Genomic DNA, 72,089 nt, shown 5'->3' on the forward strand with positions numbered 1-72,089 from the left:
GCAAGGAGATAATATCACGAAATTCGGTTTCCACAGGGCAATTGTAACAAAGTCTTTGACGATATTAATGCATATCTTGGCCATGGGACTTTTTTTTAGTTTGGTTTTCTTTCGTCAACTATCACGGCGTATCGGTCATATTGTCGTAGGCGTAAAATTATCGAGGTAGTGATGCCTTGGTGGAGAGGTGCGCTGACCTGATGACGTAATAAAAACGTGTCCCATCCCCTCGCGTGCAGAGATGCTATAAATACTCTCCTCGCTAGCGACAGATGATCAGAACGAAAGCCCCGTGTAATAGTTTTAGCACATTTGCAATGTTTATTGTAGTTAACTTTGGTTTAAAACTCGAATTAGGCCTAATAATTATATGAAATAATGATGATTCCTCCACCCGTGATCGAACACTGAGCACTATACATAGGCAATGCAACAACGATGAAAAGCAGCTCTAATTTTGCAGAAAGAGTAAGCTCCCTCAGCATTACCTCAACAAACTGACACATTAAATTTTCTTAGATGTATCGAATAATTTGTTTCATTATAGAAACCGGATTAGTTTATTGAAAAAGGGAGTTAAAATACATTGGAAAATTAATATGGTAGCGTCGGTTTCTTGAGGGATGTAGAGGAATAAACTGAATTAAGTCACTACTGATGTAATGTGCTGGTCACCTGGTATCGCTTCAATTCACTTGCTTGTGATATCTTATCACCGCCGTTTTCGGTGCACAGACGTCTGCAGAAACCGTACGTTTCCTCTGGTCACTGTCAGATAATATGTTAGAAAAACAGAGCATTTCGGAAGATAGCACTGAAATTACGTTTATTCTCTTTGAAGGCAGATATGATCATCAGAAATACACCAGTAACTTTCATGAATGACCAAGCAGATGCATTCTGAAAACTTTGAAGGTGACAACAAAAAACCCGATCTACCATGTACTCGACTCTGAGCAGTTCAACTATTCACTGTTAATTTCCGTCCATGCTGGATTTTTACGAGTTCAGCGGTGATGGCGTTGCACTCTTCTACTTTGTTATGTGGGCGGCAGCCATCTTCAACTCAGATACTGACAGCAGTAGGTACGACAATATTCCAGTTAAAACAAGTGTTAACTACTCGTAATTTTTTCAACTGATGTATAAAAGTATACGGCGTGGCGCAGCAGCAATGTTGGCTGCTCCAGCAGTCGCTGTCGCCAAAGGCACCTCTCAGTGGCGTGGGTCTTCCACATCCAACACCAACACCGCCAACCCCTGTGACTGATACCTCTTCTCTACCGTCTGACGAAGAATGGCTTCCGTGGCGTCGGTCTCACCACCCTTCAGCCTCGAGATAATTCCTGACTGATTCGAAATAGCTCGTTTTCTAAGTTAAATTAACAGCGGAAACACCAAAATTTAGTTTGGTAAATCTTTGTATATTGTTAACTTTATCAGCTTATGTCTATTTCATTAACAATAGGTTTCGCATTTAATAAGAATTTATAATATTCGAACTTGTAACTGCTTCCCAAAATTTTCGCTAATGGCATGTTTCTTGTTGTTCCGTGTGAAACTCTCCTAGGTACCTTTTTACGCTTCAAAGTTGTCCATTTTACACCTTTTGATCTATGTTACTAAATATTTTCTAAATCAAATTTTGAAAAACATTACACTGTTCCATAATAGAATCGTTACGAGATTCAGCAGCGCCCCAGAATTCCAACAAAGCAACATTCAAAAGTACGTGATGTGATTGATCCCTTTGGTCGACAGACTGCAGTTGACGTCAGGTCCCCTCATATGAGAAATGTTTACATGTAATAAAGTGGAACAACATTACGTCACCATCCCTCACAGACGAACGATACTGGAGGCTCCCAACATGTTGTGTGCAGGACTTCGCTACCTTACTGTACCCTTCTAAATCAGTACGTTTAGCATGATAGCCCTCAACTCCACTGACAGATAACCATGTCTGATAGACACACCAGAGGAATGCGGATACTTGATTGGCTCTGTAGCTTCACTTCACCTATCTTCAAGTAAATGCATCTAACGACGGGACCACGTGGCCATCGGATTTGTGTATTTTTTTATATGTGTGACGCGAGAAGATTAGAACTGAAATATCACTTTTCAGAAGCATTTAGATACAACTCTCAAAATGTAACGGGAAAATCGATTTTGAAGTTTTCCGACTGTCTTTAATAAGCTAAAGCAAGGTTAATTTTTCTCGAGAAGCCCTGTGGTTGTGCAGTAGAATGCGTGTGTAATGCGTAATGCAGGTTCAATTCCTAGACCTAGAAAAATTGTAAACAAAGGTGCATGTCCGAGGAATGTATTACTGAAGGGTAAAATACCTGAAAAAGAATTGAATTTATTATTTTTTTAAAATTTGAACAATCTTTTATAAAAGATCAGTAATTACGAATTTATATTTGTAATAAAAACTGGATTTTTGTGTGGGATATGTAATTAGAAGTAAGAACGTGCATTTTCATACAATAACAATTAGATATCTATTAATTGCCATATATTTGATAAATTTAAATATTTAAGTGACACAGGTATTCGAACTGAAGGAAAAAAATGCAAAAGTAATGAGCGAAACGTGACTAGAACCAGCGATTGCCAATTTCGAGCGCTAATGATTTTTCCTATCATTATGTACTTTAAATTTCACGGATGGGCTGGTAGAACCTGCTTAAAAATTTGTATCAGCTGGGAATTGAACCTAAAACCACCACACAGCCACACAGCCTGTCCGAAAAAAAGAACCGATCTTCCTTTAGGAAAATAATGACGATCGCTAATATGACGGAATATTTAGGAGATAATTCTTATCCCAACATCTCTTATGGTTTAAGAGAAGAGACAATCTTCTACTTTTTGTGTTGAATGGACTCTCTATGAGACGGTAACTATAAGTAAGCGTCAAGAATTTAAGCCTTCTATATGGGCTGTGATCAGATCTTTCCTAATAAGGATTGTTTTAGAGATTGGACGGAAAGAAAGAAAGATTAGAATTTATGTTTCGTCAGCGAATAGGTCATTAGAGCACAACCCTGGGGAAGAAAATTGGCCGAGTTCTCTTTTCAGAGAAACCATCCCGGGAGTCGCATTAGATCCGCGCGGGTTTAGCCGAGCACTGCAGTCATGGACTGTGCGGCTGGTCCCGGCGGAGGTTCGAGTCCTCCCTCGGGCATGGGTGTGTGTGTTTGTCCTTAGGATAATTTAGGTTAAGTAGTGTGTAAGCTTAGGGACTGATTACCTTAGTAGATGAGTCCCATAAGATTTCACACACATTTGAACATTTGAAGTTGCAATAGCGGACGTAAAGAGACTATGGAAAATTTATGTATGGATGACTAGAACTGGATCTGTTCTCCGCTCCTACAGTGCCTTAACCATTATGCCATATTGCTCGGTTTATCGGCGAATTTGATGAATTTACATTAAAAGTGACAGAACACCGGCAGTATTTTGAGGTTCGTATGTTATTGCCACTGGCGGAGGCAGTTCTGCAGAGTGAGGCAACCAACGAAGCGAAGAGAGAGGTTGTGCACAAAATAGCCTCGAGAACTCATTGACTTTTCATAATTGCGGACTGGCGAGTAGCGTAAACTATTGACCAGTAGTTTAATTACTCATTATTCCTGATCTATGTAGTGGTCAATGATCCCGCTTCCCGTGGGCAGCTTCAACAAAATCTTGTACGTTTTGTAAAGTTCTAGTACTCCACCCACTGCGGAAGTGAACTAAATGTTTGTCTGACACTACCGATGTCGGTATCACTTCAGAATTTCTATCTGATCTTGTGATATTCGCTATTTTTGGCTTAATTAAAACAGCAAATTCAGCCAGAAGGCAAATACTTGTTTATAAAGAATGATTAATATATAATAAGGCGTCGCATGGCGACGGTGGAATTTTCTAGATAATGTAATTCGTCGTCTTTGGGCGGCAATATAAACAGAAAAGTACGGATGGATATGCGATCCTTCACTATTTTGTTCGCTGGAGAACAAATGAAGCCTTGAGCGCTAAAAAGACTTTTACTGTTTTTCTCGAGTAAGACGGACGCAGATTTGTGGCGGTCTGATCTAATTATTTTTACTAAATAAATAAAAACGTGTTCCGTCTAAGTTTTGAGTGAAGTGTAGGAAGAAGAACTGTTGTAACTTACCGTGACGAAGCACGAGCGACTCAAGAGGACAATGGCTATATAAAAGAGCGCTCAATGGACATGATACGGACATAAAAATCTACCGTCATTGTAGTACTAAGCTTAAGGTACGATATATGTTTTAGTTTATAATAAATATTTGTTCTGGGAATACTGAATCATTTAGCAGTGCTCATTTCTATTATCTCCTCAGTATTATTTTCATTTTAATTATGCATTTTGCTAATATTACAGACTCCAAGATCAGCAGTCCAATGTGCGTGTTACATTGATAAAAAGAAAACTGTTTTATCGTCTTCTTGCATCAGCTTTAATATTGAATTTCTCTTTCGTGTGATGTTACAGTTGTTTTTGCGCCCTTAAGAACTTTCTGGTCCCTTAGGAAATTTTTTTGTCATAACAATAACTTCACAACCGGGTATGACCGTATCTACGATCATGAAGTAATTAGAAAGACGATAACGCAACTTCTTAATCAATAGCACGCTAGTTGTGACTGCCTCAAGCCACGCGAAACCGCAAGTAAAAACTATTCACATCTCATAATGCAATATTTTATGACAATGGTCAATCCATGATTCTTACGCCAATTGTGATTGATAAAACAGTTAGTTAAATCTCAATTTCCAACTTTCCATTGAATAGCAACATCACTTCTATTTTGTAACATCACAATCTCAATCTTACGGGAGACATATTATGAGTTGAATCCCATAATTTTTGTCCTTGTGTAAGTTGTGGTGTTTATATGGGACGAGGTGACACTGCGTGCTAGACTAGGTGTCGAATTCGCTCATCTGCGTTTATCAGGCAGTTCCTAATCAGCCATCCAAGCACGACTTGTGGAAGAAAGGGTTCAGTAATTAGTTTGAATTAAATGTAATTTCAGGGTGGTAATACAGGGAATGTTGTAAGTATGGACTGTATGCATGCTTAGAAGAAAGTTAGTGCTGCGTGTCATTATTGGCTGGGATTCCTCTACGGGATTTTCAGTCTACTGTATGAATAGTTTTTCTTTTTTTAGTATGTGTAAATGCCTTTCTTCTGCGAAGTATTATTGTTTTATCGTAAACATAACTGTTCAGTGTAAACAATCACCATGAGTGTTTGCTGAGTGTACTGTCATGTTTGTGCTGTTGATTATGTCGACAGTGAGTAGCATATTGGTGAATCTCGGCATTAACGTGTATTCCCGTCTCCTCTTGAGTAATACGGGACGAAATTATCGTCGTCTACCGATGGACGGATTATCATAAGAAACCATGAGACAGTGTAGATATGTTTGCGATTTAATCTAGGACTTTTATGCACAATGCGGTTATCAGCAAATACACGCCATTACCAATGAACCACCTTGGGTCAAATAACTGTGACTACAAATTCTACCAATAACATGACTCAAATTGATTACCTACGTAACGAGTGACCATAATCAGAAATCGACTAAGTCGACTGTATTGCGTTACGTTGATCATAATGGTAAAGTTAAAATAATTTTTCCGGAGGCACTAGTCACACAACATTACAGGAGTCTTTGTGGTATTCACAAGTGATGGAGAGGAAGCGATTTTTAGTTGAAAGTAGGAGACGATTCCACAGCCTTGCTTCGGTGGCTCAGTTTGTAAAAACTGCCTACGAAAGTCAGGTTTCAGATCCGAATTCTTGTCCGGAACACAGTTTTAACATGTCACATTTAACAAGCTTTACATTACTTTCGAAATGAATCGGAGCTTTTTACAGTCAGTAGAGCAGAGGCTATCCGCTGGACGCTTTAGTCCTGTCTTCTCTAAGACATTTTCTACCTAAGAGGCGTTTGTTTAGCTATGAATGAAATTTTCCACCTAGCACACAAAGGTATTTCTAGATTTCTAAAGAAGTGTACTGGGTAATCATGCAAGACTTGCTCTCTTAGTGTAGTTTCAGTGGCGTTGGGGCATCAGGAAGTGCTTTGGGCGCAATGTCAGTTGTTATCGAAGAAACGAAGGAAGAGTAGGGTTTAACATCTCATCGACAAGGAGGTCATAGCACAAACTCGGATCTGTCGTCTCAAGGATGAGGAAGGAAATTTGCCTTGCCTCTTAAAAGTAATCATACGAGAATTTGGCTGGAGTGACTTAGGAAAACTATGGAAAATCAAAACCCGTGTAGGCACAAGTAGATTTGAACCGCCGTCCCATCGAATGCGAGTCCAGTATGCTGAGCACTGCACCATTTCACTTGGTCAGTTGTTACGCTGCATTATTCTACATCTACATCTACGTGATTACTCTGCTATTGACTATGAAGTGCCTGGCAAAGGGTTCAATGAAGCACCTTCAAGCTGTCTTTCTACCGTTCTACTCGGTAACGGTGCGCGGGAAAAACGGGCACTTAAATATATCTGTACGAGCCCTGATTTCTCTTATTTTATCGTGATCATTTCTCCCCATGAAGATGGGTGTCAGTAGAATGTTTTCGCAATCGGAGGAGAAAACTGATTATTTAAATTTCATGAGAAGATCCCGCCGCAATGAAAAACACCAATCCAATTCACCTATTATGTCTGTGGCACAGTCTCCTCTATTTCGCGATAATACAGATCGAGCTACCCTTCTTTTAACTTTTTCGATGTCATCCGTCAGTCCCACCTGATGCGGATCCCACACCGCACAGCATTACTCCAGAATAGGGCGGACAAGCGTGGTGTACGCTGTCTCTTTTGTCGACCTGTTGCACCTTGTAAGTGTTCTGCCAATGAATCGCAGTCTTTGGTTTGGTCTACCCACAACGTTATCTATGTGATCGTTCCAGTTTACATTATCTGTAACTCTAATCCCTAAGTATTTAGTTGAATTTACAGCCTTCAGATTTGTGTGGCTAATAGCGTAATCGAAATTTAGCGGATATCTTTTAGTACACATGTGAATAACTTCACACTTTTCCTTATTCGGGGTCAATTGCAACTTTTCGCACCATACAGATATTTTATCTAAATTATTTTGCAATTCGTTTTGGTCATCTGATGACTTTACAAGACGAAGAGGGCTATTCAGATTGTCTCCTATGACGTTAATATAGATGAGGAACAATAAAGGGCCTATAATATTTCCTTGGGGAATACCGGATATTACTTCTGTTTTACTCGATGACTTTCCGTCTATTACTACGAACTGCGACCTTTCGGACAGGAAATCATTACTCCAGTCACACAACTGAGGCTACAGTATATTCCATAAGCACGCAGTTTGGTTAGAAGACGCTTATGAGGAACGGTGTCGAAAGCCTTCTGGAAATCCAGAAATATGGAATCAATTTGAGTTCCCCTGTCGATAGCACTCATTATTTCATGAGTATAAATAGCTAGTTGTGTTTCACAAGAACGATATTTTCTATATCCCTCCTGACTATGTGTCAAAAATCAATTTCTTCGAGGTAATTCATAATGTTTGAACACAGTATACGTTCCAAAACCCTACTGGAAATCAACGTTAGCGCTAAGAGCCTGTAATTCAGCGGATTAGTCCTACTTCCCTTTTTGGGTATTAGTGTGACTTTAGCAGTTTTCCATTCTTTAGGTACGAATCTTTCTGTGAGCAAGCGGTTGTATATAATTGCTGAATATGGAGCTATTGTATGAGCATACTCTGAAATGAACCTGACTGGTATGCAATCTGGACCGGATGCCTTTCCTTTATTAAGTTATTTAAGCTACTTTGTGCGCCGAGGGCATCTACTTCTATGTTTCTCATCTTGGCAGTTGTTCTTGATTGGGATCTAGGAATATTACTTCGTCTTCTTTGGTGAAGGAGTTTCGGAAAACCGTGTTTAATAACTCTGCTTTAGTGGCATTGGCATCACTGACTTCACCGTTGTTATCGCGCAGTGAAGGTATTGACTGCGTCTTGCCACTGGTGAGTTTTATGTATGACCAGAATCTCTTTGGGTTTTCTGCCAGATTCTGAGACGGCGTTTCGTTGTGGAAATTATTAAAAGCATCTCGCATTGAAGTACGCGCTATATCTCGAACTTCTGCAAAACTTTACTAATTTTGGAGTTTTGCGTCCTTTTAAATTTGGGATGCTTTTTTCGTTGCTTCTGCAACGGTGATCTGACCCGTTTTGTGTACCACGAGGGATCAGTACCATCACTTATTAATTTATATGGTATATATCTCTCAATTGCCGTCGATACTATCTCTTTGAAATCATTCCGCATCTTTTCTACGTTACATGATCAGATCGGAAGGAGTGGAAACTGTCACTTAAAAAAGGCGTTAAGAGCATTTTTATCAGCTTTCTCAAGTAGATGCACTTTGCGTTTCTTTTGAGTGGTTGGGTGTGTTACGGTATTCAGCCTAGCAGCAACTGCCTTGTGGTTGCTAATCCCTGTATTCGTCATGATACTCCTTATTTGTCCAGGAGTACTGGCTGCTAACAGGTCAGGTATGCTTTCGGAACCATTTACGCTTCGAGTGGGCTCATGAAATAATTGTTCAAAATAACTTTCTGAGAAAGCGTTCAGTACAATTTCGGATGAACTTTTATGCCTGCCGCCGGCTTTGAACGTATAATTTTTCCAGCATATCGAGGGTAGATTGAAGTCACCATCGATTATAATTGTATGAGTAGGGTAACTATTTGAAATGAGACTCAAGTTTTCTTTGAACTGTTCAGCAACCTTATCTTCTAAATCGGGGGGTCGGTAAAACGATCCAATTAATAGTTTACTCCTATTATCAAGTATAACCTGTAACCCGCACAATTTCGCAGGAACTATCTACAATTTCACTACAAGGTAAGGTACTTCTGACAGCAATAAATACTCCACCACCAACCGTATTCAGTGTATACGTTCTGAACACTATTAGGTCATTTAAAAAAAAATTCGGCTGAACTTGTTTCCGGCTTTAGCCAGCTTTCCGTACCTATAACTATTTGTTCATATATTGCTGAGTGACACCGAGCTAAATAAAATATTTGGAAGCAGGTTGCTACGACGGATCTTAAGAACGGGAATAAAACAAAAATTTTCCCAGCTTTCGTTGGCGTATCATTAACCTATCCCCTAAAGGTAAAGTCCATCAAAGTTGCGGTATGTATCGCTTGACGGTAAGCGACTTTCAGAGGCTCAATTATTCCTTGATCTGAGTGGCAGGAAACTTTCTTCTTCATCCGAATCCCGCGCAGGTTTATGATTGGCAAATCACAAATCTTGGTTAAACAGAGCCTATTTACGTTGTATGCTGTACGCAGAATGGAATTATTAAGATCTCATTTCGACACGGAGGCAGCCATCGAGAACACGATTTCCTTATTTTACATAACGTAGCGCCTCGGGTGTATAAATTTATACCTTGGGGACCGGTTTGCACTGGCCACCTTAGTTCCAAACGAGACGGGACGACTCTGAGGGATAAAAAATGACTGTATCGCTCTTCGCTTCCCAAGGAATGTCTGCAGCATATACGATATTTAATGAGAAAAGCTGAGGAACAGGTTTAGACGTAATCAAATTGTAAGGAGCATGCCACAGCCTTTAAGTTCCCGAAAGAGAGTCAGCCGTGTTAATTAAACACTTTGCGATCGTCCCTCACTCGTTTACGCGTTTCTTGCAACGTTCGTATTTCATTGAGTACAAACGATCGGCACTAAAAGAAGTCTTATCTTCTAATGGTATCGGAACAGTTTATACCTCCGTCAATTTCTTTTCTTTTTTTTTAGCATATTTCTTTCTTCGAGTTATCTGTCGGTGCATTTTCAGTTTCATCAAGCAGTTATGTTTCTACGATACCAAAATCAGTAATTCCCTTTGATGACTATCGATATAGTTTTTTTAACCAGTTATCATTCCAAAGTCAAGTCTTCGTAATCGATTATGAAAATGCACTAATAGAGGAGACGGATGTTTAGTTGTTTACTTATGAGCTGACGTCCTATCATTAGTGAGGTGAACTGAGACAAGACTGTAGCCTATGAATCAATTATATGCAGACTGAAGTAAGAGTAGTTACCCAGTAAATCCAGGCAGTGTGAACCAAAAATATCAATAGTGACTGAAGCTTTCAGAGTTTCATCTAATGAAGGTAACCTAGGTTGATCTACTTGAAAATGTTTGAACGGACTAAAATTAGGGATGGGTGAGAAAGAGAGACATGCAATGTGAAACGTGTCTGCGTGAAACCGAATATTGCAGTGAAGAATGTTTAATCAAGGGTGCAGATAATGTAATGAAAGTTGACCGGTTATAAGTGACATCCATATTCGATTCGCTATTACGTATACAGGGTGTTCCAGGAGGAATGATCAATATTCAGGGATACGACAGGAACGTTCATTTGAAGCACAAAACTTCAAATGAACATAAGCCCTTTTCCGAATGGTTTCCGAGGTAGAACAAATTTAATGCACATTTGTTTCTGGGCTAACGGCGAATACTTATGTTCATTTATATCTATTACCCACCCAGCGTCTTTGATTTCTTACTTTAGCCCAACCTACCTCGTTATTTTCAACCTCTTTGCTCGGAACTTTTCTGCCATTAAACTAACACGTCGAACGCTCAGTTCTCCATGGTGTGTTGTGGGTGAAGTACTGCGAGAGACTGAGGGTGTATCAGAGAGAAACATCCGTTAACTATGTACACAGGCTGGCTATAATGCTATACATCTACGTTAATGAAGAATATGCAGATGTAGTGTATGTTTACGGCTTCTGCGATGATGGTGCTCCTGCTGCTATCGAAGAATACCGTCTTCGCTTTCCGAAATGTCGTATTCCTGATCCTAGAGTGTTTACCATATTATTTGGCGCAGTGGGTGGGTCAGATATGCTTCCAAGTTCGCATTTTTCTTCCGAAAATGTAGTTGAACAATCTGTGCAGGAACAGCAAAACATTGTTGAAGTGGTTCAGCTGTAATGTGATGTGTACGATAATGCTTAGAAGTGAATGTGTTAAAAATACGTATTTTTCAACTGAGACTGCATAAAACGCATCTCATAATGTTTACTAAATTGTTGTATGCGTGTAAACCTCACAATTTATTGAATAGTACGCAAAATAAATAACAATATACATTAAACGTGATCTTGCTTCAAATGATCGTTCCTGTCATGTCCCTGAATACTGACCATTCCTCCAGGAACACCCAGTATGTTTTTATACAGTAGTTCAACCAATACAAATGGTTCAAATGGCTCTAAGCACTAAACACCTGAGGTCATCAGTGCTCTAGACGTAGAACCACTTAAACCTAACTAACTTAAGGACGTCACACCCATCCATGCCCGAGGCAGGATTCGAACCTGCGACCGTAGCAGCAGCGCGGTTCCAGGCTTAAGCGCCTAGAACCGCTCAGTCACAGCGGCCGGCTTCAACCAATACTTGTGTGATGCAAGACCATATACCAGTCTCTGTCAACAAACGCTACTTCTGAGTATAAAGTAAAACAAAAAGTTCAAGTCGTCTTTTATTTATACTTGGTATCTGGTTTGAATTAAATAACTGCCTTCGGACAAAAATATTTATGATGAGTTGGCACTGTTGCCAGATTGACAGATGTCTTGTAGTAGGTATCTGTCAGTGTGTAAATTAAATACTTGTTTGTGACTACGTTTTTATTCTTTGTCAATGTTTTGACAAAAGTTACTGCAATAATAATAAATGGGCGGAGGTGACAAAAGTCATGGGATAGTGAGCACATATGCAGATGGCGATAGCATCGCGTATACAAGGTATAAAAGGGCAGCGCATTGGTGAATTTGTCATTTGTACTCAGATGATTCATGCGATAAGGTTTCCGACACCATCGTGGCCGCACGATGGGAATTAGCAGACTTTGAACGCGGAATGGTAACTGGAGACAACCATGGAGTTTTTAGGGCTGAGACTACGCGCTGTCACCGGGTTACAACTGTCCGTGATTGTTTTGAACATTGTGGTCAGTTCGAGCGAATGACTTGGCCATAGAGATTGCCCGACATGCACCCCACCGAACATTTATGGGACATAATAGAGAGGTCAGTCCGTGCACAAAATCCTGCACCGGCAACACTTTCGAAATTATGGACGGCTACAGAGGCAGAATGGCTCAATATTTCTGCAGCGTACTTCCAACGACATGTTGAATCCATACCACTTCGAGTTGCTGCAGCACGTCGGGCAAAAAAAAGGTCCGACACGATGTGAGGAGGTATTTCATGACTTCTGTCACCTCAGTGTATGATAATAATAGAAATTATCAGCATAAGTGATTACTAAATATTTAATTACGAAGCTATACGGAATTATTTATTAAGCTGCTACTTGCAATGTTTTTATTGAAGAGGCATTCTATTTCTCATTACTCACCACGTTTTCCAGAAGTGTATTTTTGCTCTGGCAATATTAAATTGGCAATATTTTACACCATCATAAATTGGCAACATTTTACACCTTCCTAATAGATCAATAAATATTTTTTTTCGTTTGCTTTGCTATATCCACTCTCTCGGCGTATTAAATAATCCGGAATGCATTATTTAACGCGTGAAGTGAATAAGTATGGTTCCACGCGAGATAATTTTAGCAGATTCTGGTATGATGAAGCACGTTTGGCGATAAGAATACTAAGCGGAAACTCCGGACAGGGTATTTCTACATTGCGAGGTTGCAACGCTATCCCACGCGCGACCACAAAGACGCAAAATACGGGTAAGCGATTCACAAGGTATTCCGACAGCTCTAAAGGAACGCCCGCCATAAAACCGTATTTCGCTTTTATCCGCGAGACAAAATTTGTGCCATAAATTGTGAGGGGTGAAGTGAGGCATGGCGGTGATATCTACTTCTGGCGGACGTGACCGCACATGGAGATGAGGCGGCGGTCGGCGGCGCGGGGCTCGATACGGCACGCCCCGCACTTTTAATGCGGCTTTCCGCTCAGAATTAAGTGCCCACGCCGCGCCTGAACGTGATAAACAATACGCACTTGTTGGCGCCCGCCCCGACGTATCACTCAGTAAACGCACACCAGGCTCCGTGCTCGGCTTAGGCAAGCGTAATCGCGCTGCGCATGTTCAATTACGTCGACAGTAGCTGCTGCAGCCGCGGAGGCAGCTGAAGCCCCTACGAGTCCAGGTTCCTGCGCGGTAATTACTGGGCACTTACTTTGTCTTACTTTCACTCCACCGGTTTTGTGTTAACGGAAATATTGTTTCTTCCTGTCTTATGTTTTCTCCCACCTTCCTACCACACAAGATTCGTTTGGTTGTATCCTGTTTCCTCAGAGAGATGGAGCAGAGGCTGACTGCGGAAACGGCCAACGGATTATGCCAGTAAGCTATATCTGAACATTAATGTCATGGAATTGATCGAAAAACTCAATTTTCAATTTATTTTTTATTTATTAATAAAACTCACGGGGAACAAGTTTCCAGAGCTTCAGTGACGAAATCGCATCCGAAGCACTTGAAATACACTACTGGCCTTTCAAATTGCCGTGCCACGAAGAAATGCAGATGATAAACGGGTATTCATTGCACAAATATATTATACTAGAACTGACATATGATTAAATTTCACGCAGTTTTGGTGCATAAATCCCGAGAAATCAGTATCCAGAATAATCACCTCTGGCCGTAATAACGGCCTTGATACGCCTGGGCATTGAGTCAAACAGAGCTTGGATGGCGTGTACGGGTACAGCTGCCCATGCTGCTTCAACACGATACCACAGTTTATCAAGAGTAGTGACGGGTGTATTGTGACGAGCCAGTTGCTCGGCCATCATTGACCAGAAGTTTTCAGTTGGTGGGATATCAGGAGAATGTGCTGGCCAGGGCAGCAGTCGAACATTTTCTGTATCCAGAAAGGCCCGTACAGGACCTGCAACACGCGGTCGTGCATTATCCTGCTGAAATGTAGGATTTCGCAGGGGTCGAATGAAGAGTAGTGCCACGGGTCGTAACACATCTGAAATGTAACGTCCACTGTTCAAAGTGCTGTCAATGTGAACAAGAGGTGACCGAGACTTGTAACCAATGGTGCCCCATACTATCACGCCGGGTGATACGCCAGTATGGCGATGACGAATACACGCTTACAATGTGCGTTCACCACGATGTCGCCAAACACGGATGCGACCATCATAATGAAGTAAACAGAACCTGGATTCATCCGAAAAAAATGACGTTTTGCCATTCGTGCACCCAGGTTCGTCGTTGGGTACACCATCGCAGGCACTCCTGTCTGTGATGCAGCGTCAAGGGTAACCGCAGCCATGGTCTCTGAGCTGATAGGCTGGCCGCGGTGGTCTCGCGGTTCTATGCGCGCAGTCCGGAACCGTGGGACTGCTACGGTCGCAGGTTCGAATCCTACCTCGGGCATGGATGTATGTGATGTCCTTAGGTTAGTTAGGTTTAAGGAGTTCTAAGTTCTAGGGGACTGATGAACACAGCAGTTGAGTCCCATAGTGCTCAGAGCTATTTGAACCAATTTGAGCTGATAGTCCATGCTGCTGCAAACGTCGTCGAACTGTTCGTGCAGATGGTTGTTGTCTTGCAAATGTCCCCATATTCTGCTAACAGTCATTGGATCTCGACAAACGCGAGCAGCAATGTCGCGATACGATAAACCGCAATCGCGATAGGGTACAATCCGGCCTTTATCAAAGTCGGAAACGTGATGGTACCCATTTCTTCTCCTTATTCGAGGCATCACAACAATGTTTCACCAGGCAACGCCGGTCAACTGCTGTTTGTGTATGAGAAATCGGTCAGCACGTTGTAGGTGTCGCCACCGGCGCCAACCTTGTGTGAATGCTCTGAAAAGATAATCATTTGCATATCACAGCATCTTCTTCCTGTCGGTTAAATTTCGCGTCTGTAGCACGCCATCTTCGTGGTGTAGCAATTTTAATGGCCAGTAGTGTATAATTAAATGAGTGATGTGATCTTTCTGCCACGCCCACTTCTAGAAGCAACACTTCAATAATAGCTCGGTGAACAATGATTCGGTGGATTATTTTCAAGCAACTTTCATGGGACACATCTAGACGACTATGGACACATCCTGAAGAGAATGGGCTCTAGACTGAGGAAACTTCTCCGTCATATGCAGGGCAAAAAGTTGAAAAATGGAAAGGGCATTGATGGACTCAACAGACTCACAAAGAAGATGATAAACGCTCTCCAATTGTATTATGACAAGACTATCAGACAGATCCTATCCAGTGTAAGTGACATGTAAAGTGCAGTAGGGGCTATATATTTCCACATGGTGTCAACACATGAACATCCCATTCATCATCTGTGCCACACTAGCTGGTGTAAATATCTGCAGGCTCAGAGGGGTAAAAAACTCCAAATTCAGAAGGAGAGACTACCAAATTGTATTCTGGATGTTTCAAGCCCACTTACAGCTCTCTGGCAGACCCTGAACTTCTAAAGAAGTATTTTCATGGAAAATCGCAGAATCCAAATGAGCCTCTAAATTCACTCATATGGAAACGATGCTCTTAAACTACATTTTCATCTGCTATAATTTCCAGGATTGCAACTTATGATGAAGTTCTTGTATTTAATGATAGGAACGTAGGGAGGATGAAGGTATTAGAGAGAATGGGCTTTAAGACAAGAAATATCAATCAAAAAGCCGGCCGCGGTGGCCGAGCTGTTCTAGGCGCTTCAGTCCGGAACCGCGCGACTGCTACGGTCGCAGGTTCGAATCCTGCTTCGGTCATGGATGTGAGTGATGTCCTTAGGTTAGTTAGGTTCAAGTAGTTCTAAGTCTAGGGGACTGATGACCTCAGATGTTAAGTCCCATAGTGCTCCAAACTATTTTTTGAAATATTTCTTTCGTATGTGACTCCGAGCTTTCGTGGCGTCGAGCTAAGTCACATTCGCAGCCGTTGCTGAATCATCGCACCTATTTCGACATGCGGCGAGCGAGACAAATTACGCGATGTACTGTTTTGCGGATTTAGTCGGAAACATTATCGGCGGACCGGAATTAATTCTCTGCTCTGTTACGCTACCAAACCAGTCTAAATATGGATCGACAGCCTAGCTTTCACCCGCGAGACACGGTTAAACTTCTCAGTACTCCAACGGAAATAATAAAAGCCCTATAGCAATCCGAGATTCCGAGGTCTAGCCACTGAACTGCAATATGTGCACAACTTTCAATTTCTACATCGACTCCAAATGACTCGTAACAACTTCCGGCTCTCCACATTACAAACCGCCGCTCATAAGGGAAAATATCACGCAGAACATCACTCTCGAATTTCCACGGCAGCCGCGTGGAGTGCCCGCGCAGTTTGAGGCGACGTGCACGGATTGCGCGGCCCCTCCCGCCGGAGGTTCCGAGTCTTCCCTCGGGCATGGGTGTGTGTGTGTGTGTGTTATTCTTAGCATAAGTTAGTTAAAGTAGTTTGTAAGTCTAGGGACCGATGACCTCAGCGCCGCGTGGGATTAAAATGGTTGAAATGGCTCTGAGCACTATGGGACTTAACATCTGAGGTCATCTGTCCCCTAGACTTAGAACTACTTAAACCCAACTAACCCAAGGACATCACACACATCCATGCCCGAGAGAGAACTCGAACCTGCGACAGTAGCGGTCGCGCGGTTCCAGACTGTAGCGCCTAGAACCGCTCGGCCACTCCGGCCGGCGCGCGGGATTAGCCGAGCGGTCTGGGGCGCTGCAGTCAGGGACTGTGCGGCTGGTCCCGGTGGAGGTTCGAGTCCTCCCTCGGGCATGGTTGTGTGTGTTTGTCCTTAGGATAATTTAAGTTAAGTAGTGTTAAGCTTAGGGACTGATAACCTTAGCAGTTAAGTCCCATAAGATTTCACACCCTTTTTTTGTTTTTTGATGACCTCAGCACTTTGGTCCCTTAGGATTCACACACATTTGAACATTTGAATTTCCACTAAAAAACGTAGTTTATTGGCTTCTATTAAACTTTGGTAAGTACTTCTTGTTCACTACGTAAAACACCATCCTCCAGTTAGCTACTGGCTCTGCGATATGTTAGAGCAGTATCTACCGGCCACGGACACGCTCACATACACGCGACACTCGCCTAGAAAACCGGAAAGTGATTAAACACAATTCCACTGGCTCTTGGGAATGCACTTTCCGTATTGGAAAAGTAACATGACTGATTACTTAAGGCCACAAACTACTAACTTCAGAAACACACTTTAGAACCCGAGGAGGCACATTGAACCCGTGGGGCACAAGACACTACCTACATAGGCGAGGGCTGTCGGCCAACTCCTTGATTTCACGTCCAGGCTCCGCTGTTTGAGTTATACCTCAAAATTAAGGGAAGAAGCCACCTCTAGACTGAAGAAGTAGATCGGTCTACATACTGGGCATAATTTTAAGTTGACAAACTAGAATAATTCGAGAAATAAGCTTCACACGAAATAATGTGTAGAATCCAAAGTTGATTATTTTCGAGGGGGACATCTGCTGCTGCTAAAATTAGCCCGCCACCCCAGCCCCCTGAGGGTGGGGTGGGAGGCAACTTTAAAATTTCAAATGGAAACCCCAATTTTTTATCACAGAATCAGATTCTACATAAAAAAACTACATACATTTTGTCTTAAACATTTGTTTTGATTCTTGGTAGTTGGCGCTGTAATTCCAGAAAATCGATGTTCTCATTTTTGAATGGAAAATGGTTACCGATAAATAAGAAATACTTATTTACTTCGTAAATTTTGATTCGCTAAAACTAAAACACTCCCTCTCTCCCCATAGGGTGGAGTTTGAGAGAGAGGAATTAGAGTTTTACAAAAAACAAACAAAACTTATCCGAATGCGCGGAAAAAATTAATATGTGGGTCAACATTTGTAATACTCTAATTCCTCTCTTAGTTTTAGCGAATGAAATTGGGAAGTAAATCATTATTTTTTATTTATCCGTAAATATTTTCCACACAAAAATGAGAACATGGATTTTCTTGAATTAAAGCGCCAACTACCAAGAATCAAAACAAATATTTAAGACAAAATGTACGTAATGTTTTATGTAGAATCTGATTCTATGCTTCTAGCCAGGCTTTTCGAGGTATTTTTTAACTTGCTTGTTGTCTTTAACTTTCCGATGTATGCTATGATCTTGTGTGTAAACTTTCTTGTTGGTAGTCTTCGACCATATCCGCAAGATTTTCTGATGTCTGCTGCAAGGTTTGAAAATTTCTCTGTTGTTTCACGGGATCTCAATCTCTGCCAGCCTTCCGTTTTGTCTGCGCCAAGAATTCATGGCTGTACTTACGTATGTATGTATCTTCTACATCTCCTAAAGCAATGGACCGATTTCAACCAAACTCGGTACAGATACCATTTACTGTCTGGAAATAATCACTGTGGAATAAGAGCCATCTACCTGTCAAAGGAGTTGGAGTGGGGATGAAAAATTAGAGTAGATCACAAGCGGCGACTACCCAGACTTTACTCACACTTTATTTGAGAATGTGAGCGCTTAGCGACTTGTAACAAGTTTTACACATAATTTTAAACCTTTACGAAACTTTTTTCTCTGAATACCCCAGAAAAACGATTCGCTGCTACTGCAGTAAAACTGATGCATGTTGAAAGACTTTTAAATTAATTACTTCTTTGCTACCAACACTGTCCACAACATGTTTCGCTGACAGTATCCACATATGCCGCTGAATGTACGAACAAAATTACATTATCGTAAGACACATAGTTCAAAAGATATGACGACATAAATCTGACCTACGTGAAAACAAAACGGCAGTGCGAAATTCGCTAGAGATACAGATGAACTCTGTGCACAAATACACTACTGGCCATTAAAATTGCTACACCAAGAAGAAATGCAGAAGATACACGGGTATTCATTGGACAAATATATTATACTAGAACTGACATGTGATTACATTTTCGCGCAATTTGGGTGCATAGATCCTGAGAAATCAGTACCCAGAAGAACCACCTCTGGCCATAATAACGGCCTTGATTCGCCTGGGCATTGAGTCAAACAGAGCTTGGATGGCGTGTACAGGTACAGCTTCCCATGCAGCTTCAACACGATACCACTGTTCGTCAAGAGTAGTGACTGGCGTATTGTGCTCAGCCACCATTGACCAGACGGATTCAGTTGGTGAGAGATCTGGAGAATGAGCTGGCCAGGGCAGCAGTCGAACATTTTCTGTATCCAGAAAGGCCCGTACAGGACCTGTAACATGCAGTCGTGCATTATCCTGCTGAAATGTAGGGTTTCGCAGGGATCGAATGAAGAGCAGAGTCACGGGTCGTAACACATATGAAATGTAACGTCCTCTGTTCAAAGTGCTGTCAATGGGAACTAGAGGTGACCGAGACGTGTAACCAATGGCACCCCATACCATCACGCCGGGTGATACGCCAATATGGCGATGACGAATACACGCTTCCAATGTGCGTTCACCGTGATGTCACCTAACACGGATGCGACCATCATGATGCTGTAAACAGAACCTGGATTCATCCGAAAAAAATGACGTTTTGCCATTCGTGCACCCAGGTTCGTCGTTGAGTACACCATCGCACGCGCTCCTGTCTGTGATGCAGCGTCAAGGGTAACCGCAGGCACGGTGTCTGAGCTGATAGTCCATGCTGCTGCAAACATCGTCGAACTGCTCGTGCAGATGGTTGTTGTCTTGCAAACGTCCCCATCTGTTGACTCAAGGATCGAGACGTAGCTGCACGATCCGTTACAGCCATGCGGATCAGATGTCTGTCATCTCGACTGCTAGTGATACGAGGCCGTTGGGATCCAGCTCGGCGTTCCGTATTACCCTCCTGAAGCCACCGATTCCATATTCTGCTAACAGTCATTGGATCTCGACTAACGCGAGCAGCAATGTCACGATTAGATAAAACGCAATCGCGATGGGCTGCAATCCGACCTTTATCAAAGTCGGAAACGTGATGGTACGCATTTCTCCTCCTTTCACGAGGCATCACAACAACGTTTCACCAGGCAACGCCGGTCAACTGCTGTTTGTGTATGAGAAATCGGTTGGAAATTTTCCTCACGTCAGCACGTTGTAGATGTCGCCACCGGCGCCAACCTTGTGTGAATGCTCTGAAAAGTTATTCATTTGCATATCACAGCATCTTCTTCCTGTCGGTTAAATTTCGCGTCTGTAGCCCGTCATTTTCGTGGTGTAGCAATTTTAATGGCCAGTAGTGTATGTGTGAAAATGTTAAATATATTTGAATGTGTTTGACATGTGCGTACGCATGCAATAACTCCCTCTAAACCCGCTAATCGACTTCAGCCAAAGATGGCAAAACGAAAGCCGAGGTCTTAAATTATTCGTTTTTGAAATCGTTCATGCGGGATAATCGTACAGATTTAACGTCGTTTGGCCATGGCATAGAGTCCTGTGTGGATGACACAGTAGTGAGCATCCCCGTCGTAGAAAGACAACTAAAATAGTGAAAACAAGTAAGTTGCTGGGTGCAGAAGGAAACCCAATTCTGTTTCACAAAGAATACTCTACCGCACTGGCCCCTTACTTAGCTTGCTTTTATCGTCAATCCCTCTCCCAGCGCAAAGACCTGAGCGACCGGAAAAAAGCGCAGCTGACTCCTGTGTATAGCAAGAGAAAAACAACGGCCCCGCAAAATTACGGGCCGATGGCATTAACATCGTTTTAATGCAGACCTCTAGAGCATATTATGACTTACAATATAACACATTTCCTTGAGACCGAAAATTTTCTGTCAACCACGCACCATCACGGTTTCAGAAAGCATCCCTCATGTGAAACCCGGCCTACTCTTTTCTCAAGTGATATACTGCGAACAATGGATGAAAGGCAACATGCAGATTCCATATTCCTAGGTATCCGGGAAGCATTTGACACATCACACCACTGCAGATTCTTAAGCAGGGTACGAGCATAAGGAATAGATTTCCAGATGTGTGAGTGTCTCGAAGACTTCTAAAGTAATGGGATCCAGTATGTTATCCTCGACGGGGAGTGTTCATCAGAGGCAAGGGTATCATCAGGAGTGCCCCACGGAAGTGTGAAAGGACCGCCATTATTTTCTATATAAATAAATAATCTAGCGGTCGCGGTGAGTAGCAATCTGCTGTTGTTTGCTAATGATGCTATGGCGAACGGGAAAGTGTCGAAGTTGAGTGACTGTAAGATGATACAAGATGACTTGGAGAAAATTTCTAGTTGCTGTGAAGAATTTCTGCTAGTCCTAAAGGTAGAAAAATTAATATTAATGCAGATGAATAGGAAAAACAAACCCAGAATGTTCGAGTACAGCAGTAGTAGTGTCCAGCTTAACACAGTCACGTCGTTTAAATATGTGGGCGTCACGTTGCAAAGCGATATGGAATGAAAGGAGCATGTGAGGCTTGCTGTAGGGAAGGCCAATGGTCAGATTTGGGAGAATTTTAGAAAAGTGTGGTTCAACTGTAAAGAACACTGCATATAGGACGGTAGTGCGATCTATTCTTGAGTACTGCTAGAGTGTTTGGAATACGTAGCAGGTTAGATTAAAGGAAGCAGTTCAAAGGCGGGCTGCTGGATTTGTTACCAGTAGGTTCGAACAACACGCAAGTATTATGGAGATGCTTCTGGAACTCAAATGGCAACCCCTGGAGGAAGGTGACATTCGTTTCCAGCAACACTATTGAGAAATGAGAACGAAGTCTTTCGCGACTGTACTGTTGTATAAAACGTTCTCGGACTTCTTGCTGCGTCAGTTGAGGGTAAAATCTCGAGTTTTCGACGACTATCCTCATCGTCTTCCTCAGGTGCAACTGACCATCAAAACTGCTCTTGTGACGGCCTTATATAGCTCAAAGACGGCTTCTGATTGGCCGGTAATTACGCCATACTGTTGCAGATAATGTCAACGTTTGCTCTGGTGGTACCACTGCTCCCGCCGTAGCGTAAGCATTGCGACTAAAATCTCTGGCTCTTCTCTGCACACCTAAGATTATATCTGCTGTCACGGTTTAAGATTTTATCACACATTCTTATTTCTACAGCCTCCTTAATTACAAAATCCTAATCTGTAGGAGCCTGGGACAAAACTTCTTTCCGTCAAATATTGTACTAAGAATCGAGAACTGGAGAAATCTGCAGTTGCTGAGCACAGCCTCACAAACAAACATAAAATATTGATTGACGAAACAAAAATGTTGTCCCAGGCTCCTTCATACTAGGATTCTGCAATTAAAGAGCCTGTACAAGCAAGAATGTAAGAAGAAATCTTCAAACGTGACTGTGGTATGGTCTTAGCGTTGCATGGAAGCGAGCTCTTGATGCAGAGGGGACCTAGAGATATCAGTCGCAATGTTTATGCTATGGCGGGAGTGGTGGCGCCACCAGCGCAGACGTTGACATCATCTGCGACAGCATGACATTATTACCGACCAATCAGAAGCCGCCTTTGGTCTATATAACGCCACCACTGCAGCAGTTTTGAAAGTCTGTTGCTCCTGAAGAAGACGATGGAGGTAATTGTCGAAAGCTCGAGGTTTTACCCTGAACTGATATAGTAAGAAGTCCGAAAATGTTTTATACAACTGTTGAGAAATTTTAGAGAACTGGTATTTGAAGCTGACTGCAGAACTGTTCTACTGCCAGCAACAAACATTTCGGACCAGGACCATGAAGATATACGAGAAGTAAGGGGACATACGGAAGCACACAGACAGTCGTTTTTCCCTCGCTCTATTTGCGAGTGGAGTAGGAAAGGAAAAGACAGGTAATGGTACGGGGTTACCATCGCCATGAACCGTACGGTAGCTTGCGGAGGATTTTCTACGGATTTGTAATTCGTGGATTTCTCTCTGTGGGCGGCATATGATGGCAGTGTGATGGATTTGATATTCATCAAGCAGTTGTATGAGTTATCGCCAGGTCTTTTCCATTTGTAAATGTTTCCTCAGATAGGACAGCACGATTTTAAATTTTTTTGTCTACACAATGCAGTGAATCCTTCCCCAATCTTGATGATAAATTTCTGTGTTGGAAAATTGCTAATGGTTCGTTGGTGAGCTTTTTATCCACAATGTCTACTGTCCACATTGCCTACTATGGTTCTTATATCAGTTCTTTGTTATACCTCATACTAAAACTAGTGTAAAGTGAAACCATAAACAATACGATGCCGTTTTACTTTAATTTTTCTATAAAATATAAACTACAGGTGATTTATTTACTATAAGTGTCGATCAGAATTTCCGTTTGAGGGCATTGCTACAGTGAATAGGCAAGGTACCGCGATTTCGATGTGGGTATATTAGCACCTAGATACAGACAAGTTATAAGTGTGGCATTCGTGTCTTTCCGGCGTGCATGCGGTAAATGCGGAAACGTGAACTATGGCGACGTTACTACCAAATGCGTCCAAACAGGACCAACGTGTTGTTGTTATTCCTTTCTTGGCTGCCGAATGACAAACATCGGTAGACATCCACCATGGAGGAAAGCTACGTCAAGGGCTGCAGCAGATTCATAATAACACCGATGCCCATATCGCAAATGTCGTAACGCAGAAGTTACTCCAGCTCAAGTGGGAGACACGTTACCACGCGCCCCATAGCTCTGACATCTCCCCATGCGATTAATACGCCTATGGTCCCTTAAAAAAGGCCTTGAAGGGTCGACGATTGCTGTCGGACGAGGATGTGCAGCAGGCAACTTCCAAATTGTTCACGCAGTAGGACACGGTGTTTTACCAAACACGTATCTTCAACGTGGCGAATCAATGGGATGCTCACGGCGGTTTTGCCTGATTGGCATATCGATTCTGGAATAAACGGCCTTCGAACGGAAATTTCTTGATCTCCCCTGATACAGTGGTTAGTTGACCTGTGTGCCACATTTTACATAAATGTAGTTCACTTAAGTAATGTTTTTCAGTAATGATTTATTTTATTAAACCTGCTATAAAACTAGCTAAAACTATGTAAAAATGGATAAATGTAGTTTTGTCGCTTTCTGGCGGGAGGGGCCGCAGGTTCATCTCGGTACAGCTCTCGGTAACGGAACGCACGCAAATGCGATTAATGCAATACTGCGTCGACGCGAAGATAACAGGTTCGGGAAATTGGTGGACTGTTGGATTCTTGATGCAGCATTGGGGCAAGTGCAGAACTTCCAAGATGTAGGCTTTGATATCTCCAAGGCCGATGATGAGACCTTTCATTAGCCTTGACAGCATTCGTAAACCTGTCAGCCACTCTGACCAACCGCGTGGATCTCTGCCATGGGAGTGACGCACCGATGGAAATGGCTACGAGCGCCTTGTTGTCTGCTGAGTGACAGCTCCGTACTTCTCCATGACCTCAATTTCCTGCGTGCGATGCATGCCTGTATGATCGAGGCTGCAGGCGACTACAGATCTCTTCCCAAAGCAATTCCGATGAATCTCGTATCACTCAGGCCCATTATTTATTAACCTTCAAGCGGGGGCGCCTGTGCATAAAGCGCGCCAATCAAAAATAAAATGATTTTGTGCGGTTCTATTTTTGTTTCACAACTGCAGACCTATACCCATTCCTTCAGTATTGCTTCAGGTAACGTAGTTATAAATTGCGTTCTCGTACGTCCAAGGGAGTAGCAGTAATATAAAATACAAAGCGAGCATGGTGAGAAAAAAATTTACTATCAGTTCAAAAAAATGACCCCAGTTACGAACTAGCAACATAATCCCACATCGAGTCAGTTGTCTACGAGGTAATTAGTGATTGAATAAGCAGCTGACCGAGATCTGAGGCAACTGCTTAATGCTTCGAATGCGACGTTACTGTCTCTTTAACACCTGTCCTTGGCAACAGTGAGTTATAGTGAAAATTTATTTCATTATTTTTTACTAAAACAGTCGTTTAGCTCATATAACATAAGTTTATTTTCTTCTTGTTGAAATAAACTAAGATTAAACTGTGATTTTCATCAACATGACTTACCCTAGGACATAAGGAAACCTATTCTTTTCATGTGTACAAAGTGATCCGCGCGACCGCTCGTGTTATGAAAAACGGTGCGCCCGCTCGAGGGTTAACAACTCCTTTCTGTTTTCAGTAGCTGTGTCAGTATTTCACAGTCCACATGTTGTCTCTCGTCGTTGCATGACTTTTATGTCTAGAAGTACGACAGTAGTTAATGACTTGCAGACGTAAATGCATTATACAACGTAATGAAAACATAATTACAATAATAATCACAATAATAGTAATAAATACACGAAAAAGACGCGAGATTTAGATGGGTTCAGAAACTCTTCCATTCGGATCAACTACGTAGCTAACAAGATACGGTTCGAAGGTCTCGGCATGGCATGGCAATTAATGATTGATGATAGCCAAAGTAAGTCAGCTGTAAGGCTGAAGTATCCATTACAGCAGATAGAAATTGCCAATGCGTCGCCAAATTTTGAAGCAGTCGGCAATTTCCATATACTACTGCTGAAAACCTTTTGGTTAAAAAATGGAGCATTTCAACTCAATTTGGTAATTAAAATGTACCCAAATATCATGAAATAAAAGCTCAGAAAACATAAATTTTAACCAAATATGAAAAGATTAAAAAATTAAAAAATCTCACACATGACTTTCTTTTTATTCTCCATTTTAAAACAAATCTAATAAATATTTTCATTTTTAAAATCTAACAAAAATTTTTATTTTCTCATTTTTCTGAAAGTTAATAAAATTACAATTTTTTCTTTTTTAAAAATCTAATACTTTTTTAAATTTTTAAAAAGTAACATTTATTATATTTATGTTTTCCACTGAAAAATAAACCAATTACGTGTTCTTTATGTCAAAGCTATATTCTCAACCATCATATTCATCTTTCAAATTTATAACTTCAATAAAATCTGAAAAAAAATTTATCATAATTCTCAATATGTAATGTATGTTTACATTAATTAACATTTTCATAGAATTATCAAATAACCCTTTTAATGTTTCCTTTAAAACATATTGTATGTTAATGAATTATTTAAGTATAAAAGAGTTGACTTACCGAAAGGCAGAAGCACTGCGTCCTTGACAGGTACACAAACGAAAGGTACAGAGCTTTCCTTTGCTAGCTTTCAGAATGAAATTCCCATCTCAACCTTGTAGGAGAAACATGCACACAAACATACACACTCACTCACATGCACCATGCCTGTCTCCCTAATTTGTGCTCAATAGACTGTCAACTCTTGCCTGACCCACAGTGAGTGTACTGTAGTGAGGTAGGGGTGTAGGGTGGGACAGGGTGAGAGATGGAGAGAGATGGGAGGCAGGGGCTACTCGTGGGAGAGTGGGGAGCCGTCTGTGGGCTCGCTAAGAGGCTGGTGGCAGGCAGCAGGGGATGTGATTTCACAGATTGGGCTGTGAGATGGCAGCACACAACTAGCTGACATATACTGGGCAGGAGTACAGGGACAGGGGATGCTGTGTCTACACCCACACACAAATGCGCGCGCACACACACACACACACACACACACACACACACACACACACACACACACATACATTTGCGCGCGCGCGCTCGCAGCACAACTCAGAATATCTGCTGGTGGTGGGGAGGATCCAGATGGCATGGTTTATGAAGCAACCATTGGAATTTCGTATTTTGTGCTCCACTGCATGTTATGCCACTGGGTGGTCCACCTTTTTTTCGGCAACTGTTTGGCGGTGGCCATTCATTCTGGTTGACAGCCGGTTGGTTGTCATACCAATGTAAAATGCTGTGCAATGGTTACAGCAGAGCTGGTATATAAGATGGCTGCTTTCACAGGCGGCCCAGCCTCTCATGGGGTGGGAGAGGCTGGTGATGGGACTGGAGTAGGAGCTCCTTAGTGGGTGGATATAGCAGGTCTTCCATATGGGTCCCTGTTGAGGGTGACAAAAGCTGCGTGCACCACTTTGTGCTAGGAACCAACAGGCAGTCCATGGAGTGGCTTCATCATTATTCACCACAAAAGAAGGAATTCAAGGCAACGCCTCTGCCAGTAAAGCCGTGGTGACAGTCTTCTGGTATTGCGATGGCGTCCTTCTCGTGGATGTGATGCCAAGAGGGTCAACCATCAATTCAGAGGCATACGTGAAGACTCTGAATCAACTCAAGAACCTTTTCCGCTATGTTTGATCACACAAGAATCCAGCAGAAATCTTGCTCCAACATGATGATGCACACCCACAAACAAGTCTACAAACCCAGGAACACATGGCCAAATGGGGTTCGACATGATTGCCTCATCAACCCTACAGTCCAGACCTGGCACCCGCAAACTTTCATCTGTTTGGGACCCGTAAAAATTCTGTACGGAAGGCGCACATTGAAGATGATGAGAGTGTCGCTCACGTAGTGATAACATGGCTACCCGTGCAGGCCAAGAGTTTTTATCTGCAGGGAATGCATGCTCTTCCACAATGTTGGCGTATGGCCATTGAACATGATGGAGACTACGTAGAAGAATAGGACACAGACAGGACATGTTGATGTATATTGTCACCAAATTCTGGCTCTTAACAATAAATATGTTCCGAAAAAAAATGTGGAGCATTACTTATAAAATAACCCTCATATTTTATGATAATTGACTTCTTTTACAAATAAATGAGAATCATATTCTGATAAATTATGCAAATAAATTAGTGAATAATTAACATGTTTAATTGTAAATTACAATTATTACATATTGGTTTCATGTATTTTCCAGTCAAATGATCGTGATGACCAACTTTCTCATTACATTTTGTAAAATGTTTTCTACATAAGGAACAAATTTTGGATCAATTATGTCTCGATTGGCCTTCAGGCATTAGCAGTTTCAATTGTTCAGTTTCAACATAAATTTCCCATAAATTTAACTTATTTTTTTAATATATTCTACAAACGTTTTGTGACAATTTAGTCCAATAAAGAACTGGAATTCATAATGTATTATATTTTATATTTTCAGTATATTTTGTGTATTCAGTAAAATAACAAAAACCACTTGGTTTGTGTTGTTGATATTTTATAACAGAGGAATTTTTGGGATGGGGTCAGCAGTTATCCTGTGTTAATAATATACTTTGAAAATCTGCATATTTATCCAAATGAATGTTTTGGGTAAATTTAGACTTTTGAAATTTTATATGTTAACCTTTTTCTTCTAGTTTTACTTTTACTGGTTTATTGAATAAACAGTTATTTTGGTGTCATCTAATTTTTCTTTGTTTTTAAAATGTAATAAATTACAAATAAATTTTTGTTTCCCATTTTTATTAGTTTTACTGAAACATGTTCAGATAACTCTTTTATCCAATAGTAGTGTCAACAAGTTCTTTTCAAATATAATAAATTTTTTATAACTGTTAATTTCAATAAAGATGCTTGACATTTTTCATCAAAAGAGTAAACATTAATAGATATGCTAATATTACTCTCAGTTTCTGGAATATAGTCAATTTCAACAGAAACTAAAATAAAATATATTTTTTCTTCAAGCTCTTATCAAATTCCTTATAATTATTTGTACTATCTGGGTTTTTACATTTCTGCCTATTTACTAGGTTTAATGTCGAAGCTATAGACCACAGAAAACAATATTGATCATTAGTTCTTACATTACTACAAGCTTGTTCTCCTTTTATTTTTCAAGTAGCTCAGTATAAGATGAACCCTAATACAGGAACATATCCATTTTTGCTAAATATATTACAATAATTTTATTTAGTGTCCAATGACAACCATGAGTTTGGAAAATAGCCATTTTTATTAAAATAAGTAATTTCCATCTCTTAAATTTTTTAGTCATACCTTTTTCTGTAGTAATCCCTTAACTTTGGGTTTGATGTCCATATTCCATAACTTAATTAATTGCCTATATTATGTTTAATAAAAAAACACAATTTATTTTAAAGCTATTAAATAATTTTAAATTTTATTTTCACTGCTTTCATAATATATTGTTTTGCCTCATTTAAAAAATTATTAAGTGCAGTTGAATTTATATTACTTTCCAATTTTATAGTTTGTAATCTTCTTAATTTTTTTTTCATATCAGTAATGGTTAAATGTTTTTCTATGTTTTTGTTTTCTAAATATAGTTTATGAAAAGGGAAAATGTCAATCACTTCTATAATTTTGTCTGGGTTTATGTAATTTTTAAACATTTCATGGTCATTTTCAATTATAGAATAAGATAATCGTTTACAACCTTTTCTTATATATTTGTTTGCTTCTTATTATGTGATTAACTGTAAATATAATTAAATTTTGTTTCTTAATTTATAATAGCTTTTCAAATGTTCTAATTTCTAATAATTGGAGGTTCATTTACAGTGAAATAACTTTTAAGAAAATCGCAAACTGTAGCCACAGTAAATGATTAGTGATTTCTAAATTTTAAACCTTGCAGTTGTTTATATCTTTGTATTTTATTTGAAAATGATGTTCATCTATTAGTTTATTAAATCTTCTTGACAATATAATTTTAAATTCATTATTGAGTTCTACAGAAATTGTTTCATCATATTTAGTATTTGTATATTGAAAGTTAGTACTATTATATAAAAAAATTTAATTGTACTTCACTAATAATGTAATACTGTTTTTTGGCATATTTACTTGTCAGGAAAAAATTTAATAAGAGTGTTACCAATAACTGTAGTTAAAAATTAAAATTTAAAAAATGAAAAACAGAAATTTATTTATTGCAAAATAAAGTTTTAAAAAATTAAAAATATTAATTTATGAATTCCACATTGTGCAACTCTTTATTTTTACATTTTTTCTTTCCTATATTTATTAAATTATGTGAATGTATTAGATATTTAAGGTGCATTATATTCTGATAATAATACAAATAAAATGAAATCAATCAAGGTAATAAATATAAATATTTCATAAAAGGAAATCGCTGCTGATTATTTTTCAGATAAATTTCTGTTAGACATAATTCAAGAGAAGGTGAAAAAATTGCTGAATGATTAAACAATGTATAGAGAAACCAATAGAATATATTTGGAAGAATGATTTTTAGATTTAACTCATACATTAGCAATTATGTGTGGAGAGGAATTAGCTGAAAACAAAATTATTATAATGAAAATGTAGGGATTACAAAGATGTTAACAAATCGTTTTAATGATTTTTTATTAATAATCGAAAAGGTATACCGTATTTCATTTGATTTTTGCATAATTTACCTCACACATTTTAGATATTTCTAATAGAAATATACACTGAAGAGCCAAATAAACTGATACATGTGCCCAATATTGAGTAGGGTCCTTGAGAGCACACCAAAGTGCAGCAACATGACATGGAATGGACTCAACTAATGTCTGAAATAGCGCTGGAGGGAGCTGACACCATGAATCCAGCAGAACTGTCCATAAATCTGTAAGAGTACGAGGGGTTGATGATCTCTTTTGAACAGCATATTGCAAGACATCCCAGATATGCACAATAATGTTCATGTCTAGCGAGTCTGGTGGGGAGTGAAAGCATTTAAACTCCGAAGAGTGTTTCTGGAGCCACTTTGTAGCAATTCTGGATGTGTGGGATGTCACGTTGTCCTGCTGGAATTGCCCAAGTCCGTCAGAATGCACAATGGACGTAGACATATCAGGGGTCCCATACCAGTTCACCTGCAGACGTCCCATACCATTACAGACCCTCCACCAGCTTAAACAATCCTGTGCTGACGTAAGGTTGTCTCCTTACCCGTACATGTCCATCCGCTCGATACAATTTGAAAGGAGACTCATCTGACCAGGCAACATGTTTCAGGGGCATCAACAGTCCAATGTCAGTGTTGATGGGCCCAGGCGAAGAGTAACGCTTTTTTGTCATGCAATAATCAAGGGTGCATCTCTGAAAGCCCATGTCGATGATACTTAGTTGAATGGTTCGCACGCTAACACACATTGATGGCCCAGCACCGAAATCTGCAGCAGTTTGCTGAAGGGTTGCACTTCTGTCACGTTCAATGATTCTCTTCATTCGTCACTGAACCCGTTCTAGCAGGAACTTTTTCCGGCTACAGTGACATCGGAGATCTGATGTTTTATCGGATTCCTGATATTCAATGTACGCTCGTGAAATGATCATATGGGAAAATCCCCACTTCATCGATACCTCAGAGATGGTGTGTCCTATTGGTCGTACGCCGACTACAACACCATGTTGAAACTCACTTAAATATTGATAACCTGCTATTGTAGCAGCAGTAACCAATCTAGCAAGTGCACCAGACACTTATTGTCTTATATAAGCTTTTCCTACTACAGTGCCGTATTTTGCCTGTTTATGTATCTCTGTATTTGAATACATATGCCTATACCAGTTCCTTTGGCGTTTCAGTGTATAAATTAATATAGATATAGATGTGTGAGAGGTTTTTAAATTTTTGAATCATTTACATGTTTGTTTGAAATTTATAAATCTTTTTTTATTTCATGAGATCTAGTTAAATTTTTCTTATTAAATTGAGTGGCCCCATTTTTTGAACAAAAATGTTTTCAGCAGTAGTAGATCAAAGTTGCCAACTGCCCCAAAGTTCAGGGCTGTGTCGACAATTTCCATGTATTCAATATCATACAAACATTCCAAAGTAGATTACAATACAAAGAGTCCTGTATGACGAAATTTGTGATCCCATTTTTTGCAGCTACTTTATACTTAAAATTCCTAGTCTGAAGTACAAGAGGGAAGCCTATGAGATCCGTGTATTGTATGGAAATGGTTATTTAAATTTCATACTCCTCCAATTTTTCCTTTCATAGTTTGGAACAGTATTTCTGTTTTTGATTTTAAAAGAAATTAATTGTCCAATAAATTCCATCTGCTTTATTTGACTATTAATGGCACATATTTCCCAGTTTAGAATATTTCAGTTAGAAACTTTCTCTTAACATTTTACTATGCATTAAATGAAGAATTTTTGTAATGTTTTGGAAGCAAACTCTGTTTTTCATTAAAAAAAGGCAATGTGAAATAAAACATGAAATGTTTATTACTTCGGCTACTTGGCATACATTGCAAATTTTACAAATCTTCTTCCAGAATGAGATGCTGGATGGGGTGGCCGAGCGGTTCTAGGCGCTACAGTCTAGAACCGCGTGACCGCTACGGTCGCAGTTTCGAATCCTCCCTCGGGCATGGTTGTGTGTGATGTCCTTAGGTTAGTTAGGTTTAAGTAGTTCTAAGTTCTAGGGCACTGATGAACTCAGAAATTAAGTCCCATAGTGCTCAGACCCATTTGAACCAGAATGAGATTTTCACTCTGCAGTGGGGTGTTCGCTGATATGAAACTTCCTGTCAAATTAAAACTGTGTAATGGAACGAGACTCGAACTCGGGACCTTTGCCTTACGCGGGCAAGTGTTCTACCATCTAAGCTAACCAAGCATGACCCACGCCCCTTCCTCACAGCTTTACTTCTGCCAATACCTCGTCTCCTACATTCCAAACTTTACATAAGCTCTCCTGCGAACCTTGCAGAACTAGCACTCCTGAAAGAAAGGATATTGCGGAGACATGACTTAGCCAAAGCCTGGAGGATGTTTCCAGAATGAGATTTTCACTCTGCAGCGGAGTGTGCGCTATATAAAAACTTCCTGGCATATTAAAACTGTGTGCTGGTCCCGAGTTCGAGTCTCGGTCCGGCACACAGTTTTAATCTGCCAATAAGTTTCAACTTTGCTTCCCAATTATGTACAACATTATACAACGGTTTTTAGTTTTATAAATTTGACTAATCTCAAGATGTATATTTTCTTTGAACTGTTCACTCTTGTTTACAGAAAATCATGTACAAAAGTTCATTTGAGCAGTTGCTGGTTCTAGTCCACAGTAGAACTTAATGCCATAAGGTATCATTTGTCATATGTGCCAAAAGTAATTAGTCTTTGTCACAGGTTGGAATGATACGGTTTTTCTTCTAGACACGAAGTTGTAAGTTAGTGTTTGTGCTGTGGACAGAATGTGCGCCAAGTACAACTCAATTGTGTTGAAAACTGTAGTTTGAACTGAAGCTGCATTTAGAATGTTTTATGAACTCTGTGTTTTATGAACTCTGTGTTCGAATGAAGACTCTCTCTTGTTATGTGCAGAAAACTGATGTATAAATTTCATTACTTTCCGTGCCCGGATGGGAAATAAAAGAAAATACTATGAAAATGTAACAAGTATCTTCATTAATGTTCGATAAACCAGGACCTTTACATGTACCCCTAGAGAGGGAGAAGTTTGTAACCAGAAATGCATTCACGAAATAGGGTGAGTATTAAAACTTCTTTCTCATTATATCATCCAATGTAGAACCATTCTTTTTTTAAAAAAACTCGTTGCTTTCTCTCGTACAGTATTGTTTCACAGCTATGTGACTAGCTGAAAAATTCAATTAAATATCATCAAATTTCGTGAAAAAGAGTTTTAGATGGACATTGGGAGCAGTGGTGCTGGAATGAGTTGATAAAAATTACTCGAAAAGTAAGCGTGGCTGGAGAATTTAACTCTGATTCAGTGCATTAATTACGATCTGCATCTACATGAATACTCCGCAAGCTACCGTTACTAGTCGTTTCCTTTCCTGTCGCAGACTATCAACATGCCACCGTATGAACCCTAATTTCTCGTATCGTACTATGGTGGTCTTTATGCGAAAAGTACGTTGGTGGCAGTGGGATCGTTTTGCAGTCAGCTTCAACTGCCGGTTCTCTAAATTTCTCAGTGGAGTTCCTCCAAAAGAACGTCGCCTTCCTCTCATTTGAGTTCCCAAAGAATCTCCGAAACACTTGCGTGTTGTTTGAATCTATTGGTAAGAAATCTAGCAGCCCGCCTCTCAATTGCTTCCATGTCTTTCTTTAATCTGACCTGGTGTGGATCCCAAATACTCGAGCAATACTCAAGAATAGATCAAACTAGTGTCCTATACGCTTTCTCCTTTACAGATGAAGAACACTTTCTTTAAATCTTCCACTTGACTGTGATCATTGAAACCTACACACACACACACACACACACACACACACACACACACACACGCACACACACAAGCGCGCGCGAGCCGAAGAGCAAACTTGCTACAAGATTACCAGAACCTCACGGGCACTACAGCGAAGCAGTCTGAGCCACTTTGTTAAGCAAAGTTGATCTTGGGAAGAGCAGCACGTTAGACTCGGCACTCACGGGTAAGTGCGTGACAAGAAGGCGCTGCTGGGAGTGTCAGAGAAAAGTGGCTTGGCTTCCGGACAGCCTCGGGCACCCCAGCTTCAGGAGGCGCGCCTTCACACACGCACAGCTTCTCCTGCCAGGCGCAGTTGCTTCATCATGGCCAGGTTAGACCAACTAATCAAGCTCCTCTAATCATTACTTCGAACCCATTCTTGTAACTGAATTAGTAGAGTGCTCGTGAGAGTTATTGAAGACTCATTTCCGCAGCATTGTGTGCCACGCACTTACCTGCACTGTGTGGATGATTGGTAAGGGTGCTCGTGATGCGCATTATTGAGTTTGTACTGTTATGGATGATTGTAGAAAGTTGTTGAATACCATGAAATCACTGTATGATAACTAAAAAAAAACGTATAAACCAAGAGTTATTGATGTAAGTCAGGGCTAAAACAAAGGCGTGTTCTCTCATCAATCCATATAAGTTTTCGTTCACTCACCATAAAAACTGTATAGTTTATTTCAGTGTACCAGCAAATCGTAGAAACTAAATAAACAAACCAAATAAATATTCTTTCTCTCTGTCATTAAGTACAATACAATATGGTTTATATTTTAACCTCATCAGAGTATCACAATTTACCATCGGAGCAGCTGCAAAAACTTTTGGCATATTGGAGATACGATTTTGTAATTTTTTTTCAGATATTGCAGTCAAACACATTTGCAAATTATTCCATAGATCTTCAACATTAGATTACCTCAGTTTTCTTACGTCCCGGTCAGACTCATTCTGCAAGAGTTCAGAAGGATGTTTGAAGAGTATTCAGCGAGCTTTGAATCCACAGACAGTCCGTGTGTATTTTTGGTAACAGGTCATTATGAATACCTTAAACTGTTCGTCGCGTGAAAGCCACATTTCAAACTGTATTTAGCACGGACTTGCCGACACAAAGTTGTACTTAAAAGTGATAATATACCAGAGTTTTCATTCTGTGATCTTCTCTCATTTGGTAGTTAGCCAGATATGGAACTACAAATCATTTATTGCAGCTTGTCGACACGTCTAGAGCGGCTAATTTTTCTTGTAGCTTTTCTTGCTATAAAAACATTAGTCGTCTCTTCAAGGCAGGCGTGCATGCTGCAGAAGAAGTCACCGAACGGTGAGTGAAAGAGTTTACTACACACAATAGAATGCGCGGCTGCAGAACTACTTCCGCTGGATTGTTCCGGAAATCACAGAGCGAAATTTCATATTTTTACTTGGCTCCTGCGTTCACCACACCTAATTCCTCTTGAGCATCGGCGGGGCATCGTGGACTAATACTTTTGGTCTGTCGACACGATATTTCGAGTGTCATTAAAGACCGAAATGCTGGCAGTAGGCCTGTGGTGAGACACCTGAAGTTTCTACTACTACCCCCTCTTCACAACAGTACATAGTTCATTGCTGCCTAAAGGAAGTAGACTAGAAACATAGGATCAGGAAGGTGGTCAAAATTTAATGATACACATTGCACAGCTGTCCATCATGTTCGGATCGACACCTTTCGTTTACCGTTTGAGTGTCCCCTGTGGAAGATATATAAGATGTCAGTGCTATATGAAACTTGAATGCGCTAGGCGTATCAGTTATCTAAGGGATGTCGGTAACAGATAGGAGGCATAGCTAAAATTTCTTGAAACCAAAACGATTCAGCTATTCAGATGCCAGTATCAAATCTCTTCAAGATGAATAACATAGTAATAACTCAGAAATAGCCAGATAATTGTGTCGAAAGTAATAATAAATAATCGGTGTGCATGCGACATCATATGTGCCTCATATATTCCAAAACGCCGCGCATAAAAACAGTATTTTCCTGTTCTCATACCTCGGGTTCTATTGGTGATAAAAAGATAGGGTCAAGTGTTTTGAATAGCTCTTGGACTATGGACCATTTTTATACCCAACAGAAGCATCGTCTTAGTGTCACAATCCTACATTATAGGGACACAGTATGATCATAACACACTTCCTCCTGCTTAGGCAAGTGGAACGAATAGCTTGGTTCTTTTTACACTTGCTGTGGTCCGCTGCGGTCTTGATGGGACTTGTGAAGACAACACTACTTGAAGGGTGGTTCTTCTGAAAGCTCCAAAAGAGTGTTTTCTTATTGTATTTTCACCGTCACCAGCTAGCAAGTAGAACTGGTAGCGATATTGGAAAACTTGATTCCTCAAGATTAATATAACCTTCAGGTCTACCCGAGCGACTGATGCAATGTCAAACATACGCATGAAATGAGAGTGGTGTAGCTGTGTTGGGTACATTCATATCTTTCATCTAGTCAATTAGGTCGTTAGTGTTTTCTGAACTTCTGTTATTTGTATAAGTGTAGCGTTTTTGTAGATAACTGTGCATGTGTTGGGCTAACAGATATGATGGTGCAGTTCTGAAGACCGACACAGGTCTGATCGAACCATCAGGCTTGTTATTGTTTGGTAAAATAGTGACTGGGCGCCCTGGGGTTCTTTTGTGTTGGTCTTTTGTGTTGGTATTTTGTTTTGGCTTTGTGGGAGATTGGATTTGATGTTTTTTAAAGTTATTTATTTCACTTTGTAATCTTCCAGCGGGATCACTTTTTAGTTTTGTTATTTGGTTTCCTGTTGTAAACTTCAATGTTTTCTTGGTGTGGTTCTTTTTATACATGAGACCTTTGTTCTTTACGACATGTGTTAAGAGGGACAGTAAAACACGAAGAATATCCAATACTCCAACAACGACTCGGTAGCGCTGCATTCTTGGCAACAGGAGTCAGCGCGGGCTAGGGCAATGTTCTCACTGCTGGAGTACTAGTTATTCATTGAGTATTACTGTCCCTGTTAATAGGTATCCTCGATGAAACAGATATCGCCATATACTAATACGGGACTGCTCTATAGAGTGGGCACGTAAAATTCCGCTTTAAAAATTATTTTGTTTGTAAAGAGAAACAAACCGACGTTTTTCGTTGACAATAGGCGCCGCATGAAAGACTTCATGAGCATTACTTGTCTGAACTGACTGCACCTTCACAGTGCAAAAACTAAATTTCATGTATCAGCTGACACACTAGAGAAAATGCACCTCAAGTTCCTTAGGAGAAACATCCTGTATATTCACTTTCTGTAATGATATTTTCTGTTGTTCTCAGCGTGACACGTGTGTTTAGATTTTGGGACGCTTTTAGAACAGTATCTTTCTTGTTTTGAAAATTTTATTTCTGTTAAATTAGCTACTGTTTCATAGAATGTATGTTATGTGTGCTTGTGTCGGTTATTAGTATTGTGTGGATTTGATTCTTTAGTTTCTGGTCCTGTTTCCCAAGTTTCTTTTGTTTTGTTCTTTCTATTTGAGATTTAACATTCTTAGTAACATCATCAAGTATCGCAGATTGTTTCATGTGATTGCACAGTTGTAAGTGTGTTGTTCTTAAATACAATGTTCAGCCGTCGTTCCACTGAGTACAGCTCTTGGATTTCTTATCTAAGCCAAGAAAATCCTGCTTTTATTTTGCCTATCATGCAGCAGATGACCTGTTGTATACATTAACCTTGACATTGTTGGAATAACGTAGTTAAGTGAACATATTGTGATAAACATTATACTTAGTATGGTTTGGTGGAAGTGGATTGCTCTATTCTTGTAAATATTGTAGAGAAATGCCCGGCATGGCGTTGAAACTATCATATTGGGATTTTGAACTCAGTTCCCATGCTAGCAGAAAAAAATAGTAATAAATTAAGGATGGGCCCGACTGTTTGCAACTACACAGTTATTCTATTGCTTTAATACCCAAATATGTTTCACCATCGTTGTGGCATCCTCAGTAAGCTTTTTTCTTTTCTTTTTCTGAAACACGTACCTACAGATTATATTTAGGTTAGGAAATAAGTTACATCAGATTTTCTTGTTATTTAAACTGCGAATGTATCTATCTTTTATTTTACACTGCGTGTCTTGTAGATGCCAACCGAAATCAGCCACAGGTCTTAACTAGTTCAAATGGTTCAAATGGCTCTGTGCACTATGAGACTTAACATCTGAGGTCATCAGTCCCCTAGAACTTAGAACTAATTAAACCTAAGTAACCTAAGGACATCACTCATATCCATGCCCGAGGCGGGATTCGAACCTGCGACTGTAGCAGTCACGCGGTTCCGAGCTGAAGCGCCTAGAAACGCTCTGCCACAGCGGCCGGCTCTTAATTACTACACCACGTTATCTGCTAACGTAAGGGATGTTAGTATATCGTCAGCACTGAATTCTTATTTATAATCCAACCCTTAAAATATATATTCCTGTGAAAATCATTGCATATTCTCCCCTCCCCCTCCTCCTTTTTTTGGCCTCATCAATGCTCTGTTTGGTTTGTCCTGAGCTGTGGCTGATTTGTATTTGTATGCTAAAAGTGTTTTGGTTTTATTCCTGTAGTTGGGCTTAAGTGTGGGCATCGCTAAGAATTGTGAAGCTTTGGTATGGAGAACTATTTGATGTGGTTTGATATTCATTTCATTATGTTTCGTACTTTAAAAGCATTTGTTAAGGTATCCTCCTGCAGATATGTGGAACCTGCATCGTCTTATGTTGATGTGGCCTGGAGACACTTTTCAATGTACAACTTACGTTCCTGAAGTGCTTTTTAATGTCCTTCGCTTCACTGTTTCATTTTGGATTGATGGCCGCGAATTTTCTGTTTGTTTCGGTTGCTTTCATTCTGTTTATTGTGTGTGGTTGTGTGTGTGTGTGTGTGTGTGTGTGTGTGTGTGTGTGTGTGTCTTTTATTGGGTATTATTCGATAGCACATTCGCACACAAACATCAATACTGCTCACCCAAAAATACACTTCTCCCTTGAAAATAAAATAGAAAAGAAAGGTATTTCCTGGATTTCACAATAGAAAACAAGAAACGCAAACACCGGTTCTCAGTACACAGGAAACATACATCAACAAGTACGGTTATTCACAACATGGAAAACCAGCTCACACATGGTCCAGCCTCAAATACCTCTTATACAGATTGAACGAAACGTAATCAGATAGACTGCCACAGAAAATAGTTACTAAATAAGCGCTATTGACAAATTGAACTATAAATGGAAACAAAACTGACACCGAACATTCACAGCAGTATCACAGCAAAACACGAGTAACAGCCACAGAACAGAGAACACACGACGCACACAAGATGCAGAATCCACAAACAGGAAGCCATGCCAAACACTGACGTTCGACAACAAAATAACACACAGACAGGAAACGTTATGAGAAATCAAGATACACAGGCGGCATATAAAACAAACAACACACTGCAGAAAATATTAAAAATACCAAATACCACCGTAGATAAATTCAACAATGCAGGTGTGTACCAGCTAACCTGCGAATACTGTGATCCAGTATACACTGTACATACATGTAGAAATTTCATGACGAGACACTAGTACCATTTAAGAGTACTGAAAAGTGCAACACATATCCCACACACGCAAATGACCTGATTAAAACAACCACCACCCTAGTGACATAGAAACATACCTCCAAATCGTAAAACACACTATTCATACGTGCAATTTTTTAACAACGGAAGAAAATTACCACATCCAAAATGCTAGCACACAGGGCAAGAAAGTCATCAATGACCAAACATTTCTCTGTATCAAAACACTATCCAACACTCTAAACGAACTATGAGGCAACAACCAACCCACCAACCGACCTACACACACACACACACACACACACACACACACACCAATATACAAACAAAATGAAAGCAAAACGAACAGAATCAAAGTTCACTGCCATCAAACCAAAACAAAATAATGAAATAAACGACAGGCAACAGCACATCAGAAACGTAAGTTGTACAGTGAAAAGTGTGTCCAACCCACAGCAATACATGACGCAGGTTTCACAAATGTGCAGGAGAGCATGTGAGTAAACGCTGTTAAAATACGCACCATAATCCAATGAATAACAAACCACACCAAATAGTTCTCAGATCCAAAATTTCATGATTTTTAAGATGTCCACAGGTCAGCAACACAAAAACAAAAAAAGTACTTACGGCACGCAAATACAAATCAGTCACAGCTCAGAACAAGCCCAATACATTAATGGTAACACCAAAAACAAAAGGAAGGGGCGATGCAACGATTTTGCCGGAATACGTGTCTTAAAGGGTGGTTTATAAACAAAAATTCAATGCAGACGATATCCTTTCATTTCTTATTGTTTGCAGACGATATGGTGTACTAATTTAGACTTGTGGCTAATTTCGGTTGGCAGTCACAAGATACACGCAGTGTAAAATAAAAAATAAAGCACAATACAATTTAAATAAGAACAACATATTATGTAACATATTTCCTAACCTAAATATAATCAATATACATGTATTTTTGAAAAATGAAATAAAAAAGCTCACTCAGAATATCCTAACTTTAAAAACATATTTGTATATTGAAGCAAAATACGAATTATGTACTTGCAAAAAGGTGGACCCATTCAAAATTCATTATGATGTTCTTATCGGTCAAATAGTTTGAAAATCCACAGCTAAAATATTCGCGGTCGGAAACAAAACATTAGCGTAGTGGATCGCAAAGTCCGCGGTCGGAACGTCCGCCACAACTCGTCGAGTGTGGAGGTGACCTGGGTAGAAGTCCCATTCTTAAAATGTTTTGAAGAACCACAGCGGTGAACCATCGGATATGACTTCATGTCAGGGGTGCAAGTGATTCAGAGAACTGTGACAGCACGACGGTACGTCACGATCATTTTGCATCCTCGAGTGTCTCATACGACAGTTTCGTGGTGCGAGGATCAACAGTAGAACGCTCGTCCACGGACGGCACGCGTCTCTGTGAACTACCTCCGTGACGTTGAGGCACTCACGTGGCTAGAAAGAGATAAAGATCTGTCCCCGATAGAACACGTATGTGACAGCCAGGAGGTCTACTCTGTTACAGTGCCAGTATGCTGGATACCAAAGACCAGTTACAACAGGTGTCAACCAGATTGCCTCGCGAGAGGATGCAACAGCTTTATGACACTCTTCCCAACCAAATCAGTGCATTTATCAAGGTCAGAGGCGGTGCACTGTTAAATGGGCCCATACTGCCAAGTTCTTCGCAAATTTGACTCAGTTTTTTAATCACTGAAATGACGTCACGCATCCTCTCAGCCTGGGAAGCTTCATTTCGTTTGCTCCTCCCCTTCGATGCTTCACCTTCTCTTGTTCCGCAGTGTAGATTAAGTATAGAACTGCCTGAGCTACGCAAGGCTGGTTCAAATGGTTCAAATGGCTCTGAGCACTATTGGACTTAACTGCTGAGGTCATCAGTCCACTAGAACTTAGAACTACTTAAACCTAATTAACCTAAGGACATCACACACATCCATGCCCGAGGCAGGATTCGAACCTGCGACCGAAGCAGTCGCGCGGTGCCCGAACACGGCTGGTACTAAGTATCTACCTCTTGACTCCTTTTCTGGTGTAGTGGTAATAAATTATGTACACAAAGCTTTCTCATGAATCAGGCTATCTATTAGCGAAAACCGTATCAAAATCCGTACAGTTGTTTCTAAAATTAGCTTTCACATACAAACAGAGAAACTAGGTGGAGGCTTTAATTTATAACATGTTGTTCAGAGGACATACCCCTATAGTTAACTGTGTACATACTACACTGAATTAAAGCAATAAATACTTGACGATCATTATCATGGTCCCACATGTAACTGATGCATCGGCTGATTCAGTTCGGACCTAGAGGTCAAACGGTAAGCGCGCGCCTGAAAACCGAAAAGTAGCATGTTGAACTTATCAGACCACGGATTATTTCATTCTGCCTTTAACCTAGCCCTCTGCTGTCAAAGATGTGAACTGCCAGGACTCTAGTCCCACTTTCCATGGTAGTGTTACTGGATAGATTAAGAACTCGCAAGTCGCGTAAGTTAAGTCCAATTGTAATGCATGCGCAAAGACGTTGATCCATACGAAATTATTATTAGTTGATTTAAAAAGAAAATGAAGGAAGGTTAGCGTCTTAAGTCGCATCAATGACGAGGCCACTGCAGGAGGAATACATACTCGGAAAAACGCCGTGCTCTTTTCAAACGAACCATCGCGGTAGTAGCATTAACCGCATTATGGAAATCATGCAGAACGTAAATATGGGCCTCTAGAAGGTGATTTAAACAGCTGTACTCCATAATATGGATCAAGTGTTCTAATGATTGACCACACTGACAGTTAAAATTTATTAGAAATTGGGGCTACTTAGCACTAGACGATTTCAATATTTCTTAACTCTGACTTCTCTAAATTGACATTCCTTCCACAATATTTCGTGCAACATTTTTTTTTGAAAATATTGTCTATGTTATGAGGCTAACAGAAATTTCACGCGCAGGTGATGAACATCCGGAGATAACAAATTTTTCACCATCCAGCGTTATGGAAGCAGGATGGAAGGATCGCTAACTTGGTAATGGAACGTTGCAAGCCTATACTTTGTCGACAGCCACACAGGACAGGTATTATCTGTGCTGTTGTTAGAAATGTGATTCTGGATAATTTTCAGCAAGAAATAATAACAGTGATTCAGAGTTGTATGGAGTATGGTCGAAGTTAGGCTGTATTCCCCCGCTATAAATAAATATATTTCACTGCATATGAGCATTTGCCACGGGCTTTACTACGAGATACCAAACATATTATTTAAGACACATAGCTATGCGTCGTCTGCTGCAAGATTAGACGGAATTCAGACGCATGTGACATGACTGACTGAGTTTAAATATGGCTCACTCGGGGTTCACTGCAGACACTAAGGTCGTTTCCGTGAAACTCAATCCACGCAACTGCCGAATCGAAGTAGCAAGATCACTTTAGAGATAGTCAAGCGACACAGAAAGTAGAAGTGTATTATTATCGACTGCAGAATATAAATTACTGTCAGTCTATTGATGAGAGCTCACGTGTTCTGTCTCGGTACGTGATGTTCTCTATCTCTACTACAGCGCCTGCCAAAAAAAAAAAAAAAAAAAAAGTGAAGAAACCAGAAGGGGTGAAGTATTAGTAGTTTCCTGCCTGGCACGGTGAAGTCGTTTAAATAGCAGGGGGAGGGGGGGGGGGGGGTGACGCTGCAAAGCGACATGGTCAACTTCGGTTCATTGGGGGAATTTTAGGATAGAGTGGATCACATGTAAAGTAGGCCGCATGTAGAACGCTGGTGCGACCTATTCTTGAGTACTGCTCGAGTGTTTGGGATCTGTACCAGGTCGGACTGAAGAAATACATCGAAGCAGTTCAGGGGCAGAGGGCTGATTTGTTACCGGTAGGTTCAAACAACACATGTTACGGAGATGCTTCGGCAACTCAAATGGGACTCCCTGAAGGGAAGACGGCGTTCTTTCCAATGAACACTACTGAGAAAATTTAGAGAACCGGCATTTGAAGATGACTACCGAACGATTCTACTTACACCAACAAACAATGCGAATAAGGTCCTGGGAGATAAGATAAGAGAAATTTGGGCTCGTACGCAGGCATATAGGTAGTTTTTTTCCCTCGCTCTATTTACGAGGGAAACAAGGGAGGGATTAACTAGTAGTGGTACATGGTACCCTCCGCCACGCACCGTACGATGGTTTGCGGAGTATCTGATTAGATGTGGATGTAGAAACGAAATGAAACTTCCCAGATTGAGAGGGTGTGTAATATTATTTCAATGACTACAATATAGTCAAATCTACAAATAACTTGGTAGTATGAGCCCACTTATAGGTATGACGTTGCGCTCCCTGTGGCATAGATTCATGAATTGATTCGGTTGGGAAGGGTGTCATGAAGCCGTTGGTTGTATCCTCTCCTGTGGCTAGTTGGCCCACAACTGTTGTAACTGGTCCTTGATAGCCAGGGTCCTGGCACTGGAACGGAGTTTACGTCAGAGTTGGTCACACAAACGTTCTGTGAGGACAGATGGCCATGGGAGTACCTCAGCATCACGTAGACAGATCAGAGAGACACGTGAAATTTGGACAGACATTGTCATGCTGAAAAATGGCACCAGGATACTGTCGCATGAGACGTAACTGACGATGGGCGTCTGATATAGTCCACAACCGCTATTCATCGCTGAACACAATGTGACGCCATGTCTCAGCAGTCGATGTGCACCTGTCACGGGTTTTGTGGTGCTACCGGCAGCCTACGCATGAGATGGTAATTTCATGGTCGGGTTGCTGCAAGTCTCCGAGCAATAATGCGGGATGACATAGGATGTTGTAGGGAGTCCATTATTTCTTCTCGGATAGCAGGTGCAGATGTGAAGGGGTTACGATGGGCCTGATGCAAAATACTTCCTTGTGGCTGTCCGACGTGGTCGACTGAAGCTTGACGACGTGTGTATTCTGCATTCACATTCCCATATAGTCCAACCTTGGACCATTGTCACATCTGAATGCCCCACAGATCTGGAGATTGCTCGAGTCGACCATTCTGTCAAATTGAGACCCACAATGAGGGCCCTTTCAAACACTACCAAGTGCTGATAATGTTGCTTCACACGAGTAAGCGGCATCTCCGTTTCCTTCGCAGTGATCATTTAACGTCTGACGCTACTGACCCCCGACACCCCATATATAGACTACCCTATCAGCCCTCCAAAAACAATAAATACCAACAATACAAACGCATTCTGTTGGCCGTTCTATCTGTCACAGAGGACTGCAGCTCCAATCATTTACATACCTGCCTGTGTTTGCACTTCTACGAAATGAAGTTGACATTTGACCACGTTTTCCGTGTGATTCACGTTTTTGTAAGGCAGTGTATTCTTTAAATTCAAAATAAGTTCCGACGTGTTCCTTTCTCACTGATTCGATAAAGTGCTAAGTGGAAATAATTTTAGAAAATCGTGAAATAAATGTCTGTTGGCTTAAGCTGGAGCCCATTACTTTCGTCTTGTATACACTTGATCAACAACACCTGATTTCTGCAGGAGACTGCAGCTGCTAAAAATCATTCCGGTTCATGTAGCAGTTTGTGGACAGATGTATACATATGTTCAGTGCAGTGATAATTACTGCATTAGTTAATAGCATTAACACGAAACATAAATCAGGTGTCCTGCCCTGATCCCCGATTTCTCTCAATGTTAGTTCATCTCTTTAGCATGATGGCACTTGTCTATAATGGTTTGACCACATTGCTGTTGTGGTACAACAAGAGAAGTTGCAGTATTTCTTATATATGTACGATTCTTCACCGGCAAAATATATTTGAATGATGAATTATGGAAAAATGCTCTACAGTTGCCATTTTGTGCGTGCATAAAGCAAAGGTAGCAAGTGTGTTAGATGCATACCAATGGAAAATATCCTCCACAGAAATTAGAAGGTAGTATACAGAATACTCTGAAATCACACCAGACGTATCGGGCTGTATAAATGAACAAGGAAGTGTAAAGTCTGAAGAGAAAAATGTTATTTCCACCCAGCTGTGAGATTCTACGGAGTAGCAATAGCGTAAGAGTGCGCGGACGCGGATATCAACAGTAAAAACTACTTTGCAGATATAACCAGTCGCCGATACGGCAGGATCTGGAGATGTCGGCAATAATAATTATTTTGTGGTTAAATGTTAAAGGACACTGTGTATATTATGATTATGGCTTCTCTACGTCAAATGCAGATAAATAAAGATAAATAATGCGTGGTATAAAATCAATGAATCTATCAAAATTTCTCTTAAATGCATTTAAAAGTTCACAGATAAATACATTAAAATGATTTAAATTTATAGTGAATTATCGTAAATTTTACTAACGAATTACATGATGAACGTTTAAAAATACGCAAGTTGTGACAACAGCTTGTAACACGATATCATTTGACTTCCCGATGTTGTAGAAGTGTTCCAAAATAGTTTTGTGAAAGCCACTACAATAAGGAAGTCGTACCCTAAAATATGACAGGCTATATTATATTAAAACGTACTCATGATTATTCTCAACTATCCTAATCTCACGAATGTTAATAACGAGATTCTACTTTTTGCAGAGGAAAATTCAGCCCAGGCACTAACCTACCACCACAGTTCTGTCGTACTGATTGCGCTATAGTTGTTACCAAATTTTATTATCCGCGGATGACGATAAATGAATTCGGTTATGGCGTCGAATGCGGATAAGGGACTTGGAGATGTGGAGCGTGTGCTCGTAGCATTTCTCTTCTCTTAAGTGAGGGGGCTTTACGATAGTGAAATTTGAACAGAATGGAAGCAGCTGTCATACATAAGATTCAGCCAGTGGTTAATTTGGAAAACACAGGCAATATGACAGCTGCAAATTTTCAGCAACAAATCTCTGACGTGTACGGAAACGAGACAGTGAGTGAATAATTGGCCGGTTGGTGGTGGTAACGTTCACGATGAATAACATTTCAGTGGCCGTCTTCAAGCAGACAACAAACCTCTTATCATCACATGTGAATAAATTTTCACCACGAAGGCTTGAAAAAAGTGAATCTTCACTATGGTAAGTATCCTAACAATGGAGACAATTACTTGGAGATTAGTGGACTGCACGTGTTAACATGCACAGTAACGAACATTGTTATTTGCATTTTCGTCTTTTTAAAGAGTTACGAAATTCAGTTTTTGGATTGTATCGTAATATGAATCAGTGACTAACTCTACGGAATTATATGCACATTTAGTTCGATTAACACAGCATTATAGACACGGGGTCAACATGTAGTACAATGTAATGTTTCATAGAGCAAGATGAGTGTCTTTTCATGGCATACTAATTCACATTTACATACGTGTGAACAATGTTGCTTCTTACCTTCCTTCTCTCACACTGACATCACAATTCATCAGAAATACACTGTAATAAAAGAAAAAAACGACGTATTACGAAGGAATTATCCGAATCAGGCGGAAATTCTTAGAGAGAAAACTTCACAGACTGAGCAAGTCAACAACGTGTTCGTCCACCTCTGGCCCTTACGCAAAAAATTCTTCGGTTTGGCACGGTTGTCGGCCCCTATAGCGGGCGACAGTCTGTTTGGTATTCCACTACTGTCGTCTTCTGCCTGGAATCTCACTAACTGGAGTAGGACTGCCTTCAGTCATGAGTCGTGCTTCGAATTCAACCCAGATGACCAGCGAAGAAGTGTCTAGAGACGGCCCGACAGCCAGGAATGATGGTCTTGTGTGCCATTTCATTTCATAACAGGGCCCCTTTGGTAGTTATCCGCTGTGCCCTTACTGCACATCGGTACGTCGACAATGTTCTACTCCCCGTTTTGTTGTCCTTCATATCAGACCATTCTGGGCTTACATTTGAGCAAGATAGTACACGCCTGCACACGGCAAGAGTTTCTACCGCTTGTCTTCGTGCTTGTCAAACCCTACCTTGGCCAGCAAGGTCGCCGGATCTCTCCGCAAGTGAGAATGTCTGGAGCATTGTGGGCAGGGCTGTCCAACCACCTCGGGACTTTGACGATAAACGCGCCAATTGAACAGAATTGGACATGATATCCCTTAGGAGGACATCCAACAACTTTATCCATCAATACCAAGCCGAACAGAAGAACTGCTTGCATAAGGACCAAAGGTTATTGACTTGCTCAGTTAGCGAAGATCTTTCTCCTGAATAAATCATTCAGTTGTTTTGTGAAATTGTGATCACTTGTTTGTCAGTACATGTACATCACAACTTCCGATTTCTGTTGGATTCGAATAATTCCTTCGTGATGTGTTGTTTTCCTTTTTTTTCTTAAAGAGTATTTGGGTTTAATATGACGCTGTTCTATGTTGCGTTTCTAGGGAACCATGAAAGATTAATGTAATTTTATTCACAATTCATCATTTAAGGTCAATGAAGATTAATGTCGCTTTTAGACTAGCTTATTAACTTTGAAAGCGTTGTAGAACTTGCTAAAAATCATTTTTAAGCAGTACTGGCGAATTTTGTCACTACTGTCGAATATCGAAAACAAACAGAATTAAATGCAAGTCTGGGAATAGTGTAGTGTGTCATCTGCTACCAGCGGTACAAGCCATAATATTATAATCACCTGTTTAATAGCCTGTTGTTCCACTTTTCAAACAAAGTACAAGAGAAATTATGCATGGAATGGATTCCAAACGTCTTTGACAGGATTCCAGAAATATGTGGCACCAGATGTCTACCCACAGGTCAAGCAATTCCCGCAAATTACGGGATGGTGGTTTACGGGCTCACAGCTGGCACCCGATATGGGTTACAGTGGGTTTACATCAGGCGCATCTGCTGGCCAAGACATCGATGTGAGTTCACTATAATGCCCCTCATGCCACTGTAGCACGATTCTGTCATTGCAATACGATCAATTATCCTATCGGAAGATGTCAGCACCGAATGGAAAGACTTCGAGCATGAAACGATGCAGGTGATCCGCAATAATGTTTACGTAGGTCACTGCTGTCATGATACCTTCGGTTACCACCACAGATCCCATGTAAGCCCAACTCAGTGTACCCATACCATAATTGTGCTCTCACCACCCTTTATCTCTGGCACGGTGTATGTTTCGCGCCGCCATTCAGCTGGATGACGGCGTAGAACGACCCATCCATCGACCTAGCGTAACAAGAAATGCGATGCATTCGAATGGAGACACATTTCTGTCAATCCACTGTGAAAAGCCAGTGATACTGCGCCCACTGCAAACAACTGACGATGTCTTTAGGACAACGCAGGAACACTGGAGCCGGCCGGGGTGGCCGAGCGGTACTAGGCGCTACAGTTCGGGCCCGCGCGACCGCTACGGTCGCAGGTTCGAATCCTGCCTCGGCCATGGGTGTGTGTGATGTCCTTAGGTTATTTAGGTTTAAGTAGTTCTAAGTTCTAGGGGACTGATGATCTCAGAGGTAAAGTCCCATAATGCTCAGAGTCATTTGAACAATTTTTGAACACTGGAGACTGTGTGATGTGGAGCTCCATGTTGAATAAAGTCCTATGAACGGTGTGCTCTGAAACGCTTGTGCCTGCACCAGCATTGTACTGTGTCGTCAGACCTTCCACAGATCACTGCCTATCCTGAATTACACAGTGGGGGATCCTCCGACCTCTACGTACTGTGATGAGGCGTGGTCGTCCAGTACCATACGGCCTATTCGTTATTTCACTTTCCGTCAACTACTTATCATTGGTGTTCACGACAGCAATACGCCAACAGGCGACCAGCTTCGCGGGTTCAGATTTTTTATTCTCGTTTCCAGCTGTAGCCCACAACAATGTGCACTTTGTCAAAACCGCTTATATCAGCGGATTTCCGCATTTGCGGCCCGTATCTTCGCTATAATGACTGTCCATTCTGCTCCCTTCTTCGCTATATTGACTGTCCATTCGACTCCCTTCTTCTTACATTCTATTCTAGCCGGGCGTTGTGGCTGAGCAGTTCCAGGCGCTCCAGTCTGGAACTGCGAGACCGCTACGGTCGCAGGTGCGAATCCTGCCTCGGGCATGGACGTGTGTGCTGTCCTTAGGTTAGTTAGGTTTAGGTAGTTCTAAGTTCTATGGGACTGATGACCTCAGATGTAAAGTCCCATAGTGCTCAGAGCCATTTGAACCAGTTCTCTTCTTACTGCGTCACGTGTCCGCAAAGCCACCAGGAGACATTTAACCTCGCGATGGACAGTGGGCATTATGTTTTGGCTCATCAATGTATCTGTCATATTATTCAACTTAAGTACGAAATGCTCGGTGCTAAATAAAGTAATGATTGCTTACTTTGATTAATCAGTGATATCTCAATCGTCACGTTTTATCTCCTAAAGGCGGAATTAAAATTTTATAACCCTTTATTTCGGATCTCCTCGACATTAGTTACTATCTGGATTAGAATTTGAAATATAGCCTACATGAAAATGCTAAAAAACTGAAGGAAATTCGATTCTATGAAACAATATACCTTTTGATTACAAATGAGCGTCGTGGTGTAAAAGTTATGGCTTTGGATTTTTGTTCTGGTGCGGCGTTGTGCAAATTCAGGTCCGGTCGTCCAGAATTAGGTTTTTCATACTTTCCCAGATTAACTACACGCTAATTCCGTTCTTTTAACACTGTCGCGTCAGATTTGGTTACCTATAATGGCGCTAATCGGTTGTCCACAATCACTTTAGTATTGGGACGTTAAACGTAAACTTTCTGCCTTTGGCTGTTTGGTTTCTTCTAAGCTATTACAATAAACCGTATACAGTCCTCTAGAACATAGGAAAGACATATACTACCATCTGTCGATGAACTGCAGAAATTGTTGACTGCTGAAACCACAGTTCGTTGTCTTCAGATGCTGAAGAGGAATAATAATAGATGGCATCATACAAAATATTACGGTTTATGGGCCAATGGTTCCAATGGCTCTAATCACTATAGGACTTAACATCTGAAGTCATCATTCCCCTAGACTTATAACTACTTAAACCTAACTAACCTAAGGACATCACACACATCCATGCCCGAGGCAGGATTCGAACCTGCGACCGTAGCAGCAGCGCGGTTCCGGACTGAAGCGCCTAGACCCGCTCCGCCACAGCGGCCGGCGGTTTATGGGCGTTCTTATTAGTTGCAACGAAGGACGACGACTATACTTCAATTTTGTAGTGTTCTGAAGGGGAATCAACGAAGCAGATACTTTGAACAGAACGATAACACTCAATTTGTAAACGGTCTCCTACAATACTGGTGATGAGAAAGAAACATGTTCTTCGACATAATTTGTCTAACTGCGTAGAAGAGCGGTGGAAATTCCTTGTGCTCCATTATTCTGAGTACTGTCTAAAAATCTCCACGGCGTGTCATGAAATAAGGACGTATGACGCTAAGGATGCTTGTTTGTCCGTGGCATGGGGATGTTGAGCTCTTTGAGCCCATTGGTATTATTAAGGAAGAGATGGCACCTCAGGCGCTTCCTTCCTCGCATTCTCTGTGTTTTCACAGAAACACAAGTTCAACAATACACTGTACTAACACTCATAACAGTCACCTGGGCAGTACAGATAAGTAATTGACGCACAGTTGCCTAACAGGGGGCCGGCCGATGTGGCCGTGCGGTTCTAGGCACTTCAGTCTGGAACCGCGTGACCACTACGGTCGCAGGTTCGAATCCTGCCTCGGGCATGGATGTGTGTGATGTCCTTAGGTTAGTTAGGTTTAAGTAGTTCTAAGTTCTAGGGGACAGATGACCTCAGATGTTAAGTCCCATAGTGCTTAGAGCCATTTTTGTTTGCCCAACAGGGGCTAGAAAATCTCAGAACACCTCCACTAGGAGGAAGCCGATAAAGCTGCCCAGGAGTTTACACTGTTGTTGAAGATCAATAGAGAATATGGAACTGATTTGAATAGTGTAGGGAGTGCTTCAATGTACTGACAATGTCAGTGTATAGGTTTTCAAACTTAAAAATACGTAACACGGTTTTATATGGCTATCCGCATTTCAGCACAGGCAGTCGCTGAGATAATCTTAAGTAGAGAAGACTTGGGACGCCTGTTTCACGGGCGACGAGCTGTGAAATGTATCACGTGTTTTACACGGTCGTGGCATAATGATGGAACTATGGTGCACGCGAGGTGTGACCGCTGTCGGAGACGATTAATCGTCACCCGACTGGAGAGCGATTTCGGGCAGATAACATTCGCAGACGATGTTGTGACGGCGACGGAGCCGCTACGTCGCATTGTGACACGGCCCGCTCGGCGGCTGCGCTGGCGGCGGCCGGTAGCGGCGATGGCAGATAGGCCAGGCGCTTCTGTCTGACCATTGTAGCGCGCTGACTGATGAGCTGCGCTGCGCCGCCTCACTTATCTTCATTGCTGACAGCCGCCCCATACGGACTCTCTCGCTCATTGGGCCATCCAGTTAACACTGGCCCGTTCCGAAGGAACGCAGCCATCTGGCCGAGTTCACAAGGCCCGAAATGTGATGCTATCTGACGGCCTGCAGTCTCGTCCCTTTAATCACATGATCGGCTTCCGTAACGAGAAATGTGGCCGAACTTCATGAACTGTAAGTGGGTGCAGGTTCAGACCACTGAAGAAGGAAATTATTTATGGAGTTAGCTTTGTTTTCCTTTCGTCTTATTTTTGATTACTTTCCCCAAATCAGTTTATATGTTCAGTGGTTTCTCTCGCAAGACACAGCTTTCCATTCGTCACTCATCTTATTTTTGATTACTTTCCCCAAATAATTCCGTATACCTAGTGGTTTCTCTCTCAAGACATACTAGAAACTGACCTGTTATAGGTCATTAACGTAACGCTGAATCCCTTTTGTGTAAGACCGTATTGGGCGCATATGTTTTTGATGAATGCTGCTACCGCAGACTTTAAGCAATGGGTCTGTGTGCATAGAAATGTGCACATAGATCTACGAAATGTTTGAGAAGATATTATTCCTAGGACTGCAGTCTGTCCTAGGAACCAGATCTCATGAACGAAAGGAAGGAAACTATATGTAGAAAAAATCGGCTGTGCCATTTTAAAGAAGCTAATATAGCGATAACACGAAATTACTTAGCGTAAATTTGAAAACTTGCATCTAAATCTCCGGGTATAAACTCTTCCCCAAACTGGAGTATCAGTTCTGAAGGTGATGGTTCTGGTGGTGGTGGTGGTGGTGGTTTGTGTTTAACGTCCCGTCGACAACGAGGTCAGTAGAGACGGAGCGCAAGCTCGGGTTAGGGAAGGATTGGGAAGGAAATCGGCCGTGCCCTTTCAAAGGAACCATCCCGGCATTTGCCTGAAACGATTTAGGGAAATCACGGAAAACCTAAATCAGGATGGCCGGATACGGGATTGAACCGTCGTCCTCCCGAATGCGAGTCCAGTGTGCATGGTTCTGGTATACGACGAAGTGATTTAGCGTTGTCGGAGGTATCCATAAATGTAAGTGATGTTCATCAAAGCCTCGTGACGTATTCTAGCGTATTTTAACAGAAACGAGGAACTGATAAAAAAACCAGTATGGTACGAAAGATTTGCAAGTCCATATAATGCTAACAACTGCACAGGCCGCTGCTGTTAACATATACTTTTCCAGCCCCTTTTACATAATCTATCAACCAAGTTAGTACTTACACAGACTTTCGATAGCACAGTGAACTACAAAACAATGTCTCAACAATTCTATTAGATATCCTCATCAGTGAACACACCCCCAAAAAAATGAGAAAGAAAGCTAATGTGAGACACATAAGTGAAACACAAATCGAAATCGGGACAAGTAAACTACTAGTATCGAAAACTGTAGAAGCATGGCTAGAATGTACGGAACGTACAATTCCAAGACGCGATCCCACGAAATTGTTGAAGGTTTCCGTAACCTAAGCCATGTGAATTTATAAGTGCAGTCACTTTTAAGGGGACTAACTTTTTTGTATCCAAGGGTTCGCCTAAATTGCATGATGACCCATTCAATATGGTACACGTGAAATTGGGAATCCGAAAAAGCCTGCAATCCAACATGGTGGAATCGTTTATCTTCCTGCACGTGAATCTAAGGGTAAATGTGCGATGATAACCATCAGGGTGATATGGGTGGATAGCTCACAGTACACTCGAGGCAGTTGAGACCAAGAGATTCCTAGGCAGAACAGAAGGCTCACGTTAAAATATAAAATTCTAAGTTTCTATTTGATTCAAATGATATACGAATTTTGAGTGATACTCCTCTCGACGACTGACCGCTTTCTCAATGAAGTAAGAAGTTAAAAATTGATTAAAGTACAGGAACAGTCTTCTGTGTGGCTCTCGCACACTACGGAAACTCGAGAAACGCTGTGAACACAGGCGATGTTCGTAATGTTGAAGGCACACTGTTGACACTGCAGAATCTGATGTCCTATATTTAAAGCCCGGAAATTAATGGGAGCACGAAGGTGTTCAGCCACTAGAGATGTTTAAACCCATTTCAGAAATAAAACATTGATGAAAATGTTTAATAACGAAGAACCTTAAGTGAGCATTCTTTCGGGACTTAAGATCGAATGGGGGCAAACCAATGGTCGTTGCGTCATTTTCCTGACGGTTTGCTCAGAAATCGGTGCCCCATTTAATTCAGAATATTCGATTCTGAACTCTAAGCGGTTCTCAGCGTAAACCAGAAGAGATGAGACAAAGTACTGAAATTCTGTCAATGTTCCGATGCCATGAGTGTTCTGGGGACAATCCATAACTAGTTCTCAACAGATAAAACAGTCTAAAACTCTCTATGCCCTCTACACATTAAAAAATAGGGAAAGGAAGTGTCATTCTATGCGTACAAGGGCACGTTTTATCCATTCATTAGTTCATCCAGGGATCATCTTCCAGTGATACAGGATTTGTCATCATAATGCAATGAAAATAAATAGCTTAAAAATATACATCCACAAAGAAAATTTGAGTATTCTTTAAGATGATAGAACATGTGATCAACTGCTGCTTGGTGAAGGAACCATCACGCCATTTGCCTGAGGTGACTTGCGAAAATTAAGGACAAACTGAATCAGGATATCCGGATAGAGCAAGATCCATCCTCCAGAATGTTAGGTAAGCGTCTTGACAATTGCACTGTTTCATTCAGTTGGTCCCTATCGTACAAAGTCCTTTGATACAAACACAGTTTTACTCCTCAGCGCTGCATACAAAAATTGATGACTCCGGAACCACGAAACTGCTGCTGTACCCCTTGCACTAACTCCAGTCCATTTGGATAACTGACTCAAAGGCGGTGAACATGCCACTATTTCCCAGTTCCGTTTTCATGTCGTTCCCTCACTCCACCTGACAAACTGAATCAGCGTCCCTCCGTGATGTGCGAGATACTGAATTCAGGAGAATGACAAGATATTACTATCATTGATTATAAATCTTGGCAAATGATTTTCTTGCTAAACCACTACTGTATGATAATGTGAGAAAGTGATGTAATCATCCCTTTCATTATTAATCACTACTCTGAATGCTCCAAGTAATCTTTGAGTGTGTAGTATGCATTAGTAATGGAGAACGTTTTAACTGCCTCTTTAAACATAAGTATTTTAGTAATCTGTTTCATCTCCTTTGGCAATTTATTATACAGTTTTATGCCCTGATAGAAAACACTGTTTTGAGTGTTTGTGTTTCCTTGATAAACGTAAGTCCCAACTGATTCTTGTTCCGCGATTCTGTATATGACTATTAGTGAAATACTTAGTAATGTTCTCCCCGATATGCGCAACAGATTGGTCCATGCACTCACTTGGTGCAGTATGGATACCCATTTTTTTAAACAGTTCACTGCAATAAGTCCGACTGCTATTTATAGCTGTTATAGTCCTAATTACGGCCCTTTTCCGCAGTTTAAAAATTGTATCCATGTTTTTGTCTCCGGTCCCCGGAAAAGAGCTGTGTGTACGTACGAATAGCATGTCACCAAAAGACACTGGCTGCTACAAACAGATGATCGAACCCTAAGAGCAAAACATGCAGATGACATTCTTTTTGAAATATCTTTATGTGCTCTTTCCACTTTAACTGACAATCAACATTCACCGCTGAAAACCTTGTGCTTGTTACACTATCCGTAAGTTTATCACCTGCGCTTAACGTGACAGTTATGTTCCCTCTTTATACTGAACTGCATGCCTTTTAGTTTCTTTATGTTCACTGTTAAGTTATTACATGCAGCCCAATGGTAAACACCCTTGAGAACTAAACGTGCTTTCTCTAATAAGAGTTGGAGTCTTTAGTAGTGACCATATTGTTGTTGTCATCACCAAAGAGAACTTTTTCTCGATGTCTTATACTGTCTTTAAAGTCATTATGTATATTAACAGAACGGTATCCAATACACTGACATGATTAATTCCTATGTTTATATGTTTCTTGTCTGACAACTGTTTTACTAAAAATTTATCATCAGCAAGTGTGTTAATATCTCTGTCTTCGGCACCCTGTTTTACAGTAGGACTGAAATCACTCGTTTGCTATATCTATTACATCTAGCTCTTCTAGCTTGTTTAGCCGGAAGGTGTCGCCGAGCGGTTCTAGGCGCTTCAGTCTGGAACAGCGCGACCGCTACTGTCGCAGGTTCGAATTCTGCCTCGATCATGGATGTATGTGATGTCCTTAGGTTAGTTAGGTTTAAGTAGTTCTAAGTTCTAGGGGACTGATGACCTCAGCTGTTAAGTCCCATAGTGCTTACAGCCATTTGAACCATTTTTTCTAGCTTGTTTAGTAGCTTCAGCAAAGAGACATACTGGTGTTGGGCTTTTGTCTGTCCTAAGGCTGCATGACCAGCCTCATTTAAATTCTTCTGTTAGGAGAGTTAATTTAGAGATGGAACGGCTCCTTGTATCAGGTATGGGGTCTCATATCAGTGTCGTTCCTGTTGACTCTATCAGCAAGTGTCTGGGCTAATAGCAAATAACTTAAAGGGGGAGGGGGACTCTGACAAGTGATAAAGTACCAGTGGTTGCAAGTGACAGATCATCAGTTTTTTAGGGTAAGGAGGGCAGAAACAGAAGATATTTAGAAACAGACTGAAAAGGACATTCAAATTGATAAAACAGGCAGCCAGAAAGCAAATTTTGATGTACACAATTCATGCAGGCAGCCTCTGAATGAAACTAGAAAAACTAAAAAATTGTTAAGTCCAGTTGTAATTCAGTCAGTGCACAAAATAAGTTATCCTTATTGCATCAGAATATCTGAAGATTAAGGGGTAAGCTTAATGAGTTGCTTATTTGTGTCGAAGAATTAGAGTTGCGCAAACCAGTTCATATAATATGCCTCTCTGAACATCATGTGACCACTAGTATAGATATGTTAAATGTTAAAGGATTCAAGTTAGCTTCTTACTTCTGTAGAGAAAATAGAGAAGAAAGGAGGAGTTGCCACATTTGTCAGAAACTGTTTTGAGTTGAAGAATAGTGATATCAATAAATTTTGCTCAGAGCAGCACTTACAAGCTTGTGCATTACAAGTAGTATTTCACAATAAGTCCTTTATAATAGTACGTATATACAGATCACCTTCAGGAAATTTTAACCTACTCATAAAAAATCTAGAAGCTTAGTTGTCCCATTTCATGGTAAAAAACAAAGAAATAGTGGTTGCTGGAGATTTTAATGTGGATTTATTGGAAAGATCTGTCAGTAAACACTTATTGCAGTCAGTAACACTATCATTCCTACCGTGAACTTTGCAGACAGGATACGTAAATGCTCTGAAACTGCTATTGATAATATCTTTGTAGACAAATCTAGGGAAAAAAGTCATATCACAAAACCAATAGTAAATTGGCTATCTGTTCATGACATGCAGCATCTTGTGTTAAATTTTGAAACTTGTCAGGATAAAAAATATATTAAATCTGCGTACAGGAGGGTAATAAATAAGTAAAAAATTGAGAAATTCAGGAAATTGCTCAGAGATATGAACTGGATTGATGTTTACAATACTTCTGACTCAAATGGAAAATACAAAGCATTCATTAATAAAGTTACCTTCTCTTTTGAAAATTGTTTTCCCCTAAAGGTAAGTCAAATCACACAGAAGTCAAAAAGTAAACCATGGATTACACAAGGAATAAAGATATCATGTGGGACAAAAAGGAGACTGTGTCTACTATCTAGGAACAGTTTTGATGTTAGAATTGAATGCATTACAAAGAATACTATAAGATATTGAAGCAAGTAATCCAGAAATCGAAGTAGCTTGATTATGAGATAAAGATAATTACATCAGGCAACAAAATAAAGACTGCATGGGATATAGTGAAGACAGAGACAGGTGGGGAAAAGGAAGAGCAACAGATAGATCTAAAAAAAATGAGACTTTGGTAACAAATGCATGTAGTTTAGCAAACCTCTTAAACAGGTAGTTCATTTCTGTTACTGACAGCTTGGGGGTATCAGTTTCAGTGAACAGTGCAATGGAGTATCTGAATCAGTCTTTAGAAATAGCTTGAGTAAAATGGAAATGACACTCACGTCTCCCAACGAAGTAGCATCCATCATAAAATCCGCAAAATCTAAGTATTCCATTGCGTATGAAAACATATCAACGAAGTTAATCAAAGAATGCTCATGAGAGTTGAGTTCTATCTTAAGTTATTTGTTTAATCAATCTTCTATCAGCGGAACATTTCCACACTGTTTAAAATACGCTGAAGTTAAGCCTCTTTAAAAGAAGGGGAATACCATCAAACTATCGAGCAATTTCACTTTTGCCGGCTTTCTCAAAAATATTTGATAAGCTAGTGTTCAAGCGTCTCCTTAAGCATCTGACTGAAAGTAATATATTGTCCAAATCACAGTTTGGATTTCTTAAGGGTTCTGATATAGAGAAAGCTATTTACACTTACAGTGAGAATGTACTTAATTCATTACATAATAAATTAGAGGTTACTGGCATTTTCTGTGACCTGTCAAAAGCCTTTGACTGTGTGAAACACAGCATTCTCTTAAGTAAATTAGAATATTATGGTGCGAAATGGTTTGAGTCGTATCTATACAACAGGAAACAAAGGGTTTCGTTGCAAAATACCTGTGCAGTAAGCAGTCAGTCTTCATCTTATTGGAAATTAATTACATGTGGTGTTCAAGGCTCCATTTGGATCCATTGCTTTTTCTTGTGTACATTAATGACCTCTCGTCTGCTACATTGCCAGATGCTACGTTTTTTTGTTTGCAGATGATACAAACGTTGCAATAAGTAACAAGTCAAGTACAGATTTAGAAATAGCTGCTAATCAAATTTCCACTGATATTAACAAATGGTTTAAAGCTAATTCACTGTCATTAAACTTGAGGAGACCCACTATATACAGTTCAGATCCTGTCAGAGATTTCCTTCCAGCATGTGTATAACATATGAAGACATGCAGATAGAAGAGGTTGACTGTGTTAAATTTCTGGAATTACAACTCGATAATAAAGTCAGTTGGGGAGGCCATACCACAGAATTGCTTAAGCGCCTAAACAAGTCTGTATTTGTAGTGAGAATGATGCCAGATGTAGGAGATATAAATATAAAAAACTTGTATACTTTGCTTACTTTCACTCTATTATGTCATACAGGATCATATTCTGGGATAACTCATCAAACCGAGCAAAAGTTTTTAGGGTGCAAAAGCGTGTAATGAGAATCATTTGTGGTGTAAATTCACGAACATCGTGTAGAAAGCTGTTCAAGGAACTTAGTATTCTCATCACTGTTTCTCAGTATATTTATTCCTGAATGAAATTTGTTGCAAGTAATATATCTTCATTTCCAACCAACAGCTCAATGCATAGTATCAATACCAGGAATTAGAACACTCTACATAAAGATCTAAAATCACTTACCTTGGTCCAAAAAAGGGTCCGATATTCAGGAATACACACTTCAATGAATTGTTAGGAACCGTTAAAGACTTGGTTTCAGATAAATCTCGGTTTGAACAGAGTTTGAAATACTTTTCGATAGGCATCTCCTGATACTCTATAGATGAAAATTTTAACAGAGACTGTTAAGCCAGCTTAAGTAAAAGTGTCTTTTAGATTTCAGTTTTGACAGCACTTGGTCACAACAGTCAAGAATAGGTATTTTATATTATAAATTTATGAATAGTGCATAACAATGTTCCATTCTGACAGCGTGTTAATTCTGTAAATATTAGCTGGTCCAGATTAGCGCATTGTATTCACCTATTTCGACAATCTCCTGACAAATGATCAGGATAGTAAGTATCATATTCAAATGTTTCATTTTTTTATATTATACTTTCTGACATGTTCCACACCCACGAGAATCATCTAATTTTTTGGGTCTATGGTAGGAAAACTGAATCTAATCTAATCTAATCTAATCTAAACTTAACAGTGAACAGAGTCAGGATCCTTGGACAAGTATAAGACAGTCATCCTTGTCAAGCGCTTGAAGTACCAATTTCGTGAACTCTTAATGAACGATATTGTATTTCTCCCACTTCGGAAACCAAAATGTACCTCGATATAGAGATTGTATTAATGCATGTAACCCATGACTGATTCAAATGTCTTTGAGAATGCAGACAATAGTGAACCCTGCGTGAAGGTTTCAATACCCTTCGCACTACCTTTACTTTTTAAGGGCACATCTCGTGCATGCTTAAGTACTCTGGGAAAATACTTGGACTAAAGAAATCATTTATGATGTTTGTTAATGTGGACTGTATGCTCTCTAGGCACGCCTTCGGGAGAGCCGGAGAAATAAAATAGCAGGTGCCGCACCCAAGGAAGCATCCGGACCGCACGCTGTGACTCAAGTGCGACGTGAGGACCGACCATGCTGCGATGTTTCTAGTGAAAAATGGCTCTGAGTACTATGGGACTTAACATCTGTGGTCATCAGTCGCCTAGACTTAGAACTACTTAAACGTAACTAACCTAAGGACATCACACACATCCATGCCCGAGGCAGGATTCGAACCTCCGACCGTAGCGGTCACGCGGTTCCAGACTGAAGCGCCTACAACCGCACGGCCACACCGGCTGGCTATTTCTAGTGAAGGTAAGGGATATTTTCATCAAGTGCCCTTTTTATAATACCGAGAGGGCAGCAGCCAGTCTATAGGCTGACTTGATCTGTATTTTAAATGAGGGTAAGGGAATTTACGAGGGCGTGCTGAAAAGCAATACCTTGGAATTTTTTATGTGAAAACTCGTACAGCTTATTAAATAAAACAAGCTTTAATAACATTCTACATCTTCATTCTTTATGTCTACACACTTATTCCCAACTTAGTCACCCTAGTGATGAACACATTTCTCTCAAGGAGAGACCAGTTTGTTGACACCGACACTGTAGAATACTCAGGCCTTCTCCAGTCAATGCCACTGTGTTGAGAGGTTCTGGTTGCAGCGCATGAGGACTACACAGAATACTTAATAACTTAAGTCAGATAACTTGTATACCGATTATTGAAATATGCCTCATTCGTGGTATGAAAATGATTTCAGTTTAATTGCGTGCATCCTGATGTCCTACCGAGTTGTTGTTTCCATTTTATGCACTATATGTCGACTCCCCTTATTAAGCTGCGAGTCCTGCTGTTGTGTGGCTTCGCTGCCTGGACTCGGCGAGTTCAGGAAGTATTGCGCATAAAATGGAGAGGACAGCTCAGTAGAACACCCGGAAACACACAATTAATCAGTCACTCCGAGCACACCAGAGAGATCACACCAATCAGCCAATGCGGTGAGCACTGCAACATATGCCAAGCATAAAAAATTAGTAGTTTTGTATCGAAATGTACAGGGTATAATTAGTAAGATTCCAGAATTAGAAGTACTATTGCTTGATGTACTAAAGGATGTTTCAGTTTTATGTGTATGTGAACATTGGTTAAAAGAAAATCAAGCTTTTGCTGCCAGAATAACAGGATATGAAATGGTTAGTAGCTTTTAAAGGGGGAGGAACATGCATTTATGTCAGACAAGGAACTGAATATAAAAAAATCAAGTTTAGTAAGATAAAAAACATTGAAAAAGTATTTGAATATTGCGTTTTTAGACTAACAGACCTTAAAATAATTATTGTGTGTGTATACCGTTCCCCATCAGGTAATTTTATGGAATTTTTGGACAGTGTTGAAAGTCTTTTTAGTGAGTTAAGACATTCTACAGAAAGCATTATTGTACTTGGAGATTTCAATGTCAACTTTAAAATCAACTGTTTAAATGTTACAAAATTGACCAATATCTTTTGTTCGCATAATTTATCACCAACTATCTTTGAATACACTAGACATGGAAAGAACTCTGAAACAATAATAGACCAAATATTTCTTGACTTACATAAACTAGACAATGTTGTAGAAGTGATTGACACTGGATTCTCTGATCATAAAGCACTAAAACTTAATATAAATAATGTACTCTGTAAAAACTCTAGGCCAAGTGAGAAACACATCCACAGGAGATGTATTAATGAGGACAAGATTAGGATTTTTAATTCCTTGTTAAAAAATACAAGTTGGGATCTAGACAAACATGAGAGTATAGACATGAAGTTTGAGTCATTTCTAGCTGATTACAAACATAACTTTGAAATTGCTTTTCCCCTTAAGAAAATGAAAGTAAAAGGCAAAATTAACACATGGATAACACAGGGCATAAGAAAATCTGGAGAGCAACTCAGAATGTTAAGTAAATCAGCAAGGCAAAATCCTGCTTTGAAACAACGTGTTAAGTGTTATAGGAAATTATACAAGAAAGTAATCACTGCAGCAAAAAAGTTAAATAATGATTCATATATCAGTAGAAATAATGGCAACAAAAAAATGAAATCAGTTTGGAAAGTGATCAATAGTAACTTAGGAAGAAGCAAAGTGAGAAACAACATTGTTATTAAAACTGAGGACAAAACTATAAATGATCCATTACAAATTGCCAATATATTCAACTGTCATTTTACAAGTGTAGTTCAAAACCTCATACAAACCCAAAGTAGTACAGACATCAGTCATAACATCACATTGAATTCCGAAACTATGTTTTTGTATCCTGTAACAGTACATGAGGTAGAGAATGCCATCAGCAAACTAAAAAATAAATTATCCTGTGGCACCGATGGCATTCCAGACAAAATCATTAAACACAGCAGATATATTTCTCTTCTTCTTGTAGACATAATTAATGCATCTTTCAGTACTGGCACTTTCCCTAGAAAGCTGAAACAATCAATTATAAAACCATTATACAAAAATGGGGATCATTGTGATGTAAAAAAACTACAGGCCTTTATCAATGTTATCTTGTTTTTCAAAAATTATAGAAAGAGTAATGTATGGAAGACTCTCTATTTTACTAAAAAAAAGTGGAATATTGGTCAATGAACAAAATGGCTTTCGAAAGAATAGATCAACTGAAACAGCTATATACAACTCTCTAAAACTTGTCCTAAATTCCATTGATAATAATGAAGTAAATTGTGGGGTCTTTTCACATTTATCAAAGGCCTTTGACGTTATTGATCATAAACTACTGCTCGAAAAACTTAGTTGCTATGGACTCCGTGGTACTGCTCATGCATGGTTTAAGTCATATTTATCTGGCAGATGCCAGAAAGTAGAAATAGTTCATGATGGAAAGTCATACTTTTCTGGTTATAAGGAAGTTAGTTATGGGGTGCCCCAAGGTTTGGTGTTGGGATCCCTGTTGTTCTTGATCTTTATAAATGACTTGCCAAACTATTTAACACAAGCTGATTGTGTACTTTTTGCTGATGATACAAGTCTCTTTATTAAAGCTCAGAATGAGACTGACCTTAACAGCAAAATTGAAACAACAACAGTTGAAGCAAGTAAATGGTTCAGGGACAACACTTTATTTGTGAATGAGAAAAAAACATTATGGATGAATTACAGACATGTTTCAAATAATATGAAGCCCAATATAACTGTGAAGCTAGGCCAACAGAATATACTACAAACGCCGAATACAAAATTCTTAGGAATTTGGTTAGATGAGCATCTAAAATGGGACAAGCATATAGACGTGCTCAATAAAAAGTTAAGTAAATGTTGCTATGTATTTAGAATGCTAAAAAATTGCTGCAGTGATCAAACAGTATTGTGTACATATTATGCATTTATGCATAGTCTTTTGCGATATGGTGTCATATTTTTGGGGCAATTCAAGTCAGGCAAAACGCTCCTTTATTATTCAAAAACGAGCGATAAGAATCATAAAAGGAGCTGCACCTAGAGATCCATGTAGGGAAATTTTCAAGGAATATAAAATCATGACTCTTCCATCCATTTACATCTATGAAAGTATATGCTTCCTGAAGTCTCACCCCCAGTTTTCTTCTTTAAACAGTGAGTTCCACGACTATACAACAAGACAGAGTAATGAATTTCACAGAGAAGTGCATAAGAAAGCCCATTACAACAAGAGTGCAATATACCACCCAAAAATTCTCTATAGTGCTCTTCCCTTAAAAATAAAAAGGATTCAGCAGCTGAGCAGTTTTAAAAGTGAACTCAAAAGAATGTTAATCAGTAATAGTTTTTACAGAGTTAGTGAATATATGAATTCTTCAGAAAGATAGCGTGCCTTCACCTATCTTATAAGTTACTCATATACAAACTTGTGTCGTGGGTTAGACTCTTTTATGTACACACAAAAATTAATTAATCTGTCAATATAGAGTGTTATAATCATAGTTTCTTGTTGCTGTCCATTATACACAGAATATATGTAACTTATTTGTGTCCTATATTGTTACAAATTTATATCACGTAAGCTATAATTGTTTTGCCCATATATTTAATTCAGATTGTTCACTGATAGTTTTTACATAATATGTTGTTATTCATATTTTTTTCTGTATGTAACATTTGACAAATCCCATATCATTGTACATGATAAAACGGGTGCTCAATAAACAAACAAACAAACAAACAAACAAACAAACAAACAAACAAACAAACAAACTGATCCATGGTTCGTTGAAGGTGGCTCTGACTTCATGTTAACAATGTCCATTGCTGCTATCGGGTGAGCGGAAAACACTGTACGTATCGCCTGACTTGCAGATCAACAGTATGCAGCCGAGAGCAAATATCTGTATAGGGCAAAATGAAATGTTAGCCCCGGCGTACATTGTCAGCGGTAGCACACGTTTAGTGGTAAGTCCTCCTTAAATCTGGTATAGATCCTCAGTATATGTTCCATGTGAATATTTGCGTCAATGTTACAACGATTTCGACAAGTGGCTCATATATTGCGTAAAATTTAAACATAAAGTTCCAACATTCATTTTATAAAAGAGTGTTTGTCTAAGTCATCGTTAGTGCAGCTTTAACGAATCCCTTTACAAATCTGAAGGGGTTCAAGTACCGTTTTCTCTTATACAGTAGAGAAAGTGTCTCCCGTTTTTAGAGTTGTAGACAAAAGTTTCATAGCTCACTGCTAGAGTCTCAGCTTCTCATTCTTTTTATGTGTGGCGTCCTAAAATTTATTGAACAGATGTGCATTACTTTCTTCTTCATTAATTTTTCATTTGTGACATTGTAACAGAACTCTTTTAGTAACAAAGTTTAAAAATTCCAGGACAGTTCCTTCATTTATCTGATATTATTTGTGTATTCACTTGAGTTTCTTCTTTATAACTGCCTCAGGCACTGGATGTTTGTATCTTACGACTCAGATTGCTTTTAGACCGCCATTACTCTCCCGCCTGTTTACAAAGAACGCTCAGCAACTCCTTCCATAAATAGCAGTGGATTGATGGCATCGAATGACATGAATTTAAAGTTAGTCCTCATCAACGTATTTGGAAACTGACTTTTCCTTATGCCAGAGTTCTTTAAGCTATCAGCTGAGCTTAGGTCTAATTTACGATCTCTTATAGCGATAAATACGTGGCCTTCCGAAACAGAATGATACTGAATGTAACTGCCGACAAAGCCGCGGCGAATCTACTCTGTTTCGAAAGAACAGTGTCTGGTACTTCCATTTATTGCCGTGTGTGTGTGACAATGGTCCGTGGTAGGCCATGGCACAGTTTAATAAGATTTTCCCACGTAACAGTGCACAATTATCGCATATACACATAGTAACAATTAGTCGGTCACACTTGGTGATAGTATCGTATTGATATGCTAAAATGCCTATGAGCTGAAATTGACCTCTCTCCAATTTTCTTAACCATGCCCTTTATGGGCTTGCACGGAAAGCAAAAGGATATTTATTGTATACGGGCAAAGATTACGTATAGTATTTTAATGACATCGGAACAACTGGCATCTCTGATTCGGTTATTATAAATTGCAAATACTTTGGTTTAAATAGTTGCCCTACTGTTTCAATGTCGTATACTATATCGCATAGTAGTGTGACGATAAAACTTTCCCCTCTTAAAATAGAACGAAAATTTGGATAACTCTGCTTTGTTTTGTTATCCCACGAGTGAAGATGACTAAGACCTACTAACTAGGTGTTCAGAGATACTATGAATGGGAGAATGTTCAACTTTCTAAGATATATCACTGATATATTGTGAGGATATGATTCTATTTTACGTGACTCAATATTTTCTTTTATCAATGCATCATTCATCCCTTAGCGTATACCGTAGAATTTTAAGAATCTGGCTGCGTTTCTTAATTATTTTTAACCGAAAGCCTCGTTAAAAACAGTATTTTATCTTTGTACTTTCTCTCTTCTCCCTCGAGTTAGATTTTTATTAAGTACTACTGTTGTTTTTATGAAAATATGGATTCAAACTTCCTTGGCATACCATTAATGGTTTATTATATAGACAAAACAGCTACTAAATGAATAGATCAGGATTTTATTTTACGGCTGTAGGTTAGGTAGGTTTTATTGCCACACGTGCTGAACTAAAGCTCCTATGTAGCACAATCCTTTCTTCCCTATAAAATTTTTTTGTGGAACTACCGCCGCTTGATCTCTGGCCATTTAACAATTAAACCAAATCTCCACCACAGCATACGTTAACTTCTAGTTAAATACTCTCTCCAGTATTCTTTACAATTAACATAGAAATCTGATTCAACTTAATAGTAAACGACTCCATACGCTGTACGCTGTTCTTTTTGATATGAGGGACAGTCAAATGAAAGGTGGGAAAGAAAGTAAGTTAACTGTTTATTATTTCAGAAGTAATCACCATGACTATAAATACACTTATCCCACTGTGGCACAAGACGGTCAGTACTTTCAGTGAAAAATGTTTGCGATTGCCTACCCCACCATGATTGTACCAAGACATGCACCTTTTCGTTCGAAACAAATCCACGGATGCGTTTTTCCTCGTGCAGATTTTTCCGGAGATTATCTGAAATAACCGAAGGAAAAGGCAAAGCTACTGTCAGTTTTATTCCTCATATTAGTCACTTGATTTATTATTATTTGATTTCTAGTTTTCCACCTTTTACCTTATTTATATGGAGAGTGTTTGTACTTACTTGGAAAAACTAAATATCTCAAAAATACCCATCGTACGAAAAAGCCGTTACAAATGGAAAGTTAATATTTTCAAAGGGGATAGCTGCCTGTGCTAAGACTTGACACCTTCAACATTTTGTTTTCGAATGGGAACCGGTATTTTAACTGAAAATTCAAGTTCTATTCCTAGGGCTTACCCAAAACATGTTTTAATGGCGCTATGATCTACAAAATTCAGTCATTCCGGCTTTTGCGATTAGGAACAAACTCAGTTGGTTTTACGTTACATTTGCGATAAAAGTATAAACTTTTTTACTCTAACTGTTGATATTTTTGTTAAAAATTTAATTTAGTTTTGCAAATTCGATTTTACAGGAAAACTTTTCGTTTGGACATTTAGATGTCTGTTTGATAAACCACATTTAGCGTGATCTAGAGACAACGAGTTGGACGTAATAGTTGTTTTTCCCGTTGGAGTGCTTGCGTTCCGAGGTCCTCTTATGTCTCGCCATCTGGGTGCTTTACTTCGGTGAGTTATCTTGCCTCTTGCCATCGGGGTCCTTGATTTCGGTGAGTCCCTCACAACAAATGCTCAGAATGACGACTCCCCATTCCGATACATTTATTAATTCGTGTTTGGAATTCATGTGCACATCTTAAAAGCATGTTTAGTGTGATATTTGCTTAAATATTTCAGATGTGTTCTGTCATGTTCTGTCGAGTAGTTGGTGCTTCTGCATATACTTTGTTTGCTAGGTGATTCCAGAAGAAAAAAACCGCTGACGTAACGTCAGTCGATCTGGCAGGCCACTTTGCCGGACCACCTCTATCGAATCAGCGACTACTGAAATCTCCATTTCATGCTTCTTGGGCTATTGAGGAATAATATGCCGGACATCTATCATGTTGAAACTACATTTTCTGTCGCACTACGAGTGGTACATCTTCCAAATGAATCGGTAACTCATCTTGCAATAAGTTCCAATGTATTTCTGCTTACAGTGTGATTTCTATAAACGAGAGGTCGATTAGTTTTTCGCCTATGACACCGCATCAAACGTTAATAGACCAAGAAAGCTGATGATCAACTTCACGTATCCAGTACTGGTTTTCAACAGTTCAGTAATGCATGTTATGACGATTAACTTCGTCATGATTGGTAGAAGTTGACTCGTCAGAGATTATTACTCGACAAAAGAATTGCAGTATAGCCGGCCGGGGTGGCCGAGCGGTTCTAGGAGCTACAGTCTGGAACCGCGCGACCGCTACGGTCGCAGGTTCGAATCCAACCTCGGGCATGGTTGTGTGTGATGTCCTTAGGTTAATTAGGTTTAATTAGCTCTAAGTTCTAGGGGACTGATGACCTTAGAAGTTAAGTCCCATAGTGCAAAGAGCCATTTGAACCATTTGAACCAATTACAGTATCTTTATAATTGCATTAGTACCTCATTGCGAAACCCCATTCAATTCTGAAAACCATTCTCATGAAGTTATTGATACGTAGAGGTATGGTAGGGATGGTGTTAGTGACATTTTGTGTAAGCAATTCGCGACTGGGATATTTGTCGGGTACTAGCACGTGGATTATGATCCACTGCAACTAGTATTGCAATTTTACTGTTGCTGTTCCTGTAACAGTTGCTCTACGAGTTCTTTTTTCAGGTAGTAAATTGTTTTACAAAACGATAAATAGTCGTACGAAATCGTGGCGTATCAGCAAAAAGTTCGGCAGATAGAGCAAAAGTAGCGTTCAGAGCCGCGCGGGGTAGCCGTGCGGTCTAGGGCGCCTTGCCACAGTTCGCATGGCTTCCCACCGTCTGAGGATCGAGTCCTCCCTCGGGGATGGATGTGTGTGTTGTCCTTAGCGTAAGTCAGTTTAAGTCAGATTAAGTAGTATATAAGCCTAGGGACTGATGACCTCAGCAGTTTCGTCCCATAGAACTTACCACAAATTTCCGATTAGCGTTAAAAAATGGTTCAAATGGCTCTAAGCACTATGGGACTTAAACATCTGAGGTCATCAGTCCCCTAGAACTTATTGTTAGAACTACTTAAACCTAACTAACCTAATGACATCACACACATCCATTCCCGAGGCAGGATTCGAACCTGCGACCGTAGCGGTCGCGTGGTTCCAGACTGAAGCGCCTAGAACCGCTCGTCCACCACGGCCGGCAATTAGCGTTCAGATTTCTCGCAGCCTCGCCATAAATTAAAATTATTTCGATTTTTACTTCTGCAGATAAAACATTCTTTATTTCAGATATGCCAGAAAAAAATCTCCCTCGAGGTGTGGTGCCGAGTCGTTCGGTCATTGTTCATGATTATAAAAGCTCCGGCGCTGTGGTGGAGCGTCCCACATGGTGGGGTGCTGAGCAGTGAGGCGTGCGTATGGGAGTTTACTCGGTATGTATGTATCCACGACAGATGCGTCTGCCACTATTATTATGCAGATTTTTCCTTGCAATGGTTGTCGGTTTTATTCCGCCGGTAGCCGTGTAGCGGCCGGGGCGAGAGTTACGGCGGTTAGAGGTTAAGTACACATCGAAATGGATCGCCGTGATGGTGACATTCACGGGGACTCACCGAAATCAAGCACCCCGATGGTGTGGGGACTCACAGAACCCAATCCCGAAGGGAACAGAAATCTACGCTACGTTAAAAGCATGTTATTTCTCATGGTTTAAATGTCTAAGTGTAAACGTTTGACTGTTCAATCAAATTTGGAAAACTAAATTAATTCTTAACAAAACTATCAACTGTTCAAAACAAAAAGCTAACAGTCTTATTGTAAATGTAATCTAAAATCATATGGATCAGTTCTTAACTGTAAAAATCATAAAACTTGAAGTTTGTTGATTACAGTGCCACCTCCCACACTGAAAAAAAACTGTATCTTGTGAAATATAGATATTTTTTAGTACAGAATCCGAATCTGCAATAAAAATGCTGGGATCCCATTTGACAATAAAATGTGGACATTGGGGGAACGTGGGGGGTGACGTCTGGGGGCTGCGGGTAGGATGGCTGGAAGCGGGGTGAGGAGGGAGGTTAAAATGTGGCCAGTTTTAGCAAAGACGGATGTCCCCTTGAAAATTTAGCTTTTCGCATGGAACAATTTCTTCGTAAGATAAGTATTTTTGAGATATTTAATTGCTCTAAGCTAAAGCTTAAAAAAAAGGACCTACATATACAGGACGGTCCACAAACCAGTTATCACTAGCAATCTTAAGATTTTGTTTTACCTAGCAATGTGGTAGTCATTTGCAAAACTGAGTAGTGCATACTACCCGCAAGTCAGCTGACACTAACAGTTTGAGGCTATGTTTGTTGTTACCTGAGAAACAATGAGCAGAAAGGTAACCACAGAATAGCGTTATATGTTATGCAAATATGATGGAAACCTGACCAGAATTACAGTGATGCTCTTGATTTGTTTTTGGAACGTTTTCCAAACTCCAACTTCCATCTGAACGACGCAGTCACAAATTGAATTAGCGATTTTAGGAGCTTCCTCATTCAGGTAGGCCAATGTCTGTTGTTACAGAAGAGAATCTTAAAGTTGTGGCGTGATATTCTGTGCAGTCACTAACTAAATTTCAAACAAAAGAGTCCGAGGAGTGTAAAACGGCAAGGACAATCCAACAAAGGGTATAGAGAAAGCTGAAATTGAAATCAAATGGTCCTATTTTAGTCCGGGCCTATTAGATGGTTAGGACAGGCGTATAATATTCTTTGAGTTGTACACAATCCTATTAGAAGCCAATCCCAAGATGTACAAAAGCATCCATTGGAACAACAAAGCGACTTTTAAAGTGAGTGGCAGCGTGAACAGAAACAGTTGTGTTTATTGAGTGCAATTTTGTTGCCTGTTGTGGGTGTGTGCAGTGACTTGCTGAGGCTCAACAGCTGAATGTGCAAACTGCCTACCACAGTTACCTACTCAGCACAGAAGCGCTATAGAAGCTAGGTTACTCCTTGTACAACATTAAACCAACAAACTGTGCCAGTTACAGCAACTGAAACACTGTACAATCTAAACACTGTGGTAAATACAAAGGAGAGCAATTCTCATTCATAATTTTTTATATAAAATGAAGTAAATTTCATACAGCACACATTAAATATTCCAAGTAGGGGCACCTGTTTTACAGTGGAACGCCTCCACAGCGAAAGCACAGTTTAATTATGCAGAAGAAACCGCTCATATTTTTGTTTTTAAATAGGGATGCCTCACTATGACAGTTGTCGGACAAAACTGAAAACATCCCTAACTTTAATGTATGAGTTTATTTTCCTCAAGTCTGTAACACAATTAAATAAGTTACAATTAATTATTTAAACAGAAATTAAAAATCAGTCCACGTATTTATGTCTGAAGTGATTGATTACCTGAAGTTCACGTATATAGTGGATCTCGAAATGAATTTGCTAAACTTGAAATTTTATGTAAATCGGAGTTGACTTACTAACAAAGTTAGTTCAATGATGGAATACATGTTCATGTATTCAAAAACACAAAAAATGAGTGCTTGAGTGAAGCTCAATTGGCACATAATGCACTATTAATAACTGTTAGGTACCTCAAATTATATGGAACAATTGATACAGAACCACTATTGGCTTTCGAAATCTGTGCAGCTCACAAACGCAAGTTAAAAATGGATGGAAGATCCAAATAAGTGAAACCACTGAAGAAGCAACACAAGTTGTGGAATAGACCGCGCAAATCGTAAGCTGCTCAGACCAAAGGCAGCAATAACCCTAAAAAGCGTCACTTAGTCGAGACTCAGCAAAGTACGC

The sequence above is a fragment of the Schistocerca piceifrons genome, chromosome X (genome assembly GCF_021461385.2).
Source record: "Schistocerca piceifrons isolate TAMUIC-IGC-003096 chromosome X, iqSchPice1.1, whole genome shotgun sequence".
NCBI lineage: Eukaryota > Metazoa > Arthropoda > Insecta > Orthoptera > Acrididae > Schistocerca > Schistocerca piceifrons.